The sequence below is a fragment of the Ambystoma mexicanum genome, chromosome 2q (genome assembly GCF_040938575.1).
Source record: "Ambystoma mexicanum isolate Mex_15411 chromosome 2q, UKY_AmexF1_1, whole genome shotgun sequence".
In the NCBI taxonomy this organism is placed as follows: domain Eukaryota; kingdom Metazoa; phylum Chordata; class Amphibia; order Caudata; family Ambystomatidae; genus Ambystoma; species Ambystoma mexicanum.
In genome coordinates this window covers 526,337,007-526,409,095 of record NC_090924.1, presented here as the reverse complement: position 1 = coordinate 526,409,095, position 72,089 = coordinate 526,337,007, and positions in this window count along the sequence as shown.

Below are 72,089 nucleotides of genomic sequence, written 5' to 3'. Positions count from 1 at the left end.
CAAGTTGCCCTGTCAATCTCAGACCATGAAAGCAACAAGTGTTGGCTATGAGCAGTGTGCAAGACATACCTTGACAGACCCCACATGCCCCTGAGAAGTTGCCTCCACATGGAAGGACTGGAATGTGAAATTGTGTTGTGCAGCGAAACATGTGACATGCATGCACAGACTGTGTATCGAGATGCTGTTGTTACAGGCAACGCATCCACAGAACATTACGATTGACACCTTGTCAAACTGGAAAAATGAATATCCTTCATTTGAATGACAGACGTAACTTGATGGCCGTAGGCCAACCGTCTTATGCACCGAATTATAGAAATATAAACTGCTATGCTTGACCAACAAGCGGCCATTTTAAACGTAGCAAGAATCGCCATTTTGCTTGTTAACCACTGCTCATTGCTTTCTGTCTAAAACTGCTTTGCAGCTTGTGAATTCTACTTACCCTGCTCAAACTGTTAACATTGTTGTCTGAATATGAAAGGACAAGGTCGCGGGACTGAAGAGTTTGTTGAAACTCCTCATGAGTAGCCCAGAAAGGAATGCCCACGCTCCCTCTCTGTAGCCTTGGGAGAGAGCTGCAGGGCATTTAATCACTTCACAGCTGCCAGTCAGTCTCGTACGATGGTAGAATATGTTAGAATAAAACAGCTAAAGGCTTGAATTATGCTCTTCCTACGGCCCCCCTTCGCAAAACCCTTTAGAACGTGTCGGCTCCCAGGACACAAATAGTACCTCATAGATAGCAAAGCTTGAATGTGGCTCTTCCCCCATGTGCATCTTGCTTCCAAGAACAGAACCACCATGTTCTGTTCAACAACTAAAAGATGCCTCCGCAATTTCTAATTGCACATTGTTACTAGAATAGACATCAAAAGTATCATAATCGTCATACTCGTCGGATATGTCCATCGTCATCCCGAGTTCAAAGGAACTTAATAAAGAGGGGTGTTAAACATGACATTGCTGATTGTATGATATGCATTTTGTATATATGTACCTGATGTACGTAATTCGCTCCCTTGCGTCCCTCGAGGTCTAGGAAACTCACGTCGCGGGGCGTGAGATCAGAATTGGCCAATTGATACTATTTTTGCTTGCAATAAACCCTAGCTTTGGGAATTTGAACCTCGTGTCTGGCGCATCTTTTCGTGTATGGTTATTGCCTTGTTTCCATAGCACGAGGGACCCCTAGGGGCCCCTTTCAAGATGGCGCCCGAATAGGGACCCTCCCCCACTTGCCCCATCGTATACGCTGTAACAGAGTAAAGGCGGAAGAACGGCGAGGACGGGACGGTCGAGCCGGGTTCAAGAAGTGTACGGGGCGCCCTGTAGAAGTGAGGAGAGATTCCTTCCGCAGATCTGCACACATCTGATCCCTGATCGACGTACCAGACCAGAGGGCAAAGGAGGCGAGGGTCCCGAGACGAGGCAGAAGCCAGAGAAGTGCAGACACGACTTTGGGAGAGGTTGCGTTAGGACAGGCGACTTGTTTTATCAGGTGAGTCATTCCCCGATTCAAAGAAAAACCTGATTTTTGGTAGAGTGTTGATTTTGCAAATTCAAACGTCCAGGTAAAAGTTAGCTAACCAAAGGGGAAGGTTAAAGAAACATGCCTGGAGTACTGTTCACTTTAGCTGGGCTTTTCAGCTGCGGTAGACAGTCCTTGGAATATGGCCAAAGTGCACCTGGGGGGAACGCCGGCTTATGATATGTATGCAAAATATGGTGTGGGTGCGATAATATGTCGTGAAATGTGGCATAGGCAAACTAGAAAGCAACCCGACCATCAGTGGCCGATTAATGGTAGTTTTGAGATTGGGAGGATAGATAACCTAGAAAGGGTGCTAATTAGAAAGAAAGCGCGACCTGCAGCTTTTGAGACTATCAAAGATTGGAGGAGGGAAGCAATGCTCTGATTTAGGATTAGAGAGAAGCATGCACGTAGGCACAAAACGAAGCTTGAGGTAGCAGAAGAAAAGGAAGAGGAGGAGTGGACGGCAAGTCTAAGACGGGAAGGGAGACGTGACCAAATGAACATAGAAAGAATATACCCGCAGCGGGAACTACACATAGCAGACAAATTAATGGAACATTTGTTAACTAACACGGGTCGAGGCCCAAAACCAGAATCGAAACCAAACACACCAGCAGTGACTGCGCAGGCCCAACCAGTAGCTCTCATACCCCCTCCAGTAGCCCAAGCACTTCCCCTCACGCAAGCATTAACCCAAGCCCAACCCACAGCGCGAGCACTCCCACAAGTGCAGACCGCGGACACACAATTTCCCAGCATCCAGGAAGGCCCTTCACAGATGCCACCTGTGTCACTTGTCCCATCCGCACCTCCCGCTCCAGAGACAGATTCAGCACCATCCGCCCCTCCCGAAGTCGAAATTGAGACCGGGGAGGCGAGAGGCGGGGCTGAAGGAACAGGATCTGGACGGGTAACTCGCAGCGCGATCAGCAAAGAAAGAAAGATTGAATTACGGCAAGAGGCAGAAATGTACATAGAAGGAAACGATGGGACGGCAGCATTGGCCTCATTGTATGGGTACCGAAGAAGCGACGAGAGACAGGTAGTGTTGGAATGCATGGGGGAAATTTGAATGGAAAAAGATACTCGGGAATTTACCGCCACAGCGATTGTTAGATTTGAATAAGTTAGCACGCAGTGAGCAAAGAGATGAGGATGTAAGAAAACATGTGCACAAATTCATTGAAGTAAAAAATAATATGGAAGACAGATATGCTGAGATGTTTGCTACACCTGAATATAGTAGTGAGTATATTAAGAAAGGTAGGAAGGAGGCGTCAAGGTTGTATATGCAAAAATCATGGCCGAGAGTTTTTCCAGGTGGTACAAAGCATTTGCCGGTACCGGGACAAATAGGTGATAAACAAAGATTGCAAGTATGGGTAGGGGAAACAATGCGATGGATGTCGAACAAAAGAACGTCAGTAAAGGAAGTAAGTGAGATATGTAATGGGTGCCCATTAGAGATGAGAAAAGAAGCGATGCGAACGATAGTAGGGGTGTTACTGCAGCAGGTCATTGGATACAATAGAGGTAGAGGAAATGCACAAGGCAGAGGAAATTTAAATAATATGCATGGGGTGTCATTGGGATTAAATCAATGTGCGTACTGTAAGGAGGAAGGACACTGGAGAGCGCAATGCCCGCACCTACAGAATAGAGGTGGGTTTCATCAGAGAAGGCCTCATAGAGGACATCAGGGGTCAAACGGCCCAAGCAGAAATAGCATGCAGCAGCAGCAGGGGTATACCAATGGAGGTACTCAAACCCAATCCTATGGTCAAAACCAAGCGCAACAGAACCATGCATTTAACCACAGTGTTTTGAACCAAAATCAAGGCGGGCATGGCCAACAGATTAATGATCAGAGTGGAGTTCATCGAAGGGGAAATGTTAATATTTTTGATACACAGCCAAACACGTATTATACCAGTAGCAGTGACTACACATCGGACAGTGTGTTATTTTCGCGATAGGACAGCCCACGGCAGGGGTCGGAACCAGTGTCTATTCCCGTGAATCAGAGAGGACCCTACATAGAAATGAGAGTCGGGAATAAGGAGCACCGTTTCCTTGTAGATACAGGGGCACAGAAGTGCTCGATAGACCACCACTTGGTTCCGGAGATACCACTGTCGGGGCAGAAGAATGTTTCTGTAGGGTTCGCAGGTACACCAGCAATTAACCCCATGTCCGAAGCTGTCCCAATTACAATAGGACCATTTACGGAACAGTGTTCATTTCTTTTGACAGAAAATTGTGGAGAGAACTTGCTAGGATTAAATTTGTTGAGAAAATTGGGGGCAGTCATACATTGTACGGCAGACGGGGGGTGTTCCTCATGATGTGGTCTCACGATGCACCGGTGACGGAATTTATGTCAAAAGAGTTGCCAGAAGAGCGAAGTAGAGTACCAACCTGTCTGTGGGCAATGCATGATAACGATGTAGGATGCTTGAAAATAGAGCCAGCAAAAATAACTTTGAAAGAAGCTGTCACACTACCACGAATTCCCCAGTATAAAATTTCTATTGAAGGTGAGAAGGGATTGAAAAGCATTGTTACTGACCTGGTGAGATTGGGGGTGGTCGAGGAAATTGCAGGTAGCACGTGCAACAGCCCGATTCTTCCAGTTTACAAGAACGGAGGCAATGAGGTACCCTATCATTTCATAATTGATCTGCGCGCATTAAACAAAGTGGTAGACCCACAATTCCCTTTGGTCCCAGATGTCACAACAATACTGACAATGATACCAGCCACTGCAGAATACTTTAGTGTAGTTGATTTGAAGAACGCATTCTTTAGCATTCCAGTGGATAAAAGCAGTAGATATCTGTTCGCGTTCACTCTAGGAGGTCGATCATTCACATTCACACGCATTCCACAAGGATATACAGAAAGCCCGAGAATTTACAGCAGAGCGCTAAAAGAGCAGCTAGACATGCTAGAATTACCCAAAGGTTGCGTACTCTTGCAGTACATAGATGACTTGTTATTAGCTGCTGACACGAAAGAGATCTGTAAAGAAAGTACAATATTACTATTGACACACTTAGCGACCCATGGTCATAAGGCAAGTTTGAAGAAATTCCAGTATAATCAGAAGGAGGTGTCTTATTTGGGTTACCTACTTTTCGAAAAAAGGGAGAAGATTAACACCAGAACACATAGAAAGTATTTCTAGTATGCCTATTCCAAAAACTCAAAAAGGAGTGAGAGCTGTAATAGGCATGGCCTCTTATTGTCGGCAGTGGATCAGTAATTTTGCGTTGATTGTGAAGCCGATGATAAAGTTGACTAAAAAGGATGCAGAGATGCCTTTACAGTGGGATGAGGAATGTCAGAAAGCGTTTGAGCAATTGAAAGCTGCATTGTGTGCTGCGCCAGCTTTAGGCACTCCTAACTATAAAAAGATCTTTAGACTATTTGTGAGTGAGAGTGAAGGATGTGCATTGGCGGTTTTGACACAGCAACAAGGTGGAAGAAATAGGCCGTGCAGCTATTTTTCTTGCGCGTTGGACCCTGTAGCGCGCGCACTACCACGATGTTTGCGATCTGTCGCAGCGGCTGCTGCGTCAGTGAAACAAACGGAAGGAATGGTATTGGGGCACACTTTAATTCTGATGGTGCCACATGCTATAGACGTTCTATTAAATAGGACACAGACGCAACACCTCACCTCAGCTAGACTGACAAGATATGAGCTCATCTTGTTTGCACCCCACATCCAAATTATGAGGTGTAGCGCATTGAATCCTGCAGAATTAATGCCACTGCCCATAGCAGAAATTGGTGACAACGAATCACCACCCCATGATTGTTTAATGGTCACTGAAGAAGAAACAAAGGGAAGAATTGACTTGAGCGATATCCCACAGAAAGAGCCAGATCGGGAGTTATTTTGTGATGGCTCTTGTTTTAAATTACCAGATGGCACATCAACGGCCGCATATGCAATTACTACCCTAGAGAGTGTTGTAGAAAGCAGAAGAATCCCCTACAATTCGGCGCAAGCAGCAGAAATAATAGCACTGACCCGAGCCTGTGAACTCTCTGAGAATTTGAACGTGAATATTTATACTGACAGCCAGTACGCCTTTGGCGTGGTTCATAACTTTGGCCGACTTTGGGCTGAGAGGGGTTTTTTGACATCACATGGGGCCAGGATTCAGCATGGCCCTTTGATTGTGCGATTGTTGTCTGCACTCACGTTTCCAAAGCGCCTAGCTATAGTGAAGGGCGAGGCGCATAAGAAAGTAACATGTAAAGTGGGAGAGGGAAACGCATTTGCAGACAGGATTGCGAAGCAAACAGCCACAGATTTGGGAAATAAAATGATGACAGTACAGACTGAGGAAGTACCTTGTATGATAGAGAATGGAGTTGCAACAGTCAAAGAAATGCAGGCTGAGGCCACGACCGAAGAGTTTCAGGGTGGGCTGAGGGCTCTGCTGAGTTAGATTTGGAAGGATGTTGGGTGGACAAGGAAACAAAGAACTGGATGTTGCCAAATTGTTACGTGACTGCAATGGTTATAATGGCGCATAGCCCTACCCACATTTGCGCGAAGAAGATGGTACAGCATTTATTCACAGTATGGAAAAATGAGCACATAAAAAAGAAAAAGAAAGACTAGTGCAGAATTGTATTACGTGCCTGCAACACAATGTAGGGAAGGGAACCGTGACTCCAGCAGGTAGTTTCGGCCCACCCTCTTTGCCATTTGAGGTGGTCCATTTTGAGTTCATAGAAATGGAAAGGTGCCAGAATAACAAATATGTGTTAGTGGTGATTTGTGCATTCAGCAAGTGGGTGGAGGCATATCCTTTAAAAGACTCTACTGCCATGTCAACAGCAACAGTAATGTTAAAGGAGTATTTCTCCCGGTTTGGGTTGCCCCGTGTCCTGTGGTCAGACAATGGCCCCCACTTTGTGGGCGCAGTAGTGCTACAGATCTGTGCAGATCTGCAGATAGACAAGAGATTCCACAGTTCCAGGCATCCCAGTTCTGCTGGGCTTGTGGAGAGACATAACGGAATCTTGAAGTCAAAGATAGCAAAAATCTGCGCTGGGAGCAAGTTGAGTTGGGTGGATGCATTGCCCCTAGCGCTGTTGTGCATGCGCACGTCTGTGCAGGCTAAGACTGGGCTCTCCCCCATGAGATTATAATGGGGAGACCAGCAAATTGTCATGATGCCTGCCCCCGGGAAGCCAGACCAGGCCCAGCAACCCCGGAAGCAGGCATCATGCCATTTGGAGCATGCCCAAAAACCCCAGTTAGGGGCTGTTTGGGTGCAGTCCTGGTGCCTATGGCGTCAGCCTCATAAGGATAAAGTCAGTCCTGGCGCCATGGGCGCCAGGCTCATTTCAGAAAACTTACCTAATGCAGACCATGCTGCACACTCACCTGGTGCAGACCATGCTGCACGAAGCCACAAGCCAAATGGGGCTTAGGAGGGACTATTTACCTAAGGGACTACTTTTTTCTCGGGTGGGGCTGTGGAAGAATACCTTCCTGGGACTTCTTCCTAGGCTATTTAAACCACGCCCGGACAGCCACACGTGCTTCACTTTATTCTGCATTCAGCAGTGTAACGCTCACCGTGCCTCCAGCATCTTCCAGTCTTCAGCCACGCCCGCTTCTGACCTGGACCACCTGGAAACGAAAAGAAAGAAGGAGAAGAGGTTCAAACTTGAAACCTTACCTGAATTCTTGATCCTTCGCGCCGTTGATCTTGAAGAAGGAGTCATCGCACGCGCATCGTCACGCACCTTGCAGCGCCGCGCTGTACTCACCATCCAGTGCAGCTTTTCCTCACTCCATCGCAGACTCTGCATTTCCAAACCGCTCTCCGATATCTAAGGGGACAAGAAAAGCCAGGTGAGCACGGGAATGCAAAAGGGCAATACAAGCTACCCCCAAAGACTTACCGGATTACCATGGGGGGTACTCACCTCATCTCGGGTCGGCGCAGTTAACTCTGCATCACCGCCACACCCCGGCCCCTAAGGGGAAACCACTGGACATTACAAGCTATCCCCCAAAGACTTACCTGATTTACCGCATGGGGAACTCACCTCATATCGGGTCGGCGCAGTTAACTCTGCATCATCGCCGTACCCCGGCCCCTAAGGGGAAAACCACTATAGACTTACCTGACTCTCACCAACTGCCCTTTGGACTCTTCGTGGTGGTTAAGTTGGCAACCTACAAGGAATCGAAAAGAGTGAAGATCAGACATTTGAACTCTTACAAACTATTGGATCCTAGAGTCAATACTGGAACTCACCAATTCCTCCATGCCAGTGAAGTAACTGGTCATCTACGCGCCCCTGCGCTCGATGCAGGATGGAGAGCCCACCTTTCTAAACCATCAGGTGAGAACAAGAGGGAACATCGGGAGTGGTCAGTGGGCAGACAACGGGAGTGGAAGGTGGGTTAACGTTCGAATTACGGGAGGTTAATTCCCTTTCTCCTTTGCAGAAAGATATTCATACGAGCCGACAAACGAAGTAAGTGGGGGTGTCCAGTCAGTCTTCTCGGCTCTACGTGGCACCAGGCCGGTCCAGATCGACGTCCCCGTGGGAACCAGGTGAGCGTAACAGAACGCGAAGCCTACCCACAAATACCCACCTGGGCGTCATGGAGACCTCGGAAACGGATCAGATGGCCCAATTATTGGGGGAATTAAGGGCAGAAGTGCATTCCGCCCGTCAAGAAACTAATGCCGTCATGAGAGAACTGATAGTATCAGAAGAACGAACCAATGATTTGGCCAGACAACTATTGCAAAGCCAGGCTGGACAAACACTTCTACCAGGACTTTGGGCAAGTCCAGCTCCTGTACCACTGAGTAACCCGGTGCAGATAAATCTACCTGGAGCCGTTCCCTTGGCTCCGCCTGAACGCTTTGCCGGAGACCCAAAAAGGTTTGCTATATTCATGAATCAATGCCGCTTGCACTTTTTATGTAGACCTGGAGCCTTCCCGAACGATCAGGCCAAGGTGGCCTTTGTGCTGTTATATCTCAGCGGCAGTGCAGCGGATTGGTCCATTCCACTAGTCAATCAGGATGACCCGATTCTTCGAGATTTCCAGGGTTTTCGAACAAGCATGGAAAGACTATTCGCCCAACACTGCCAAGGACAGGCTTTGGATAACGAACTTTTATCCTTACGGCAAGGCAGTCAGGATCTTTTATCTTACATTGCAACCTTTAACAGATTAGTAGTGGAAACCGAATGGCCTGAAGCCATGCGAATCACATTATTCCATTGAGGGCTTCGAGGAGAACTCAAAGATGTTTTAGCCCAAATAGTGAGCCCGCCTCAGGACTGTGCTGAATATATAGATTTAGTGGTCCAGTTGGATCACAGGCTTCAAAGCAGAAAGGCTGACCGAACCAAGTTTGAGAATAGGGTGTTGATTAAAACCCAGGTAAGCTCCAAGGGAGGAGATGCCCCAGAACCTATGCAACCTGGGGGGGTTAGAGGACCCCTAACGCAGAAGGAAAGAGAAAGAAGACGACAACTGCAATTATGTCTCTATTGCGGAGCTACCGGTCATTTCCTTCGGAACTGCCCAGTAAAAGCACCCAAGAAAATTATAGGAGCAGCAGACGAAAGCCGTTTAGAACCTGACTCGGGAAACGATCAAGCCCGGCGAGTGTAGAGGTCCGCTTGCCGAGCCTAAAGAAGGACACTCTGACCTCGCATTTCACCATACCCATGGTCCTTGTAGATCCAGAGCAACCATCACGCATGCACGCGGTAAAGGCATACGTTGATATTGGAGCCATAGGTAACTATTTGGACTGTGAATTGGCTTCCAGGATGAATCTATCTCTCACCCGAAAGACCACTGCCGATGTCGTCACCACAGTGGATGGAACGGAAATTGTCTCTGGGCCCGTAACTCATTCCACTGCAGAAATGACATTGCTGGGTCAAGATGGGCACCGAGAGGTTATTGTGTTTGATTTGAGCAAGGCCCCACAGTTCCAACTAATACTGGGAATACCTTGGTTAGAAAAACATAATTCCTGCATTGATTGGCGAGAGAAGAGACTAACCTTCCCAGAATGTGCTCACACCTGCTACCCTAAGAAAACTCAAAACTCAGTCCTGGCCCCAGTAATCCCAGCTGCCACGCAATTACCTGCTGAATACCAAGACTTTCAGGATGTCTTCCTAAAGGAACAGGCAAACACTTTACCACCTCACAGATCGTATGATTGTCAAATAGATCTTGTACCGGGAGCACAACCACATTGCAGCAGAATCTATGCCCTTACGGAACCCAAAAACCTCCACTTGCGTCAGTACCTTGACCAGTACCTTGCTAATGGTTTCATTCACCCGTCCAAGTCCCCTGCATCTTCAGCTTTGTTCTTCGTACCAAAAAAGGAAGGCAACCTTAGAACATGCATAGACTACCGCGCTCTGAATCAGATAACCATCAAGAATCGATACCCATTGCCTTTGATACCTGAACTACTAGACCAGGTGAAGGACGCTTGTATATACACTAAACTAGACCTTCGCGGGGCATATCATCTGGTACGTGTCAAAGAGGGCGATGAATGGAAGACTGCTTTTCGCACCAAGTACGGATTATTTGAGTACCAGGTGATGCCTTTCGGACTATGCAATGCACCAGCAGCCTTCCAATTCTTCATGAATGTTGTCCTCCGAGAGCTCATCGATATTTGTGTGGTTGTTTACATCGATGATATCTTCGTATACTCCTTATCGGAATCTGATCATGTAAAACACGTCCGAGCAGTCCTAGAGAAGTTACGCCAGCATAAATTATATGCTAAACTGGAAAAGTGCGTCTTTCACACTACGGAAGTGGAATTCCTTGGATTTATTCTGACCCCGAGAGGAATCAGGATAAATACACGTAAGGTGGACGCAATTCTTAATTGGCCTTCACCAATTTCTACCGCAGGTTTATCCCGGACTTCTCACACATTGTGCATCCCATTACAACGCTATTGCGAAAGAATAAACGCTTTGTGTGGACAGAGGAAGCAGAAAACGCCTTCCAAGAGTTAAAAGCAAAATTCACATCTGCCCCTGTATTAAGACACCCGCGCCCTGAACTTCCATACATAGTAGAAACGGATGCATCCAGTTCAGCCATGGGAGCAGTGCTCTCCCAAAGGGATCCCGAAACTAACCAGCTTCATCCAGTGGCATTCTGGTCAAGGAAGTTTTCGGCTCCCGAATTAAACTATGCCATTACCGACAAGGAGCTATTAGCCATCAAGTCTGCCTTCAATGCTTGGCGGCACTATCTGCTGGGTGCCAGACATACCATCACGGTCGTCACCGATCACCGAAACTTCCAATACCTAAAGACAGCTAAGGCCCAATCTTCGCGCCAACTTCGTTAAGCATTATTCTTTGCCGAGTTTAATTTTGTAATAACCTATCGACCAGGTTGTAAAAATGGTAAAGCAGACGCCTTGTCCCGAATTGGAATGGGAGAAACAGAAATAGCCTTAGAACCAGTACCCATAATTCCCAAACAAAGGATCCTTGGCCTGATGTCCATACATTCACTGGAGGACATTCAAGAAAAGATCCACCAGCTCTTTGATTCAGTTGCCTTACAGGACTGGGCCAAGAAAGGTCCATAGTATTCTGTCACCGATGATTTACCTTATTACCAGGGCCGGCTATTTCTGCCACAAAAGGAACTACAAGAACTTGTCATTTCCCGGTACCATGATACCTTACTGGAAGGACATCCTGGTATTGCAAAAACTGAAGCCAAAATTAAGAAACAATTCTGGTGGCCCACCTGGCGCAAAGACATTCAATTGTTTGTCATGTCTTGTGGCATTTGTACCCAAAATAAAAGTCAAAAGAAAAGACCCGCTGGACTATTACAACCTTTGGATATCCCACCCACTCCTTGGCATACCTTGTCATTAGACTTTATAACAGATCTACCCCTGTGCAATGGCTTTAACACCATTTTAGTTATTGTAGACCTTTTTTCCAAAATGGCTCACTTTATTCCTTTAAAAGGGATACATTCAGCTTTAGTCCTGGCCAAAGAGTTCCTTGAAAACATCGTTCGCCTACACGGCTTTCCATCCGTGTTGATTTCGGACCGGGGCAGTCAATTCATTTCGCATTTTTGGAAAAAATGTTGCCAATTGGCGCAGATAGATGTTAGGCTTTCCACCAGTCACCACCCTCAGACCGACGGTCAAACAGAGAGGACCAACCAGACTCTTGAGCAGTACTTGCTTTGTATGCTACATCAGTCTGAGGGTACTTGGAAAGACATTCTTTGGATTGCCGAGTATGCGTACAATAATTCCGTACACTCGGGAACCGGACAAAGTCCTTTTTTACCATCTATGGACACCATCCTCGAACCTCGGACCTTGATTCGCCCCAACACTTGGAGATGCCTGCGGTGGACCATCTCCACACTGTAATTACACAAGCCTTTAAGGAAGCAACTGCACATTTGCGAAAGGCTAAGGAAAAATACAAGAAAGATGCGGTTCTGCAGAGGAGTGAAGCACCGCCATACCAGATAGGGGACCAAGTATGGTTGGCCACTAAGCACATCCCACTCAAGGGAACACGGACCTTTAACCCTAGGTATTTAGGACCTTACTCCATCAAGGCCATCATTAACCCGGTGGCTGTCAAGTTGGACCTACCTGCTCATATGCGGATTCATCTCGTTTTTCACGTATCCCTTTTGAAGCCAGTACAACCAGGAACAAGACTAACCAAACCTCCGGACCCCATCCTCATAGACGGAGAGCCCGAATTTGAGGTTAAGAGCATCTTGGACTCAAAAAAAGTGAGATCAAAAATCTTTTATCTAATCGACTGGAAAAGCTACGGTCCTCAGGAAAGGTCTTGGGAACCTAGTGACCACGTGCATGCACCTCAATTAGTGAAGAGGTTCCACCGAGAATTTCCTAACAAACCAAGGCCAGGGGGAAGAACGACTTTAGGAGGGGCCTTGAGGGGGAGTGCTGTCATGATGCCTGCCCCTGGGAAGCCAGACCAGGCCCAGCAACCCCGGAAGCAGGCATCATGCCATTTGGAGCATGCCCAAAAACCTCAGTTAGGGGATGTTTGGGTGCAGTCCTGGCACCTATGGCGCCAGGCTCATAAGGATAAAGTCAGTCCTGGCGCCATGGGCGCCAGGCTCATAAGGATAAAGTCAGTCCTGGCGCCATGGGCGCCAGGCTCATTTCAGAAAACTTACCTAATGCAGACCATGCTGCATACTCACCTGGTGAAGACCATGCTGCACGAAGCAATAAGCAAAATGGGGCTTAGGAGGGACTATTTACCTAAGGGACTACTTTTTTCTCGGGTGGGGGATGTTTAAGAATTCCTACCTGGGACTTCTTCCTAGGCTATTTAAACCACGCCCGGACAGCCAAACGTGCTTCGCGTTATTCTGCATTCAGCAGCGTAACGCTCACCGTGCCTCCAGCATCTTCCAGTCTTCAGCCACGCCCGCTTCAGTCCTGGACCACCTGGAAACGAAAAGAAAGAAGGAGAAGAGGTTCAAACTTGAAACCTGACCTGAATTCTTGATCCTTCACGCCGTCGGTCTTGAAGAAGGAGTCATCACACGCGCATCGTCACGCACCTCGCAGCGCCGCGCTGTACTCACCATCCAGTGCAGCTTTTCCTCACTCCATCGCAGACTCTGCATTTTCAAACCACTCTCCGATATCTAAGGGGACAAGAAAAGCCAGGTGAGCACGGGAATGCAAAAGGGCAATACAAGCTACCCCCAAAGACTTACCGGATTACCACGGGGGGTACTCACCTCATCTCGGGTCGGCGCAGTTAACTCTGCATCACCGCCGCACCCCGGCCCCTAAGGGGAAACCACTGGACATTACAAGCTACCCCCCAAAGACTTACCTGATTTACTGCAGGGGGAACTCACCTCATATCGGGTCGGTGCAGTTAACTCTGCATCATCGCCGTACCCCGGCCCCTAAGGGGAAAACACTGTAGACTTACCTGACTCTCACCAACTGCCCTTTGGACTCTCGTGGTGGTTAAGTTGGCAACCTACAAGGAATCAGAAAGAGTGAAGATCAGACATTTGAACTCTTACAAACTATTGGATCCTAGAGTCAATACTGGAACTGACCAATTCCTCCACGCCAGTGAAGTAACTGGTCATCTACGCGCCCCTGCGCTCGATGCAGGATGGAGAGTCCACCTTTCTAAACCATCAGGTGAGAACAAGAGGGAACATTGGGAGTGGTCAGTGGGCAGACAACGGGAGTGGAAGGTGTGTTAACGCTCGAATTACGGGAGGTTAATTCCCTTTCTCCTTTGCAGAAAGATATTCATACGAGCCGACAAACGAAGTAAGTGGGGGTGTCCAGTCAGTCTTCTCGGCTCTACGTGGCACCAGGCCGGTCCAGATCGACGTCCCCGTGGGAACCAGGTGAGCGTAACACAAATGTATGGTGCGCACCGCAGCCCAAAAGATTATGTGAGGTCGAGCATCCTATGTTAAGCACGTACTGTGGACCTTTAATACAGAAGTTGCGTTTGATTCATCAGCAGGTACAGGAGGCGTTACCAGTGCGATATACCAGACCGGGGCACTCGCTGGAGCCTGGAAGTTGGGTCTTAATAAAGAACTTTGAACAGAAGACAGCATTAGCACCCAGGTGGCGTGGCCCCTACAAGTACTTTTGGCGACGCAAACGGCCATCCGAGTAGACGGATGGAAGTCATGGATCCATGCAACACATGCAAAAAGATTCCCAGGACTGCTGACAACTTCCGACGACCAGAGAAAGGAAACGGTCTCGGAAACGAAAGAAACTGTTGCCAGTCCATTGCCACAGCATCAGCCTGAGCGAGAAGTGAAAGTTGAAACAAAGCGCAAGCGAGAAGTGAAACTCGAAACAGAGCCTGAGGAGGCTGCCAGTAAGGGGAGAGGGCGAAAAGTGCCCCAACGTTGCTCAGCAGAAACATCACTGACGAGCGACACAAACCCTGCATTGCAAACACGAGCAGAAACAACGCGTGTACCCCTTTGGCGCCCATCAGATTCTGCAAATGCACCAAAGCCAAAGAAAGAAACTACATCATTGCCACGGCGCTATTCGCTACCCATCATTGTGCCACAGGCTGACACTGAGCCTGATACTGGAAATGCAACAGCACTATTCACGAATCATACAATACCAGGAGTGAATCGGTATAATTTGCGGCCTCGACAGGCAAAGTGATCCACAGATCTTTGGTGCTTTTCTTTTGCCTTTGGTTCCACTCACAGATGGAGTATGAGCCAGGGGCGTAGAGGAGAGAAGTGTGAGAATTGTGCAGGTCGGACAATTCAAGGCTCACGGCTCCTCGATGCGCTTATAAAAGTACATGTGTCAGGAGCCAGAGCAGGACAAGCTGGATGCACATAAGTACTAAGGCTGATAGAGTACATGTGTCCTAAGCCAGAGCGGGACAAGCTGGATGCACATAGTACTCTATCAATAAAGAACTGTTCAGAAATCGTCTGAGCAGTGGGAGAAAGAACAACTAATCTTGCTCAGAGTGGATAAGTGATCTAGGCTGTGAAAAGGCTGGCAGAATTGAACTGTGACATTTTTCGTTGAACTTTTCTGGCATCAAGAACGAGAGACATTTGCGACTAACTTTTCCAGCAAGAAGAAGGACGATGAAGAACAAGTCAAGACCGGTTTCAGCCTCCTCCTGCACCCCTGCTGAAAAGATGATAGATTTAGAGACTGTAAATTTATGGAAAAAGCATGGTAAAAGGAATAAGGTACTGATTTGGACATTGGTCCTGTGTTTCTTAAGTATGGTAGTACCAACAATAACAGCTATTACACTATGGTTCCTGGAGTACGTTCACCCATTTGAAACACTTTTGCCAAAAGCAGCGACTGAAAGCCCGGTTCATGTAATCACTGGTACTTTGCCCCCAATGGAAGAGAGACATAGAGAAGGATACGGCAACAATACATTGTTGCTCATCATGAACATGACCCATGCGGTTTTAAAGAAAAAAGATTGCTGGGTTTGCGCCCATTTACCACAGCACGGTGGGAAAGGGATAGGCGGGTATGTACAACCGTTGCCATTGATTTATTCAAGTGAAGTAACATTAAGTGCAATGTTCTTTGGGAAATGGAACAAGAGTAATACGGGTCAGCTAGATGAGACCAATATGAATGAATTTGAGGAAGTGATCATGAGACCTGTGGGTTGTTCCATATTCCAAAAAGCTTGCGTGTTTGCACTAGAACCCATGAGGAAGAATACACGAAAGATAACAAGGCTAGATAGATTACATAGGCAAAATAGACCAACCCCGCCAGCAGAAAAAACATCAGTAATGACATTTCGAATGAGGGATGAATGGAATAAAGATGCTGTGCCCCCTGCCTATACAGTGTATCACAGCCCCAAAACTGCTCCCCTATGTCTACAGAAAAAGGGTTCCTATAAAGTAGGAACATTTAGCAACTGCCTGAACACAGTGGTTCTAAAACACGAAATAGAACCCATGTACATAGGGGACCCTGTTTACTTTAAATGTGGAGAAAAAGCATATCCATGGTTACCTTGGAACTGGGGAGGTACATGCTACCTAGGTCTACTGTTTCCAGGAGTTTTCCTCTTGGAGACAGCAGAAGTAGCCAGACAAACAAAAGGTAGAACTCAAAGGAGTAGCGAGGATGGAATGATAGCAATGGATATAGCCAAATCATTTATACCATTCTTGTCCCAAATAGAAAATTCTTACAATATAAGAAAACTGTCTGGAATATTACAAAAAAACAATAGATTCAACAACAGATATTTTATTGAATATGACGTTAGAAGAAAAAGGAATAAGACTAATGGAACTTCAAAACAGGATGGCTCTCGATATAATATTAGTTGATCGTGGGGTAGTTTGTAAACTCATAAAAACTGCATGCTGTGTGTATATAGATGATTACTCCCCTACGATATTTAAAGCGATAAATTACATGTCATAAGTTCCACACTCTCTACTGAAGAAGGGGGTTGGGGGATAGGATCCTGGTTTTGGGGATTATTGCGGTCTTGGGGATGGAAGTTGAATTTCGATACTAATGATGGTACTTGGGATATTCATAACATGCTGCTGTTGCATACAATGCTTACCAATAGTTTGCACTGAAATAACTGAAGGATGTACTAAGGGATGTATGCACATGGTGTCGAAAGGAAAACAAAAGCATGGCCGAAATAACAGAGACACTGAGGAAACAAAAACAGTAAAACAATTCATGGCAATAGACATTAATGATGAAGATGGTTCAGACATAGATACCCCAGACTTATCCTCATTGGAGGAGGATACAATGAATGAATAAGACGTTTGGCATACGGCCAAAAGGAGGGTTTGTCAATCTGGAAAAATGCTTTCAAAATTTTTATTTTCACAGAAATGAACAAGAACAGCAATAATCCATTAAATCTACACATAGTTAATCATTAGAAAACAGCAAACATTCATCATAACCCATTCAAAAAGAAATCGTCAATATTAAAAATAGAACAGTTTGAAAAAAGGAGAAAAGAAAAAGAAGAGAAAGGAAAAAAGGAGAGCCAATGCAGGAAACCAAACAACAAACACAGAATGTTACAACCAATACAAGTCTATAGGTATCATACAGATCATTAGCAAACAAGGATATGCATATATTATATTGTCCCAGACAAGAGTTCGGATCTACCCATAGGCATCAAGAAAGCAGCTCCAAATGTCCCAAAATTTCTCAACATCACCAGTGAGTTTGTAAATGGCTTTTTCATATATTGAAATTGTAAGAAGTTCCTCTATCCAATCATCAATGTTGAAAGAATTACTTGACTTTCAGGACCTTAAAATGATTTTTTTAGCAACCATACATGCACGTAGCAACCACACTTTCTTACCAAAGTCAATTTCCTCCAGCAAGGAGTCATCACCCAAAATCAGTAATGAGGCATTCATAGGGATTGCAATGTTTAAGACCAAACTTAATCTCTCACATACATTTTCCCAGAACTGCATTGTTTTAGGACAGGACCAAATCAAGTGGCTTAAAGATCCCCTTGAACATTTACACTTCCAGCAAAGATTGTTGTCCAATAGTTGTCTTCTGAATAGCTTCTCTGGTGTCCAATAGGCCCTAAACAACAACTTTGTTTGAGAAGCTCTGAGGGTCCAATCCAAACTCACCAACCGAGTGTTCTCACAGCATCTGCGCCAACATCTGAAGTTCACATCTTCCCCCAGTTCCTCCGCCCACAGCGCAGGTAACCTCGGATCACCTTTCCGAGTGGCTTTTATGATACCATACATGGTAGAAGCAAGGTGTGATGCACTGCAGCATACAGTTAGAGCCGCCCAGGCTGGATTCTGAACAGTCAATTGTGACTCCTCAACACAAGCCGAAATAATAATCTTCAACTTTCGATATTCAGCAAATGAGCAGTCCCCCATATCATAAATCTGGCCCAGTTGAGTGAATGTTAACCAGTTTTCCCCCTCAAACAAATCTCCAATGTATTTGATACCAGCCACAAACCATTCTGACCAAAATAAAGTTTTACCTTGATACTTCAAGACTGGATTATGCCATATGGAGGCATCTGGGTGCAAATAAGGATCTGCACCCACACGGTTTGAAAGTTCACACCAGCAGTCTTGCAAAAATGAAGTAAGAGCACTGACTTTTCTTGATTTATTCCTCTGGAAAAATGAATACCCTTCATTTGAATGACAGACGTAACTTGATGGCCGTAGGTCAACCGTCTTATGCACCGAATTATAGAAATATAAACTGCTATGCTTGACCAGCAGGTCTTGGGAGAGAGCTGCAGGGCATTTAATCACTTCACAGCTGCCAGCCAGTCTCGTACGATGGTAGAATATGTTAGAATAAAACAGCTAAAGGCTTGAATTATGCTCTTCCTACGGCCCCCCTTCGCAAAACCCTTTAGAACGTGTCGGCTCCCAGGACACGAATAGTACCTCATAGATAGCAAAGCTTGGAATGTGGCTCTTCCCCCGTGTGCAGCTTGCTTCCAAGAACAGAACCACTGTGTTCTGTTCAACAACTAAAAGATGCCTCCGCACTTTCTAATTGCACATTGTTACTAGAATAGACATCGAAAGTGTCATAATCGTCGGATATGTCCATCGTCATCCCGAGTTCAAAGGAACTTAATAAAGAGGGGTGTTATACATGACATTGCTGATTGTATGATATGCTTTTTGTATATATGATCCCCCAGAAGCTCACTGTCTCCAGAGCCCTGGTTCTCTCTAGGCTGGACTACTGCACCAGCCTCTTTCTAAATCTGCCTGCCTCTACTCTCCACCCTCTGCAACTTATTCAGGTCAGGACTGCAAGACTTGTTCTTGGCCTCAAGCCCAGGGATCGTATCTCTCCAGGACTGAAATCCCTGCACTGGCTCCCAATGGCTGCGAGGATTAAGTTCAAAACCCACTGCATTGTCCACAAGGCCTTCTGGGGCCTGGGGCCTCAATACCTTCAACTCTCTCTTCCTAAATATCTTCCTTCTCAAGCTCTTCGCTCATCCGCCTCCAATTCCCTCAGGGTCAGTCGCTTCTACAAGCAACGATTTGGCGGTAGATCTCTCTCTTCGGCTGGGGCCTCCCTATGGAACAGACTCCCTGCCTCACTGAAACTTGAGGAGAACAATCCCCGGTTCCGGAAGCACCTCAAAACCTTTCTCTTTGCTTCTGCTTTTTCTCCTCCTCTCCCCTGCTGGACCCCTGGCTGAAACTGCACTGGTTATCTGGCCACTCTCTGATCTCGGGCCCAGGTCCCCTCCATTGCCAGTCGCACACCTGCACTGCCTTCCTGGCAACCCATGCACTCTGGATTGTCTCTGTATCCCTACAGCCCCTCTACCAGCACTTGACACCTGATGTCTGCACTTACCTTTGCACTTGCCACCAGCTGGCCGTACTTACTCTGTTATTAGTCTATTATGCCATGTACTGCACTCTCTCCTCGCCCTCTCCCTTGCACTTTCCCCCTTCCCCTTCCCATGCACTTGCGTGATCTGAATGACACCTGGCCTAATAGGATAGCTGTTTGTCTTCCCTCTGTTCCTCCTCCCTTGCCTTGTCGCACCTTAAAACACGTGTGTATAGGTGCGTTATAAATGCCATTTTATATCATATCATATCAGGGGCCACTGAGTGCTGCAATGGGGATTGTGTCATCCTCAGGACTTGCCAGTGTGTCCACAGCAATGGTAGGTAGTGGTGGCTTGGCATCCCTGCCCCGCTGTTAGCTCCCGCTGGCAAGGGGACTGGCCTGTGCAGGGATAGGGGCAAATTATGTGCCTGCAGTGGAGGGTCTGGTATTTTCACTGACCGTGGACTGTGTTATTGTTTGGAGTAGAATAGCATGCTGTTAGTCATTGAGCAGACATGTCTGCAGGCTTGCATGACACTCATGACACTCATGCGACATTGTGTGTGTCTCAGAGATGCACATTTCATGGGGTTAGTCTAGGTGGTATCTCTCCAAAGTGTGCTGCTACTACGAGGTGGTGGTATTGCCTGCTGAGGGTGTACAGGGTGTACATGGTGCATGCATGTGCACATTGCCTGTTGGGCTGCCATGGTGGCTTGTTGGGGTGGGGCTTCACTTTCCGACATGCACTATATTGGCGCACATGAGTGTTTCTCATGTGTCCATGTGTTGCCATGCATGTTTCAACTAGAGTGCATGTGCATGGCTATATTACCGGCCTCCCCTGGAACATGCATGTGCTCACTCACCATTTGCTGTGACTACCATGCGTTGATCCATTCTGGTGCCCATTTTCTGCATCTTTGCTGGAAGTACTCATGCTTTTTCGACACGACTTACATGTACATGGTGTCATATGCTTGCCGCAAACGCTGTGGGTCCCTGCTCTGGCCTCTCCACTCCTTATCGCCCTATCTCCTTTATGCCCTGTGGAAACAGAGAAATTGATATGAGGCCGGGAAGCCCAAAAGGAAACACACCAACACATGTTACAAAGGACATACAAAAGCGCTTTATTTCAAAGTTACAAAGTTACCAAAGTCAATTGACATGCGAATAGCTATTCGGCCCTCTGACTAACACGCGAACCTTCAACGTTAGGTTCGCACTGAAAGTGGGAGAGACCGATCATCGGGATGCTCGGGCTTTTATACATTTTGTACTGCATTGGCCAACCCTCTTGTAAGTTAACCATTCTTGGAACAACGGCTAGGGTTCGTAGCCAGGTCGAACATGCAATTTCCATATATTAGATCGGTTCCGCTGATACAGTTACATATTTACACCTAGGTTAAACAGAGGACAGGGTCTTAGTTCATGACCCTAACAGGTAGCCTGCGGACATATTATTCATTCACGTGTGCGGAGGTCACTATAGCCGAAGTCTTACTCGAAATGTCATTCGGCCTCCATTTTGTGATTCGAGGTGACTTTCACACGGCAAGAGTACCTAAAATGGCGGCTAAATCCAAGATGGCAGCTTTCATGATACATTAAGGTCAAGACCTTGCCGCGGAACCTATGTACATAATATTCTTTAGACAGCTTGGCGTAGGCCAACATACATTTAAACGATGCGATTGGGGTCACAATATTATATCGATTTCCACAGACCCTCCTTTTGGCCTATGCCAAGTGCTAAAACATTATTTCCTAATACTCTTGAAAATACTTGAAAGCATTATCATTCATAGGTTCCGCATCATTGTCTGAAATGTCAATGGCCATAAAGTTGTTCATAAGAACTTCTTGCAACATGAATTCTTTAGATGCTGTCTTCGGGGTATATATTCTACGCCCTATTGCGCTCATAACTTGGGCACAACATCCCCCTATCATTCCGCATATACTCGGGAGGCATTGAAAACAGCAGCAAAGAAATAACAGAGTCCCTAAAATACCTAAAATAACAGAAAGCACCTTCCACCCCCAAGATCGTAGAGAATCCCAAAACCAAGTACTAAGGCTCCAGTCTCCTACAGGGATATGGACTTCAGAACTAAGAGTGTGTAAATTCTGAATTGCTTTAAATATTGTTGATGAAGAATCTGGTACGAAAACACAGCAAGCGGACCCCACTAATTTACATACTCCACCTCGTTCAGCTAAAATGACATCTAATGCCATTCGATTTTGAAGTGCTACCAATCTTATCGCCTTTTGCTCTAAGGTCATATTGTAAAGTATGTCCGTGGTCCGGTTGATCGTTTTCTCCAATACCCTCGCTAATCCCCTAATGTTTTCTGAATTTGCTATTTGTCCCCAGAAGGGGACTACTGATTTGGCTATATCCCTGAATACTTGTCCAGGGGTATCTCCATCATTATCCCGTCGCGGGCGAGCCTTAGATACCTCTAAGGTACTGGCTATAAACACACCTGGTAACAATATCCCTAAATAACAAGTCCCCTGCCAATCCTTGGGCAACCAGGGAAAAGCTAAACTACCACAAACAAAATAAACGGGTCCCCCTACATACAAAGGCCTATTTTCCCCAGTCAAATTTACAATATTTACACAAGGCTCGAAATCTCCCATTGGCCTAGTGCCATTTCTTTGTACACAGAAAGGGACAGAATCAGGATTGTGATTTACAGAATAAGAAGGAGGCATGGCATCCTTATTGCCTATCGGAGCCATCTTAAAAGAAACTAGATTTTGAAAAGGAAAAGAAAGTTTATCAGACGGCCTAATAGAAGCGATATTAGGTCTACTCCTATTTGCGAAAAGCAAGCATCCCAGGGGAGTCAATTCACGTTTTTCAAATTCATTCAAATTAGTGCCATCGAAGTTCCCTGAGATGCTATCATTCCACCGGCCAAAGAAGAGTGCTCTAAGAGAGGCATAGCAGGAAGTCGTTAGAGGTAGGGGATGTATATACCATCCCAGTCCCTTGTTCCCATGTTGTGGTAAGTGAGTGCAAATCCAACAATTACTCCTATTAAGAATAGCATGCGTAGCATTCATTACTATCATCAAAGTGTTATTATGATATTTCTGTCTATGCCGAGAGTCCCTGGGGGACAGAGTGTGAAGGTGTACAGAGGGAGTCAAAACAGTTGGTACAATTTTGGTCGGTAACAGAGGCTTCAAAGGATAAATGTCTTCAAAGTACCAAAGTCCCACGGCAGCGGTTGCAAAACTAACAATAATTAAAACAAGAACACAACAGTACGTTTTCGGGGCCCAGGCACACTGTCCATTGTTCGATTCTGTCACCCCCTTATCTAATAGTTCGATACGAGGAGCAGCGGTGAAGGCGGCAGGCATCATGGTTATCCCGATCGTCGGCCCCAATGTTCGTTGCTGGCGGCACTTCGGCCGCGTGACTTCTTAGTCCTTCCCAACCCTAGCCAACAGAACCCTCTTTTTCCTTTGTTCCAAAAAAGGAAAGACAATAGTATTTCGATCACTCCTTCTTCCTTTCAGATGCACTATACTCGTGCGACGCGTGGTCGAAGGTTGTACCTGATGGTACCCAAGTTTGCTGAATCCAAAAGCAAAGTATCGTCGCTCCCTGAGGGGAGCGTCACGTCGGTGGCGACGGAAGTCGCAGAACTTGAAACAAGAGTTTCCGGAAGTGATCGATCAAGAGAGTGTGGAGACGAGATGGACGGCTCCCCGAGCTCCTCGGGCTCAGAGAACTTCTCCGACGCACTCACAGCGCTGCCTGCTACTCCGAGATCAGAGATCGTAGCATCAGCAAGGGGTTCTGTTTCTTCTGTAACGTGTGGCGTCGGGTGAGGGATCTTCTTCACATGCGTTGCATGTACCCAGTTCTTCTTTCCTGCCACCCGCACTGCCGTCCTGGTGACCAATAAAACCTGGTAGGGTCCCCGCCATCGAGGCGCGAGACAGGAAGACCTTTCGTAGGCCTTTACCAGGATCCAGCTGCCGGGCAATATATCGTGTCCTGGGCCCGTAAACCGTACAGGTAAGGCGGCATTCACCTGGTGGTAAATGAAATACAGGTTTTTAGTCAATTGATTACAATAATCTACGAGCAATACATTCTCCACATCCCTCAGGGCTTTAGGTTTAGGGAGACCCCAAATATTAGCAGGCCTTCCCATTACTACCTCGAATGGAGAAAGCCCAGTTCTAGTCTGGGGTGTGGTGCGCATAGCTAACAATACAATGGGTAAAGCATCTGGCCATTTTAATTTAGTGTCGGCACATGTTTTTGCAAGTTTGTTTTTCAAAATACCGTTGTGTCTTTCTACCAACCCCGCACTTTGAGGGTGCCTAGCTGAATGAAAACGTTTCTCAATCCCTAAGGCAACACATATTTGCAATATTACAGCTGCGATGAAATGTGGGCCATTATCCGACCAGATTATCCTCGGGAGCCCAAATCGAGGAAAATATTCTTTCACCAAGATCTTTGCGGTAGTCATGGCGGTAGCATCTTTGACAGGGAAAGCCTCGACCCATTTGCTAAAAGCACAAATGATAAGAAGAACATATTTCAAGTTATTACAACGTTCCATTTCAATGAAATCAAGGTGAATGGTTTCAAAGGGGACAGAGGGGGGCCCGAAACTTCCCCTTGGAGTCACTGTCCCTTTACCCACATTGTGTTGCAGGCAAATCATACAGTTTTCAACGTATCTTTTTGCAGTTTCCAAAATTTTGTCATTCACCCAAACCTGCTGTAATATCTTCGCAATTTGCTGGGCACACACATGTGTTGGACCGTGTGCCATTGTGACCATTGCTAATACATAAGAATCAGGAAGCAACCATTTCCCGTCAGATGCGTCCACCCAACACCCTTCGTCATCCAATTTCCCCATGCCTTCAGCCCATTTCCTAGATTCTTCAACAGAGGCATCAGTCTGAATATCTCGCACAGACCCAATGCCTTCATCTATTATACAACCATCTCTCACTTCCCTCGAGGTATACATGTCTGTGCTAAGGTCTGTGGCTGTTTGTCTAGCTATCGAATCTGCAAAAGCATTTCCCTTGCCCACATCGTCTATGACCTTCCGATGTGCTGCACATTTCATGATCGCTAGTTGTTCAGGGAGTGAGAGTGCTGAGAGTAGTTGTACTATTAAGGGGTCATGCTGAATCTTGGGCCCATGTGAGGTCAGAAACCCTCTTTCCGACCACAGTTTTCCGAAGTTGTGAGCCACCCCAAAGGCGTACTGACTATCCGTATAAATGTTAACTCTATGCCCTTGGGAGAGCTCACAAGCACGGGTCAACGCTATAATCTCTGCGGCCTGCGCGGAGTTATGCGGAATCCTTTTAGTTTCTACAATCTTATTCAAAGTAGTAACTGCATAAGCAGCTGTAGATGTGCCATTCGGAAGTTTAAAACAGGAGCCATCACAAAACAGCTCCCCTTCCGCATTCTCCAAAGGAGTATCTGAAAGGTCTATTCTGCCCTTTGTTTCTTGTTCGGTGGCGTACAGGCAGTCATGTGATCCATCATCACCGCAAGCAGAAGTTTGCGGGAGAGGCAAAAGTTCAGCCGGATTGAGAACACAACACCTTTTAATTTGGATATGAGGAGCAAATAGAACTAATTCATACCTGGTCAACCGGGCAGAAGTAAGGTGTTGTGTTTGAGTTTTATTCAATAGAATATCAACAGAGTGAGGTACCATCAGAATCAAATCGTGGCCTAGGACCATCCCCTCACTCTGTTTTACAGACGCAGCAGCAGCAGCAACAGCGCGCAGACATCGCGGCAAAGCGCATGCAACAGGATCGAGGGCGGAGGAATAATAGCCGCACGGCCTATTCTTCCCTCCATGTTCCTGCGTTAACACAGACAAAGCACATCCATTACATTCATGCACAAACAACACAAAGGCCTTATCGTAATTTGGTGTACCCAGAACCGGTGCTGAACACAGCGCGGCTTTGAGAAGCTCAAATGATCGTTGATGTTCCGATTCCCATGGCAGTGGCAGAGAAATGCCCTTCTTCGTCAAAGCCAACATCGGTTTTACCACTAGGGCAAAGTTCGGGATCCACAGTCTACAGTAGGACGCCATCCCTATCAGGGCTCTGACTTCCTTCGGTGTTTTTGGGACAGACATGCCAGAAATGTGTTTTATTCGTTCAGGTGTCAATCTTCTCCCCTCCTTTGACAGGAGGTAGCCTAAATAGGCAACCTCCTGGCAACAATATTGAAATTTCTTAAGTGAAGCTTTGTGACCATGTTCAGCTAAATGAACAAGCAACAATATAGTGCCTTCTTTACAAGCTTTCTCAGAGTCTGCAGCTAGGAGCAAATCGTCTACATATTGAAGCAGCGTGCAAGTAGGTGGCAGTTCAAGGGTGTCGAGCTGCTCTTTTAAGGCTCTACTATAGATACTAGGACTTTCAGTATACCCTTGAGGTGCCCTTGTGAATGTAAATGAGCGTCCCCCCAAGGTGAACGCGAACAAATACCTGCTCTCCTTGTGTATCGGAATACTAAAGAAGGCGTTTTTCAAATCTACGACACTAAAGTGCGTAGCCGTAGCGGGGATCATTGTTAAGATTGTTGTTACATCAGGCACGATTGGAAATTGTGGGGCCACTACCCGGTTAATAGCACGAAGATCTATTATAAACCGGTACGGAATTGCATTGTCGCCTTTCTTATATACCGGCAAGATCGGACTATTACATAAGCTACCTGTAATCTCTTCGATCACTCCACGATGTACAAAATCGGAGACAATGCATTTCAGAGCGCGCTCGCCCTCAACTGAAATTTTATATTGCGGAATGCGCGGTAGCTTAACCCCATGTTTCAATACTATCTTAACAGGGTCGATGTGCAATATCCCGACATCATTGTCGTCTATCGCCCACAAACATTCTGGGACAATGTCAAATTCGGGAGGTAGAGGTCGAGTCAAGTATTGGGAGTTAAAGGGTTGCTGTGGTGAAACTGTTAATCTTATTCCGTCAGGGGAACAATGAATCACTGCATTCAATTTCTTCAACAAATTCAACCCCAGCAAATTTTCTCCACAGTTTGAAGTAAGAAGAAAAGGGCACTGGTCTGTAAAAGGGCCCAAAGAAACGGGTACCGGTGCAGAAACCGGACAAACAGTTGGTATACCAGAGAACCCTATAGAAACATTCGTTTGCCCTGACAGGGGGATGTTTGGAACCCGAGAATGGTCGATGGAGCACTTCTGTGCTCCAGTGTCGATCAAGAACTGATGTTTCCTATTCCCCACCAATAATTCAACATAGGGGCCCTTCTGAATAACGGGTATAGGTAAAGGTTCCAAACGCTGCTTCGGGCAATCCTAATAAGGCAGAACTTCATCAAAGGGAAGTTCCTCAGAAAGATAGGCGGCGGAAGGGTGATCAAATATATTTCTCGAGTCCATACTCGGAGTCTGATTTTCCCGTGAAAAAGGTTGCTGTGGATCTTGTAAAAGCTGACCCCTATCAGGGCCCCTTGCTCCAGGGCGGCCCCGTGGTCGCCTACCCATACCTCCGAATGTGCCTCCTGACCTCTGACGGAGGGCAGGGCACTGTGCTCGCCAGTGACCTTCCTGGCGGCAATAAGCACACTGATTAATATTTATAGAATTTAGAGGAGTATTTCCTCTTGGAATGTACTGACCTCTAGTTTGTGTCGTACCTCCTCTGGGGTGCCTGACAATTTGCTGCAACAATACCTTAGTCTTTAGGTCACCCCTTCTTTTTTCGATTTTCTCTTTTTCGTTATTAACCCGATTCTCATAATACTGAGCCATATGCAAAACCTCTGACTGAGATTTTGCCTGCCAAGCGCTCTCTGAGGACATAATTTGTGACTGGATGTCGGGCAACAATCCACGCACAAATTTGTCCACAAACAACCTCTTCCCCGACTCTGTACCTAAATCCTGTCCACTGAAGTCGGAGAACACCTGTTCGAATCTATTAAAGAATTCGGTAGTACCTTCAGTTTTCCCTTGGACGCAGGCCGTAAGCTTGTCCCAAATAATCCTTTTTTCTGGGATTATAGTTTTTAATTTGGCAACTATTCTATCGGGTAAAGTGAGTATTACCTGGGGTGGTTTCTCACCAGCTGGTCGTTCCCCATCTATTCTAGTCAAATTTACCCATGTATCCCCTAACCCCGGCACATCATCTATTGTTCGTACCTGTTTCCATACATCAACAGGTAAAAGCACTGGAAACAATAAATCCATGTCACTTAAGGTGAACACAGAAGACTGCAAAACGGATTCTATTTCTTTGTAAAACCCTGTCGGGTTCTTCCTGATGTCAGGGACTGATTGTCTAATCGTGTTCACTTCCTGTCGAGAGAACGGGATGTGAACAAACTGTGATACGTAATGTGCAGGGATATCCACCGCGGGAGTACCAGCCGCCGCGTTGGCGGGGATTTCTACTTTTGGGACAAGGGTCGGAGGGACCTCTCTCATAGGCAACTGAGATATAGGGACCTCCGACGGCTTACTAAGTAATAAGGCCAAATCGAGCGCTAAAGCAGCTGTAGAAGTGTCGGGCGAAAAAGCTCTTTTACAAATACCTAATAACTCTGTGGGGCAACCAACCTTTTTCCTTATACATTCCTCCTGTAAATGCTGTACCATCACTTGGATCACCTTCCTTTGCATCTCTACCGTGTATTGACTATATGTGTCATATACCTCATCTGGCGGTATCGATGAATCCGAGATCCACCGAATCGCATCTCTGGTACAAATCCGTACTTCCTCAGGTGCTGATCTTCGGCACGAAAGGAACCGTTTCTGCACATATATCCTATCGTCCTCATCATCCTCGTTTTGTAACCTTTCAAAATCCCTTCTAAACTCAAACAACCTATCGACATGCCCATATACTTCCTGCTCTGTATCCCTCGAGAGTGCCAAGGCATTCAGATCTCTCACCCCTTGTGGGAGATCCGAAGTCTGCAATCTACCCCACATTACACATAAATTAATCCCCAGTCCTTCAATAAAAACGTTTTTCTCGGGAAAATCGTGCAAATTAGATAATGTTGAAAATACATCAGTTTGATCACCTTTTTCCATGCAATGTTTAGCCCAAGCAAATAGTTCCTGTTTCCTGCCTGCAGGAACAGTACTACGAGTCACTATTGTCGACCCTGCACCGGGATCTGATTTAATGAACACAGGACTCCCCGAAATCGAAAGTGTAGGTGAACCTAACATGGGTGCAGGGGAAAGAGGTAATGTAACAGACGAAATAGACGGAGGAGCGACAACTAAAGAACTAGGGGTAGTAGGCTGTGTAGGAGGAGTAGGAATAGCGATAGGAGCAATAGCAGGAATGGGAAGAGCGCCCACAACGGGAGCATACGGAGGTGGCGCTGAAGAATCAGGTCTCCGTTCGTTTAATATTTTCTCAATAAACTCCTCGGAAACATGGAAATCTTTAGAGGGGTAAATTTTCTGGACTCCGAGCGAAAAAGCTCTGTCCATTTTCTGGGTTTCATCTAATCGTTTTTCCTTGTCATATAACAATGCCTTTTCGGCATTCGTTTTATGACGTCGTGCATGTTTATCCCTACTTTTAAGCTGCTGTAATGCTTCCTTTTTCCAGTTTTGTAACACATCAAAGGCTGCTGGCCTAGCCTTTTTCTTAAGCAAGATCGACTCTAAGTATTCGATACGGGGGATCTCAAAACTACCATTGATTGGCCACTGAAATTCGGAGGCATTTCTGGTCTGTCTGTGCCAAATGTCATTAAATACAATACTACCAATGCCATACTTACAGTACATAGTACACGCCGGCGACCCCTCCTGTGGTGCCGGACGGCTAAATTCCAAAGATTGTCGATCGCTGCGGAATAGAGCCCTAAAACAGCTAGACAATTTCCCAGGCATTTCTCAAAGAATTGGTGTTACCTGGTCCAATAATTGGGTCTGCAGATACAATACGCCAAATTCAAATTGTCAGGGTTAAATTAAGAGCCGGGTCACGACTACACCTGACCAAACCTAAGGAGGACCGTACGGTTTACAAAGGACTTCAACTAACAAATTTTACCTGCGTTCGGTGGTTTCGGCAAATCTGCCCGCCTCGGAATTGGACCCTCGTCAAGATGCCGTGTCAGACCGCACGACTATCGCCCAAGGATCGGATCGTGCAGCGCTGCCGAGGTATCGCGTCTCGATCGGTCGGGCCCGCAGAATCACACCGTCCGATCCCAATTCGATAGTCTGCGTCAACCTTCAATGATCCGGCATCAATCTTGAGGGTCCCTATTCGGGCGCCAACTGTGGAAACAGAGAAATTGATATGAGGCCGGGAAGCCCAAAAGGAAACACACCAACACAGGTTACAAAGGACATACAAAGCGCTTTATTTCAAAGTTACAAAGTTACCAAAGTCAATTGACATGCGAATAGCTATTCGGCCCTCTGACTAACACGCGAACCTTCAACGTTAGGTTCACACTGAAAGTGGGAGAGACCGATCATCGGGATGCTCGGGCTTTTATACATTTTGTACTGCATTGGCCAACCCTCTTGTAAATTAACCATTCTTGGAACAACGGCTAGGGTTCGTAGCCAGGTCGAACATGCAATTTCCATATATTAGATCGGTTCCGCTGATACAGTTACATATTTACACCTAGGTTAAACAGAGGACAGGGTCTTAGTTCATGACCCTAACAGGTAGCCTGCGGACATATTATTCATTCACGTGTGCGGAGGTCACTATAGCCGAAGTCTTACTCGAAATGTCATTCGGCCTCCATTTTGTGATTCGAGGTGACTTTCACACGGCAAGAGTACCTAAAATGGCGGCTAAATCCAAGATGGCAGCTTTCATGATACATTAAGGTCAAGACCTTGCCGCGGAACCTATGTACATAATATTCTTTAGACAGCTTGGCGTAGGCCAACATACATTTAAACGATGCGATTGGGGTCACAATATTATATCGATTTCCACACCCTCCTTGTGGAAGATGGAGATGGCTGTCTCCTCCAGGGCGTGAGGTGGAGGGGTTCCACCATACCTCCTCATGTGCCTGTGCTCTCTCTCCTGTGTCTGGCTATGAGGCTGCAGACCCCCACCTTTACGTTGTCTCAGCACTTCTGGCAGTCCTCGGAGCTACAGGGTACGTTTCCCACTACCGTCACCCTTGACATTATATCTGCCCATATGGCTGTCTTCCTCTGGGCTGAGGTTTTTTCTGTCTGCTGCTGCATGCGCCACCACTTCATCTGACAAAGCAGTTAGCTCAGCCTCTGTGAATTGTGGCATCCGGAGTTGGAGGTATCATAGACAGGACTTTCTGTCTTGTGCCATGATGCTACCATAACTATGGATACTGGATGCCAGCAAGAAATGGAGGATTCGGGGTGGATTGAGTTTTTAAAGATGTGGTTAACGTTCATGTTTGGCAGGTTGGACACAACATATTGACCAGATTTGGCATTTACAATTCCTTTGTCGGGTCAGTGGAATGAAGCCCCTGAACATTAGAGTTCTGGATTCTAATCTTCTATAAATTGTGCTATGTTTCTTCCAGGTCATGTCTGCTTTTCGAAGTATCCTCTTTCACATATGAAGAAAAATCTGATCTACACCACCCCCTTTTTTGCTGTTTTTGCATGACGAGGTTTTGTTTTCGGCATGGCCACTCTGTTGGTGTGTAGTTTTATAAGTGCTTTTTTTGCCGTGTAGTGCCACACACTCGGGTGGTGGCATCCAGGTTGGTGAAGGTGAGAACATCTTGGTTACTATATGTGACCCGCCCATTGCGCTGCTTCTTAGTTGGTGTTTACCGTTGGTTGAGTTTGCAATGCACTCCTTAGTGCCTTAGGATACATTCACGAGTGCCTGTATTATCCCAGATAGGGGATCTGTGTATGCATGAATGGCTATTCTTCCATAATCATGGTTCCTTTTTGGCCCTGTTTCTTGATGGTCTGGGGTTTATGTACTTGAATGATGGAGGTCTTCTCATTCATGGTCCACCCTATGGGCCATTGTGCATACATTCTCTTAATTGTCTGGGTATGGCCTCTTCTGAACCACTTCATCTACCAACATGCATAGGTATTGTGGTGTAGTTGCACTGCTCTCCCATTGCAGGCATGCCATGTTATATTTACACTGACACATTTCTGCAGCTATTGCATTGGTAGTGACTCTCTCTGTTGCATGCTCATTACCTATTTCTGTTGAAACTTACATTGCATAGGGTACATGGTTGACGAATGTCTGCTGAGCAGCTGCTAAGGAGTCTCAGAAGAAGGCTTGGAACCTCATATTAGGTGTAGGTTAAGAAAGAGGGGTGAAGTGGTAATTCCCCAATGACTTACCGTCTTCTTTATTAGAATGAATACTACTTTTTATTGTCCTAGTTCTCAATCCCTCATCCCGCTTTGGCTGTGTGACACATCTTTGACCATTGTGGGATTGCTTGGTTAGTGCTAATAGGATTATCGCAAGGAGTTCCGTGGGTTTATAGGGGAGGGCCCACAAGTTTGGTTAAAATGTAATGGGCTAGGACTGTGTTTGTGTTTCCACGAGCACTTAGCCCGTACTTTTAGAACTCGTCCAAGGAAGTTTGGCACTTATAATGGTGGCCAGTACATTTCTTCAAATAGAAACACTTTACATTTCTCGCGTGAAAACCTCTCACGTGGTGTGAAAGGAGACCGTTTTACTTGTTTGGGATCCCATCCCGTTTGCCCCTTCAGCTACGCCCCGGCAGTGTCCATCTAAATCCGGGTGCGGTTAATGTATCTGGTAATGTATCTGTGTGTAACAAAAGGATCCTCATCAGGCAGTGTCAGGGTCATAAACTCCAATAGATAAACACTGCAAAATGATCATTCGGCTCTACCCGAAGCAAAACGAGATGAAGCAGAGTATCACGCGAAGAAAGCGAGTGGACACATAATGGATGAGTTTCTGACACGGGCGTGTTTCCCATGTGCCGGGCTCAGCTGCGCCTGTCCCTCATGCAGCAGAACGGGTCCGAGCTTCGGTTTCTGCCACCGCCGCCGCAAGCCCCTGGTGATTGCAAACAGATGAGCCCACGGCGCTGGTGCCCGCACCAGCGCCAGTTAATGGTGGGAAACTCCGAGGGTAAACACGCGGCTCTCCGCTGGCCCTGCGCGTTCCCACCAGCCCGTGTAGTTCACAAAGGTTTTTTTGCAATCGTTATTCCTAGAACAAATTGATTTCTTGCCAGTCTGTAACTTTTTACTGATGTTGTGGTTGCTACAGTTAAAGACAACCAGGTGCTCTAAACAGCTCGTCACCTCCTCGGGTCCCTCATCAAGCGTGTGTGCTGCTCAGGGCCGCTGGCGCTGACCTGCGACTCAAACTGTCACGGTCCCAGAGGAAGGCCCGGCTCTTCTCTTCCGTGTTTAGAAATATCTTCAGCTCGGTGTGTTTTATAGACGCACGTTTACCTCACGTTTACTTTACACTTCAACAAAGGGCCTTTGTCGCGCTACGGATGTATTGCTGTCATTTGACATCTTCAAATGCTTAATCGTCATATGCGTATGGTCATCATCAACCCATCCAATACTATTGCGAGAGTACTTACCTACACTACTTTAGATTACCCCAAAAAAACATCCTTTTCAGAAGGGGAGCTGAAACAGACACAGAAAGACAGATATTAAAATGAACCATTCTTGTATTTATCCTCTCTAAATACACCAAATATTCTCAGTTCTGGTCAGTATTCTGGTGCTCGACATTCCTTTTTTTTAAGTGTACCTGGCCAGGAGCAGGGGTGACCCTTGTTGGTCTTTTTCTGAAATTAGGATCCATATAGACACCAGCAATGCATCAAAATACACATGTTCAGAAAAGGTGAGCTTTTGTGAACCATGTTCAGCAAGCGAGAGAACACCCAATTTTAAGAAGGTGGTAGCACACGTGACCAACACCCAGGAAGTGATGTTGTGCAATCCAGGCTGGGGAACCAGAAAGAAAGATGTTCCCATTAAAAACCTCATTCCATCAGTGGTCTTGCTGTTCCTTTGTTTAACTTTAGCATACCTACCCTCTATGGAAATGACTGGTAATCGAATACCGTTAATCTTCATAATTTCTAGTCCTACTCTTCCGCGTCAAAGTACTTACCTTTGAGGAACCTGCCTCCATGATATGATATATTTTATTTATAGCGCGCCTATCCACAAGTGTTTCAAGGTGCGACGAGGGAAGGGAACAAGGAGGAAAAGACAACGAACTTACTAGCCCCAGTGATTTTGAGATGGCGCAAGTGCAGGGAGGGGAAAAGAGGACAAGTGCCAGGGGAAGGGAAGGGAGAGAAGTGCAGAACATGTGATCGACAAAACACAAAGCGATAGAATAAAAAATAAAAAGGAAGTGTGGCCAGCAAGTGGCAGTGCAAGGGTTACATGCAGGCAGCAGGCAATTGGAAGTGCCGGTAAGGGGACTATTGGGTGAAAGATACAGCCCCAAAGTGCAGTGTTGCCAGGCGGCAGTGCAGGTGTGCAACTGGGGGGCAGGGACATGGGCCAGAGGTTCTGAGGGTATCCAGGTAATCCGTGCAGTGACAGACAGGAGATCAGCATGGAAGAGGAAGAGAGAAGGCAGAAGCAAAGAGGAAAGTCTTGAGCAGTTTCCAGAACCTGAGATGGTTCTGATCAAGTTTCAGAGAGGCAGGGAGGCTGTTCCAGAGGGCGGCACCAGCCGAAGAAAGAGATTTGCCTCCAGCTCTTTGCTTGGAAAAGCGTTAGGACCGTATTCCAATTTCTTTAGCCCCTCCCCCTCGTCCACTTAAGTTATTTAACCCAGTTGGATCACAGGCCCTTCCAGCCACCGCCACGGCAGGATGAGGCATGTCACTACTGTGATGAGAAAGAGTACGCTTAGGAGTAATGGACATTACTGGTGAGTAATTCAATCATTACTTACACATCCCCCTTATGCGTCCCAGTTCATATCTTTGTGGCCTGGATCCCCCATAAGAATATACTACTGTTGACTTTGCCATTAAAAATGCAATGTCAAAATAAAAAAGTCTGAAGTGTCTGCATGAAAGCCAGCAAGTCTGGGCACATAGTAACACAATGCTTGGTTTACCATTGATTCCCAGCACAAAATGCCATGACACAGTCAGACATCATATCTAGACTGGATGCAGTAACATATGCCAGTCTAGCCACGTAATAGTTTATCAGGCTTACTTTATCATAGATATCCAGAAAAAACTGCCATGCAATGTGCACACATTCACACTATTCATGTACACATTCACCAATATACACATTCACATACACATTTAGATACATACTTTCATAAACATATTCACTTCATTCATATACACATTCAGATTTACACATTCACACCATTCATGTACACACATTTATTTTCAGATACACACATTCACACCATTCATGTACACATTTATATACACAAAGATCAATATACATATTCACATACACATTCAGATACATACATTCATATACACATGCACACCATCTATATGCACATTCAGATATATGCATTCATATACACTTTCACACCAGTCATTTACACATTCACATCATTATATACACATTCAGATCCATACATTCATTTACACATTCACACCATGCATACAAGCACTAACCCATATAGTGTCTTTAAATCATTAACACTGCACCCACCAGAACACTTACTCACACAGACATATATATTCAGGGTCTGATTGTGAACTCCATTTAAAGAAAAGTGTAATTCCATGATGGAATGACACTTTTCTTTTTTGTTCTGTAAACTGGCCTATATGACTAAACACAGAATAAGGAGCAAATAAGAAAAATGGCTTTCCATCACAGAATTACACTTTTATTATGTTACAAAGAGCTCAGCATCAGGTCATCATATACACATGTACACATACAGTTTCCTGCTCATACAGCGTCTTTCAATCATTCACATGGCACCCACCAGAACACTTACTCACTCAGGCACACACATCCATCAAAACGTTCACAGCATTTCCACAAGCAGTCATGCACTCATACTGCTTCTTTCAACCATTCATTTATTTATTTTAAAATGTTTTTATTGGCATTTATATAAGTACAACCATGCAATTATCAAGTGTCTCACATCAGATAAAAAAACTTCTTAAATTTATAGCGTTATGTCAGTAAGAAAATTGAATAACAAACAAACAACTTTTTTCACTTGTCGGACATTATATCATTACCATTCTCTTGGCTTCTGCGAACTTTAATTGGCGCTCGCTACGGGTGTTCCCTTTCTTCTGCTCAATAGCAGTAATCGGTCAAACCAGGTTTTGTCATGGCTGTGGGTAAATTAGGGTCAAATTTAGTGCAGAAAGGCAGATAGCCCTCAAGGGGGTTTGTCATCCGATGGGTGAAACATGTCCCAGACCAGCGCCTTCCCGGCCGCACACTTATCACACCCATCAGTCCCCGATCTGTTTGCCCCCTCCATCCGTACTCTAGTTTCTGCTTCTGCCCTGCGTTCAAATTCTCTGTGCCAACGCACAAATTGCAGGCCCACAGTTGATTTCCAGGCCATGGCAATAGATCTTTTGGCCAGTATGCATGCCATGTCCATGAACTTGACCACATGCTTATGTTTGCTGACTCTGGGGAATGCCCCTAGTAAGCATTCTTTCAGTGACCATTCGTATCTCACTATCCCAGCCTTTCTACAAGCCTGTTCAATTTGTGTCCAGAACCTCAGCACACAGTCACATACCCAAAACATGTGTATTAGATCCGCGTACCCCATCCCGCACCAGGGGCATACTGGTTGTGCGTTTTTGTTGAACGTGGCTATCTAGTGCGGTGTCATATATGTGCAGTATAATACATTTAACTGTATCTGTCAGAAGCACGTGTTTCCCAATACTTCTCTAGGGTACACCAATATCTGTTCCCATTGTTTCTCTGCTATGTAGGTACCCAAATCTTTTTCCCATAACTCTTTTAGAGCCTTGCTTTTGGGTTTGGGTTTATCTATCAATAAACTATACAGTCTGGACACCGGCCTCCATCCATCATTCAGATTATACAGTAGGGTCAGCAGGGGGTTCGGTGACGGTTCCTCAGGCTTTCAGTCCCATTTTTCCTTGGCCACCCTCCGAGCCCTTTGGTACCAAAGGAATTGCTCACCGAGCACTCCTGGCTTCTCTTATAGTGATTCAAACTCTCTGAAGACCACCTCTTCGTACAGATCACCCCAATTATATATGCCCCCCTCTCCCAGCGTCCCCCATTGCCAAATCTGCACCATCCTCGCAGGCGTCAGCAGCAATCGGGGCTTTGGGCGAGTAGGGATGCCCAATTTTCAGTAGTGCCACAGCCCTACCCCATACCTTTTCCCCCAGTGTCACCATCATGGGGGCGCTTCCCAGGCAGCTCAATGGCACCCACAGTATTTCTTTTAGTCTTGCAGGAGCTACCAGTCGTTGCAGGAACTTAGTTTCAGATGTGGCTTCATCTGCCAACCATTTGACTCTACGGCTGAGTTGGGCCGCCAGGTAGTACTTTTCCAGGTCTGGTAATTGCACTCCTCCCTCTCTATAGGTCAAAGAAAGTGTGACAAGTGACACTATATGGCGAGCCGTTCCCCACAGGAATTCACATAACAACATTTCCAGTAGTCGGAAAAAGGACGCCATAACATAGGAGTCGACGTTGTTGAAGTATTATAGAAATCGCGGTAAGATGATCATTTTTGGTGATGGCCACCCTACCCATTAGGGACAGCGGCTACCTCGACCAAAATTTCATGGATTTCCTCAAGCCTTTCACCACTGCTACCGTGTTACTCTCATGCATTTGTTCTGGTGTATGTCGTATGTTCATCCCCAGGTACTTAAACTATTCCAGCTCCCACCGGAGGTCAACCTCTGGTAGTTCTCTCGTGTCCTTCCCCCTCAAAACTGCTATTGGAAATATGCAAGATTTTGTTTTGCTGAAGCTAATCCCGGACACCTTTGTATAGTTGTCCAATATATCCAAAACCAATGGGACATTTAAGTGTTGATCCCTCAGCTATAATAGAACATTGTCTGCATAGAGTGAGATCAGGTGACCAACTCCCCCCACCTAAATGCCCACATCCATGTACTGTTTTTGGAGATAAATTGCTATAGGCTCCAGCCCCAGCACGTATAACATTGGAGACAACAAGCACCCCTGTCTGGTGTCCCTCTGTATGTCCCAAACCGGTGACACCATCCTCCCAGATTTAACCCTTGCTACTGGCGCTGTGTATAGTATCTGCACCCATTTGATGAATCGTTCCCCAAACCCAAATTCCCTCAGCGTTGCCACCAGCCATTCCCAGTATATTGAATCAAACGCTTTAAAAGCATCCAGAGAGAGTATGGCGTATTGTACCTGGGAGTCCGTTGTCTGCACTAGAACATGTTGTAGTCTGCGCAGACTTAACAGAGTACTGGGTCCCACAACAAAACTGTTCTGTTCGCTGTTTACCAGGTCCCCTTTAACCCTATTCAGTCACTTGGCTAGTATAGTGGTTAGGATCTTAACATCATGATTTAGCATTGCCAGTGGGCGGTACGAGTCACACACATTGGTGGGCTTCCCTGGTTTGGGTATCGGGATCACTAGGGTTTCTCTCATGGTCTCTGGCAGCACCCCCTTCCCGTAGGCCTCCCTGAACACTTCGAGCAGCACCGGGTCAGGACTGACTCATATGTCTTATAGAACTCCAGAGGGAGTCCATCGCTTCCAGGTGTTTTGCTCGAGGCAAGCAACCTGATTGCTTCAGATATGTCCTCAGCTGATATGTACTTCTCTAATGCTTCACATTGTGCTATGTCCAGTTTAGGCAGATCGATTTCTTCCAGTGTGCCCAGTATGTCCTCCTGGGGTACTTGGTGTTCATGGCTGTACAGGCAGGAGTAAAATTCCCCAAACATGTCATTAATCACTTGTTGCGATTTGTGTCCAGTGCCTGCTTCATCCCTGAGTTCAGTGGTCAGATGTATTGGATGTTCCCTCCTGCAAAGCCACGACAGTGTATTCCTTTAACTCGTTTTATAGTTCTTCTTTGAAGGCCTAATCTGTTAAAGCGTCTGCAGGCATGCGCCACATTGGTATAAGGGGGCCTAGGACCCTGAATCCTCCAGGACAACAGTTTTGGCAAGTGGTCTGAGATTGACCTGCCCAAATATTGTGCTGATTCCATCTGTGGCAGGTGGGCCCTGGCCACAAATAGATAATCAATCCTAGTGTACAGGTGGTGTGTCGAGGAAAAGTAAGAGTAACCTCTATCAGTCAGGTGAAGCTCCCTCCGCATGTCTACCAGGTCTAGGTTCTCAAGTAGAGCATTCAATGCCCCAGTAGCAGCCTCACTTTGGGTAGGTGGTGGACTAGATCTATCCAACTCCCAATCTCTCACACAGTTAAAGTCGCCGCCCCATATGAAGAAACATTCCCGGTGTGAGGCTATCCTAGCACACAGTGTATTAAGGTGCGTAGCGATTCCATGATTAGGGAAGTAGGAGTTGACTATGCATATTTCAACCTGCTCTATATAGCCCCTTAGTATCAGGTACCTTCCTTCTGGATCAGCTTCCCTGCTGAGCAGTTTAAAGGGAACCTCAGCACTTATCCATGTGAGAACCCCACAGGCATATTTGTATTTGTATTGTATTTATTTGTATTTATTAGGATTATATAGTGCGTAGGCAGCTCCATAGCACTGCCCTCCCCAATGTTCCTCAACCTTGGCCATGATATTTTGTGTTAAGTGGGTTTCCTGCAATAATGCGATAGACACTTTTTTCCGCTTGTGGAAGGGCTTTACCCGGGTCCTGCGCAAGTACGTGCCTAGTCCCCGAATATGCCACGTCAGTACCTTAATATCAGCAGCCATGACAATGTTGCATCACCCCGCCATGTCTCCCCCCTCCAGCCTCCACCCGTGACTGTATCCCCTTTGCCACATCTGTCCTGTTCCGTGAAGAATTCAAAAGTTTCCAAACAACAAACCAAACCCAAACAGTTACAAAAACAAGACATTCCCTCCCAGCAGCTTCTACCTTCATACAGCGCTCAGATGCCAAGGTAAGCGGCCAGTCCTCGCCCCTGTCAAATGTTAATGTTCAAAAACCCTCTAGGGTTAGTGCCCCTATTATTGTAGCACTTCATAACAAGCATTTAGTTCACTGATCATCTTTTCCATACTACCACCCCCCCTCTGATGCCTGTTGTGGCTCACTTAGCAGATTCTTGCCCGCTGTCCAGGTTGTTATGCTCCAACCACATGGTGGCCACAGCCGGAGTCTCCATGAATATGGATCGACCTTTATGGATCACTTTTAATCTGGATGGATACATTAGGATATATTTCAAATTGAGTTGTCAGAGCCTGGCCTTCATCAGTACGAAAGAGTTCCTGGCTCTTTGGACAGAGGGCATGTAATCAGGGTAGATGGCTATTGTGGAATTATCTCGTCGTATCACACCCCCTTCCATTGATTATTTCAATATAACCTCCTTGTCTTGGAAGTTAAGTATCCTTGCGATCATCGGGCGAGGTGGAGGCCGTTTCTGTAGGGATCTGTGGGCCCTTTCCACCACCCTGGTAAGCTTGCTGGCCCCAAACTTCTTGTATCAGCAAAGTCTCCACAAATTCTGTGGGATTGAGGCCTTCAAGTCCTTCCGGAATTCCTAGCAGCCACACGTTATTGCCTCAGCCCGCCCTTCTGCATCATTTGCTCGCGACTCCAGTTGAGCGTTCCTCCTTTCTAACTCCTTCAGCCTCTTCTCCAGGTCCTGTGTCATGTCGCTGGTTTCTTTCAGTTCAGACTCTATTGACATTACTCTTTCAGTCAGGTTTCGCACATCTCGCCTCATTAACTGCATGTCCGCCTTGACTTCTTCTATTTTTGTATCAATGAATGACCGTAGTGCCACAATAGTTCCTAGCACCTGGTCGCCTCTGTTGCTTGTGTCTGGTGTTGGCACTGTGTCTGACGCTGTGGCGCCACCCTGACCCATCTCTCGTTCCTTGGTGGCATTGTGGAAAGAGACCATGATTGCAGATTTCTACTTCCCCTTGGATGGGGACATGCCCTCACTTTTGCCGCTTAACTCTTTCAGTTCGCCACTCCTGTGGAGTTTCAGCAGTGCTGCAGATTGTTTAGTGTTGCTGTTGTTGCCGTGAGGACAGTCTGCCACCTCCAACACAGAGAACACAGGTTCCAAATATTGCCCTAAATTGTCCATGGTTCACCGTTCTCACAAGTCAAGGCTCGCCCCGCTCTGCTTTCCCTTGAGCTGTGTTAACGGGCCATTACTCTGCACCCTTATAGCCCTGCCCACCTGGTGATTTCCAGGTTGCCACTCTTTTTCCCCACTTACCAAGCCCCGCCCACCTGGTGCCTTCCTGATTGCTGCTCTTTTTCTCTGCTCTTTTTGCTACTTAAGGAGCCCTCCAGCTTCTTTTCCTTAGCAGATGGGGAGCAGGTGCAAGTAGATCTAGTTCACCTGGCCTAAGCCCCGCCCACCTGGTGCCTTCCAGGTTGCCACTCTTTTTCCCCACTTAGCAAGCCCCGCACAGCTGGTGCCTTACTGGTTGCAGCTCTTCTTCCCTACTTAAGGAGCCCTCCAGCCTCTTTCCCTTTGAAGATGGGGAGCAGGTGCAAGTGGATCTAGGTCACCTGGCCTAAGCACCACCCACCTTCTTAGCCCTGCCTCTATCTTCCTGGTCTTAACTCTTAGATCAAGGGCGTCTTTCACCCGGGCGTCCGACGGGCAGATGAAGAAAAAGGCAATTCCTGTTTGGACCAGGAGGACCTAGAACCCGACCCCCTGCTCAGACAGCAGCTAAGCATGTACCAACATGTGCCAACTCCCTCTGTCCCCACAGGCCATCCCCACCCCTCTGGCCCCCCGTGATGTTCCCTTGTGCGCCCCCTTCTCGCACACAGGTGTTGCCTGTTTTGCTTGATTCTTCTACCATGCCCCCTCCCTCCAGCCTACTTCTACAGCAGTCTGTCCTGATACCTTCTAGTTTCACTATCACCTTCCTGTGGCCAATGCTGGATTTGACTTTTATGGACTTCATTCATTCACGCTGTGTCACCCTTTCTCAACTCTCATGCTGGACTTCCTTTGCATCTTGTACTCATGGTGGCCCTGAATGATGCTGTTTCCATCTTCATCTTGTATATTGGCTTGCAACATTGTGTTACCACTGACTTCTGCAATTGTATTTGCTCTCCCCTCTTGCTTCTCCACTCTTTTTGACCTCTTACTCTCTGTTCTTTGACTCTCTGTGCTTTGACTGCTTAATCTCTGTTCTATCCACCTCTCCCTTTCTCTCTTTTCTTATATCCCCCCTCCTCCCCTTACTTTCTTCTATGCACTTACTCTATCAGAATTGTCCCTGGACCTAATATGATAGCAACCTCGTCTGTCTCCTCCCCCTCCCCTTACTTGTTTTTTTCCTACCCCTCCTCTCCAGCACTATCTGAAATGTTGTCAGGCCTAGTACGATAGTCGCTTGTTTAGTTCTTCCCCTCACTTTATGCACCCCTCTGCCTCACCTTTTGTTTTTCCTCCGTTTCTACCAGAAATGTCGCCAGGCCTAGTACGGTAGTCGCCTGTCTGTTTCCATTTCATTCCCACTCTCCCCCTCCCTTCCTTATCTATGTCTTAGCTCTTGCACTATTTGAAATGTCGTCAGGCCGAGTATGATAGTTAATTTCACACCCTTACAGTTCATGGCCTGTAAGAATGTCATTGTATTTCCCCTGTTCCCTCCCTTGCCTTGAAGAGCTTTGAAACACATCGGGCCTCATTCCGAGTGCGGCGGGAAGGGGTTAACGGCGCCGGTAAGGATGCCGGTGCCGTTAACCCCTTACTGCCGCATTCCGAGGTCCCTTATCGGGTCCCACTAAAGCCGGCTGGTAAAACCAGCCGTTCTTAGCGGGAGCCGCTAAGGGACCAGGGAGCTAATAACGGGCCCGTAGTTAACGGGCCCATTATTAGCTCCCTCCCCATTTCCATTGAGCCCTATGGGGGCGCCCTCCAGACGCACATGCTCTCAAAATTAGAGCATGGCAAGTCGGGGCTGCTGATGTTATTAGATCTATCAGCAGCCTTCGACTTGCTAGACCATAAAATCCTGCTGGAGCGTATGGCCACAGTTGGAGGACTCTCGTCAGAGGCAATTACATGGCTTAGATCTTTTTTGGAAGGCCGTCTCTCGCGAGTTTATTGGGGTGACAGTGCCTCTGATGTGGAAACCATCACATGTGGGGTGCCACAAGGGGGCTTGTCTTTCCCCTTTGTTATTCAACATTTATATTTTACCATTGTGTAATGGATTGACACTGATAGATGTTTTTTTCTACAATTATGCAGATGATTTTCAACTGGTACTAGAAATTTCTGGGGATCACGAGAAGGATCAGTTATTGCTGGATACAATCTACCTGATCATCAAAGGATGGATGTCAACCAACTGGCTGTGCTTGAACGCAGCCAAGACAGAGCTTATGGTGTTTGGTCCAAGACTCGTAATAGCAGGCCTTGGCCAGAAGTATTCCAACTTTACTGTGGATGGCAGCCAAATAAAGGTTGTGCCCAAAGTTAACACTCTCAGCACCTACATGGAGGAAAGCTTGGATTGTAATGCCCATGTAGCTGCCATCACAAAAAACACTAATTACCATCTGAAGGTGCTACGACAAATTGCCCCCTTAATTTCATTAGAAAATAGAACCAATTTAGTGAGGGCTGTGATCCTCCCTCGAGTTGATAACTGCAATGCCTTATTGGGAGGTGCTACCAGGTCAGACATCCAAGAATTACAAAAAATCCAAAATTCGGCCACACGCATCATCTTTCAGATGAAACGCTTGGAACCAACTACTGCAGCACGGAAGAGACTACATTGGTTACCAGTGGCAGCTCGCATTCAATTTAAACTACTAACGACTTGCCACAAATGCATTTACGGGAATGCTCCTGTGTATCTGAAAGCACAAGTAAGCATATATCATCCTCAGAGAAATCTGAGATCTGCTGAGAGCTGTTCTTTGAAACAATACCCGGTCAAACGTGCTAGGGGCCTTGGACGGGCTTTCCACGTCCAAGGGGCAATAGCTTGGAATGCATTGCCATTAATAGTACGTAAAATTGAAAATCATCTTGAATTTAGAAAGCAGTTAAAAACAGTACTCTTTAACCAATATGACTGATTATGTAGTAACCACCTCACATCTCTGTCTCTCTGCGCCTGGATGCCCATGGGCTTTGGCGCAATACAAACAAAATAACATAACATAACATAACATGGGGGCTCGAATGAGAATGGGGATGGGTTTTTTGAATGGGGACTTACCGGGTCCTCCAAGGTTGGAATGACCCGGTAAGTCCCCATTCAGAGAACCTGGACCCGGACACGACTTTGGAGGCAGCCATGGCGCTAATAGCACCATGGCTACCTCCAAACTCGACATTACCCCATTGGGTATAGGCGCTATATAAGTAAACTATCATATCATATCATATATCATATCATATCATATCTCTCGCTTGTTGTGTCACGTGTGATCGCTGCGGGCAGCTGTGTGATGGATGCCTCTGACCGGCCCTGCATTATATTAGGGCCTTAGTGGAGGCTGCAGGTTGTTGTGGTCACTGTGGTATTTCACCTTGGACCTAGGTGTCGCTTAGTCATTTGGGCCGTAAACTCAGCTTCCGCCGAGCGCTTGCCTCCACCCATCGGATGTGTCACTCACCTTGCTCCAGACCTTTCGCTATGATCCTCTACACTTTCAAGGCATCTCAAACTTCAGTGTGTTGACAGTGCTTTATTGTGTGCACGGCCCGGCAAGCCACTCGGATGTCCCAGCTGCTCTTGGTTGCCAGAAGCGTGCTTCCCCAGTGCAGAGCGCTCTGTTAATAGCTCAGTGTTTTGGAGGAAGTGTACCTCCTGGAGGGTGAGCAGACCCTCGAGGGGAGTCTATCTCTAGGCCTTTGTGGTTCCACCTGCCAATTCTTCAAGAGCGTATTTCTCCCTCATGGTTTCTATGGCCCCCAGGTCTCCCTTTGCACCGTCAGGCGAGGACAGACCGATGCGTCAGCCCTCCCTGCATCAGCTTTGTGGGTAAATGTTAGTGCGCTCTGTGGGGCATACATTGTGGCAGTGTCAGGGTTGTGCGCACCACTTTGCGTTGGTGTTCTCCCAAGTTGTCTTGACTCCTAGGGCCTTGTGCAAGTGTTCTCGAGTGGTGCGCAGACGAGGGACATGCGGCAGCAGCCCGCAATTGTATTTTGTGCATTTTTGACACACCTCCCAGTGCGCCGCTCTGCCCCAGCAGCAACCGTAGGCCCACCTGACTCAAAGAGGCATGGGGGGTGAGCTGTGATGGAAGCTGCTCACTCTGCTCCTCAAGGCCACGGGGTCCGCTGCAGCCGCTGCGCTTCTGCCTCCTGCCTAGGCAGTGTCCTCCAAGGCTGTATGTACCAGCGCCACCACGTACCTTGATTACTTCAGACGACCCTCCATGACAGCTGCAGGCCCGTCCATAGCCTGTGTCCGAGGGCACCTCTCTAGCGCCTTGCTAGTTCAATGGTCCTCCTGGCGTGTTTGGTCTGACTTGGTGCAGGCGGGATGATCGCCCGCCCTACGCAGCCTAGCTCGCAAGGGCCAGAGGAGAAAGCGCCAGAATGGTACTACTACGTGTGCTGTGGCGGCGTAGTCATTTGTCCTTCAGTGGGTGTGCCGTAGTAGCATCAGTAGTATGGGTCTTCCTTTGTTCAGCGCCGGCGGATTCACCCCCCTCTCGAGTCCTTCCCACAGCGGTGCGCTGCTGCCTCCAACCTGTTCCTCGCGGGCAGGGAGGTCCATCAATTGTCTGATGTGCAGTGCTTCACCGAGGCTCCTCACTGGTGGCCGTAAACTGCAGCAGTCTCTGGTTTGCCCTTGATGCAATTATCGCATGCTCGCCAGGTTGTCCCACAGGCTCAGATCTTTGGGGCTATCTTCCCCATACAGCCAAGTCCTGGGTTCTGGCTCAGTCACCCTCGATTCCCGGGCGGAGCTCTGCCCGCCATCTTGCCAACTCAGGGCCTCCCGCTCTCGGCCGTCGTTTTTCCATCTGGCGTCTCTGATTTTCTCCGATGTTGCAAAATAGGGCTAGAGAAGCGTTTCCCCCGCTTGCAGATGTGCTTAGATACCCTTTTGCAGGCCACGCCCCCTTTCAATCATTCATTGTGAAATCCATCCGAAAACACTTAATCACACAGAAACACACATTGAGGGCCTGATTTCAAGATCTATGTAAAAACGCAAAGTGTCTTTCGATCATGGAATGACACTTTTTTATTTTAAATGGAGCTCAGAATCAGGCCCTCATATACACAATAACACCATTCATACATGCAGTCTTACACCCATACAACTTCTTTCAATCATTCAACGCGATACCCACCAGAACACTTAATCACACAGACACAGTCAGGGCCTGATTTCAAGCTCTATGTAAAAACAGAAATTTTCTGTCAGGGAATTACACTTTTTTTATTTTACATGTAGCTCAGAATGAGGTGCTCATATACACTATCACAACATTCATACAAGCAGTCATAAGCCACAGGAGGAGTACAGAGCCCTTCAGAATGCCTCATGCACCAGATTTTCCAGCACTCTAGTCTAGAGGGAACCATAAGGCCATGATGTCACCCCTGGTGTCACTAATGCCTTTCACAGAACTCTACATGAGTGAATGCATGATATGATATGATATGATATGGTATTTATAACGCGCCTATACACAGGTGTTTCAAGGTGCGACGAGGCAAGGGAGGGGGAACAAAGGGAAGATAGAAAACGATCCTACTAGGCCAGGTGTCATTCAGATCGCGCTAGTGCATGGGAAGGGGGAAAGGGAAAAGTGCGTGGGGAAGGGAGAGGGGAAAGTGCAGTACATGGGATAGTAGAATAAGATGAATAAAAACGGCCGCTGGTGGGAAGTGTAAGGTAAGTGCAGAAATAAGTGCTGAAAGGGGGACTGGAGGGATACAGAAAACAGTCCCCAGGTGCCGGGGTAGCAAGGGAGGCAGTGCAGGTGGGCAACTGGCGGGTCCTGGGCCCCGTGAATCAGATCGGGTGGCCAGGTAACCAGTGCCGTTTCTGCCAAGAGGCATTTTATTGGGATACAATATAAGCCTTCCGTGTTTCGAAGAGGGTTTATGTTGTGATAATTCACCCGTACATGACATCGGCCCGAATATTGCATAACACAAGATGCCTTCCTCACGCAATGCACCACGCCATAAGCCCAGAGAGGAGCCGGTTTTGACACCAGGTTGAGTGTGCATGTTTTTAGATGTCTTGCAGCCATATCAGAGTTCCTTTTCTCAGGTTTCCCTTGGCCCTAAACGCAGGAAAGATGAGCTGGCCTCCTTTCCTGCTTCTTTATGGTCATCATCTCCCTTACTGGGAATGGTTTCTGACCCTGCCTATACACCCTCTACAGTCGGGCCTCTTTCAAAAAAGCTGCAGTTGCTTGCATCTGTCCTGCTCCTTCGACCGCTCCCCCAACAGGGCTAAAAGGTAGTCATATTCAATTCTGCTCCAAACTGCCACACAGACCAGAACACCTGGATTTAGGCAAGGACACTTTGCTCCCCAAAAGCCAGGCAATAGAGAGATCAATCACTTTAAACCTCTGGATCCCTGTCCTCCGACCAAGAAGTTCCAAGAGAGTTATAGTTAGTTTTTAATTAAGGCATTTTGGGAATTGAGGTTATATACCTCTGGTTGGGGTGGGGGTGGGATAAGAAAATTGAAAAAGGGTCATATCATGGAGAATGGTGCCTTATAGATGAGTACTGGGTTAAGTAACAGGGATGTGTAGGTAATGTACAACACTCCTCTTCCTCTACTCTCCTCCCATATGCTTTTCAGGTTATGATTTGTTCTTTTGGGTTTTACTGAAACCATTATGACCGGTTTTGAGGACATTTAATTTGCAGTGTGTGTGATAAAATAATTCCTAATCACTCACTCACAGTTTGACCTGTAGAATGTGGTTAAAGAAGTAACAAGAAGTAACCTTCACATCCCTCTTCTTTGATCCAGTACTTTCCTGTGAGGTTCCAAACTCTATGAGTTGGAGCAACACCCAAAAAGTCCTGCCCCCTTTCACAGGAAATGTAAAATACCTCCACTATCCCATAATCCTCTAGTAAAAAATGTTTCTGTCCTCCGGACAGGGACCAGTGTAGGACACAAGAGAGTGTGCTGTCTCCAACTTCCTGCTGCTGGCTGGGCTTTTGGGGGAGAAACGGTTCTAGATGTGTTCCATGCTACGTTGCCTGTGAGGTGATGCTGCAAAGTGGATTCCCCACAGGATGTCTGCAGTTCAACTGGGCCTGGCTAGAAAGGTGTAGCAGCAACTGCTGCTGCCCTGGTGAATAGTACAGGAGTGACATGTAGAGCAAAATCAAACATCCTGCGCCCAGCCTGAAGGTAGGTGCAGGGTGCGGGACAGGCCGGTGCTGCAGGGCAGACTAGTAGCAGTCAGGCAGCATGAAGTGGCCAGGCATTACCTTGCTTGCAAGGGATGGAGGTTGGCAATGCAGATCAGATGTCCTAGACTATAGTGGACCTCAAATATTGGCATTGCCAGTTTAACTAATGCGAGGGGGTGTGAGGCACAGCACACAGGAAAGCCAGTTATGTGACCACACAGCTATCATCTGTGTCATTGGCGAATGGCCAGTGGCCATGTTTGGTTGGGGATGTTTAGGATGTTGTGGAATTAGTAGTGCATGCACTGATATGTCCTGTCTGAAAACCATGCTAGCAATGCAGAAGAGAAACTTTGTTGCAAGCCAGTGTGGCTGTCAGGTATCCAGGCAGCATATAAACTAATGCATGATGAGGTACTTAAAGAGGAAATAGGAGAGAACAGTGGAGACCGAGACAAAAGTCTCTGTGAGAGATTCCCATCCTGAGAAAAAGATGAAAGGGCATAAGAAGAATAAGTCCGATACAAGTAAGAAACAGAAGTGTGCCATGCCAAGAAAGGAAAAAAAGGATATTGTCATTCTGGCCTTTCAAGAACAAAAGCAGAGCAGCAGGAAAACCACTTCATCCTCATCCTCGGAGTCTTCTTCCTTTTCTTCCTCTGCAATATCCTCTAGATTATGAGCAATATATAGACATAAAGGACATTGATAAAGTCATGAATCAATCCTCAGAGATCATCAGCATTACAGACACAGTGTATCTAGCACTTGGCCTGGTCTAAAAATAAGACAGTATAGCATTATCCTAAATCTGCATTTCCCCTGATCTTAGTTATCAGGGACAAAATAGTGAAGACATGAAGAGAACCTGAACGCATAATAATGGCAAGGTTCATGGCCAAGCTATTCCAACTTAAAGGGGAGGAGCCTACACTTCCGGAATCTAAAGAAGTGGATGCAACACCCTGGAGGGAAGGTCGCCTATGACAGCAGAGGAAGCAGCTGTCTGAGACCAAGTGGACAGGAAGGTGGATTCTGCTTGCAGGAAGTGATATGCTGGGGCCTTTTTTATCCTTGAGAATCATTACTTATGGTTGGAACACAGCTGAGACTGTACTTGGAGGAAACCTCACAATGTGATTGAGCATGAGAGAGAATGTGCTCCAATTTTGGGTGAAATGCAGAGGCAGGCAGAGATGTTTTCTGACCTGCCCTTTGATGGGTTCAGAGGGGGAGCAATGTCAAAGGTGCCTCCATTTCTGGCAGGAGACATGTGCACCTAAGGCAGTGGTGCCCAGAGGAGCCCCTAATTGTGATTACCTTAAAGCCACCATTCGAGGGGAGTAAGCTGTTTGGGGACACTTTGGAGAAGAAGATCAACAAAGTGTTCAAAGCTGACAAGCATGCAGACAAATTGCATAAGAATGACAAGAATTTAGATATCCACAGGACTACACAAAATTCAAGATGGAAAGTAAGCGCAAAGCCCCAAAATAATGGAAAAGTAGTTAATATAACACAAATATATGAAACAATTACAACGTTTAATCAATACATATTAAAAGACCAATCAGTGGTTACACAGATGGCACTTACAAGTATATAAACACAATCCACAATCACAATCAGTAATAGTAAAAGAAAAACGACTTTTGGTAAAGTGCTATGGTGACACCTGTCTTGCTACTTCTAGACTAACTAATGAGGTAGATGGGGTCTGTAAATAAATATCAGATCACTAGTAAAGTTTTTTTCACTTGTAATGCTCAAAGGGTTATATAGATGCCGTTGTGATCTTACAATGGCTAGTGCTCGTCATGTTTCAGTTTTAAAGTTCCACAAATTGGCGAACCTTCCTCAGGAGCTGATGAATTGGGTCACACTTCAGGTGGGGGTGTAGTGAAAGAATATCCCCATCCATTTTCTTGAAATCGAAACCTGTATATTTGGAAGCTCAGATTTTTGTACTGTGCAATACCAACAAAAAAGAAGACAACAGAGTAGCCATTAGTGCTACTAGTATCAATAATGGAGGATAAATATAACCCTCTATACAATAGCGAGAGGTATTGCCAATAAATGGTAAAGTTACCTGTGGGTTGCTTTGGTGGAGTTCATCACAAGTAAACGCAGTTCAACTCCCAATTCCAATTATTGGATGTGCATCTGTGAACACACCAAAAAATGTGTGTTTGAGAACTCTGAAGAAAAACCTGGATAATTAATGTAATCGAGATCGTACTCAGCCTGATGAGTACTATCAAAATATAGCGCTAATATGATGGAAAATTTCCTCCATCCGTGTTGTCGTCTCAACCAGAGTATTAGTTGTTTCTGGCTATTATTGTCATATTCTTGTTGACAGTGTGAAGAAATGCCAGTCTCTGTTTATAGAAAATCAGAAGGGGACTATAAGAAATCAAGCCCTAGTGACAGGTCAAAGGGTTAATACACAGAGTAATCAAGTAGCTCACCTTTTGAGACTTTAAGTTCTCCTGCTAAAACGATAAAGGTCTCCTGGCAGCTGTTTCAAGTCTTATCGATGGAGAGATTGGGGAAAATAGTCAAACGCCCAATGATTGGGACAAAGTCATCCAATTAGAGAAAAGATTTCTCTGAACAGTTACATGGAGCAATTATGCTTGAGAACTGATTTCTAGAAATGAACAGGGGCTCTTTCTAAACAATGAATAATTTAAAATCCAGTGGAGCTATATAGCTAACCGCTGTGCAAGAGAATGGCTGATATTGATAATAGACACAGCTAAGGACATGGCCCCAACAATGGAAATTGATCTTCAAAAAATGGAAGAAGACAACAAGAAGATAGCATACATAGACCCCTACAAAAAAGAAATGAGCAAATTGAGAACGAAATGAAAGTGTTTAAACAGATTAGGAGGTAATAGAAGGAAGCAGAAACAATGGACAGCATTTTTTAGAGAGGGACACGCAAGACTAGGATGTAGAACGAGAATAACCCGCTGCATGAAAGTACAGTGGTAAACCTATCTAAATATAGCCTAACAAAAAATGAAATCACAACTCTAGAGAAAGGGTTGAGATGTGTAACCAGCAATAGACACAATCGCTTTGGCTTCTAAAAAGAATTTGCTGAATTTATGTGGAAGATTCATTTAAAACAGTTCTTGCAGACATAGAGTATGATGAGGAAGAAGACATTGGACTACACAATAAATTGCGATTCATACCACCTATACAAACCCAGAGTGTAGAATCCAGAGACTTTGAAAATAGAGTTCTACAAGAATTAGGAGAACTCGAGAAGAAGACAGAGAAAGAAAAGAGCTTTCAAAACATAAGTAAAACAGAGAGAGCGACACTAAAATCATTACAGGAAAGCAAAAACATAATTATCCACAAAGCAGATGAAGGAGGAGCAACCGTGGTTCTAGACAGACATGAGTACATTCAAGAATGTAAATGACAACTAGAAAATTAAGATAATGATCAACTGTTGGAAGCAGACCCAACACAGAAACTGGACAAAATGATCCAGCATAAAGGTAACAAGGCACTGGAAAGGGGATGGCTATCAAAGAAAGAGGCAGATTTTCTGGTAATTGAAAAAGCAAGAACTCCACAGTTCAATATCCTCCCCAAAATACATAAATCACTCACTAGATCACCAGGGAGACCGATTACATCTGGCATAGACTCAGTGCTGGAGTCATTATCTAAAATTGCAGATAGATTCATGAAACCTATGGTTAAGAAAATGACCTCATACATCAAAGATACGACTCAGGTGATACAAGAGATAGAAGGAATCCATTACTCTTAGAACGGGGAAATTCTGATCTGTCTGTACTTTGTTGCACTATATACAAACATCCCACAAAGAGTTTCAATAGACATGTTAGAGGAACGCCTACAAGTAGAAACAAGTTGCTCAATAACTCCATCATCATTTCTGTTGTGGTGCGCAGAGATAGCCCTATCGGAAAATTATTTCCATTTCAACTGAAAATTCTTTAAACAGATCGAGAATACTGCAATAGGGGCCCCTTTGGCTCCATTATTGAGAACATTTACATGGAAGGTTTTGAAGAGAGCGTCATATATAAGGAAACTAATTCTTTTAAAAAACATCTTCGTTTATGAGGACATTATATAGATGACGTCTTTGTTCTATGGAAAGGAAGCAAAGAAGAAGCATTATCGTTCTTTACATGGATACATTTACAAAACAGGCATCTGAAATGTACAAATAGTTACAACAGAGATTAAAACAATTACCTGGATATTACAATCAAAGTGGATACAGAAAGTGGCCAACTGTTTGTTAAGCCATTTAAGAAACTCTATTTTGCATTACAATAGTTTCCATCCATGACATGTACAATAATTTGCCCTTGGAACAGTTTCTGTGACTGAAAAGGAATAGCTCTAAAGACACCGGGGGTCATTCAGACCCTGGCGGTAGGGGGTTAACGGCACCAGTAAGGATGCCAATGCCATTAACCCCCTACTGCCACATTCCGAGGTCCCTTAGCTCTGACCAGCCGTCCTTAGTGGGACCCGTTAAGGGACCATGCAGCTAATAACGGCCCGCAATTTGCGGGCCCATTATTAGCTCCTTCCCCATTCCCATTGCGCCCTATGAGGGCTCAATGGGGAATGGGTTTCTGAATGGGGATTTACGGGGTCCTCCAAGGTTAGAATGACCCGGTAAGTCCCCATTCAGAGACACCGGACCCGGACCCAGGTATGGAGGCAGCCATGGTGCTAATAGCACCATGGCTGCCTCCAAACTTGGAATGACCCCCATCGACTACAGAAATGTATCCTGCAAATTGTGAGAAAATCTACATGCAAGAGGACATTGACCTAATCTAACAGCAAAAGCGATGAAAAGAGCATGTAATAATAACCGAGAATCTCTGTTAGAACACCAAAAGAGAGCACCCAAAGAGAAAGGGGAGAATATAGTGTTTGTTAACACTTACACTCACCTGTTGAACCGGATAAAAAATATTGTCTACCGAAATTGTAAGATAATGGAAAAAGGGAAATGCCCAGTAGAAAGACCATTGATTGCGTATAGAAGAAGCAAAATGATTAAAGACCAGGTCATGCGCAATAATATAACAAGACAAATAAAGAAACAGTTAACTCTGACAGAAAATTGGGGGATGAAGATACCAAAAGGCCATTACCCTTGTGGACGATGTGCCTGTTGTGGACCAACAAAAAGAAGCACAGATATAGATCTGAGATTCAATACAGCATGGAGACAGGAAGCATTGATGAAGTGCAACTCATAAATGGTGGTGTATGCCATATGGTGCCCCTGCAAAAAGATCTATGTTGGGAATACAGAAATAAAATCAGTACACAAATCGCATCCATACTGCACCTCTAGTAAGACGTTTTATTGAACAAATACATAAAGCAGAGGAATTGACGTAGTCAGTAATATACCAAATAAAACCACATAATGATGCCAACACAGACAAAAAGAGATTAATGAAAAAAGAAAAAGAACTAATCTTGCTCACAAAAAGTATGGAAATAGGATTGAACGAAAGATAAGAAAAATATATGAGCTAGAGAGTTGGTCACTTTCAAAATATCTTGAATTGCCCAAACTGCTCGAGATGGAGCATCAGTAAAATTCGAGATGGCGAAATCCTCTTTTGAAACATATTCAATCACCCAGTTTGTTTGAAACAGAAGACCATTGAAATTTAAACGGTGAAATCTGTAGAGATAATCATAAAGAAGCAAAACAAATCTTATAATGCAAGTTTAGTTAGAAATAGATGAATTTAAAAGCATTAACAAGGATGAGGTCAGATACTGTACAACAAAATAAATGTTGTGAGCAATGTTAATAGAAAGGTATCTGCAGACATGTGCACCCTGCAACATCGAAATTAAAATATGAGACTTACATATGCACCAGTCTCGCGGTAGAATAGAGAGTGTGTTTAGAATACAATGAAATCTACCTGGTAGCAAGTTACCATAGAAACCTGAAGCATGGAAATCATTAAAGAAAAGCACCTCAAAAGCAGGGGATAAAGTAACTACGGACGTGCAACACGGACGCAACCGGAAGCCTTTTGGGACATATGGAGTTAAGAACCAGCCCGAATGGACATAAAAGAAGCAATACTGCGACCTGGGCTGTTTTGCAGTCATTTGACAAGATGGAAAATCATCCGGTAGTCGGAGGACCTGCAGGCTTCACATGTATATATTAAGGTAAGCATGCAAACAGCTTCATGAGAGGATCCGTAATAGGGTAGATACAAACTGAAACTCACCTGAAGCTAGCGGCAGACCGTGTATACATTTAAATTACTTTACATCCACAGCATGAGGGCTAACAGTGAGCCTGAGAAAACATCTAAGAACGAATATGACAGAAATGAGAAAGGCAATAAAACATTTTTGGATATATGCTGCAAATTAATTAAGGTAAGCGCTATGAAATGAAAAGAAAAACATATGCACAAGGTAGCTAGGCGGGACCAAAGCTCTAAAAAATGACTTTTTTATGTTTGTTTAACCAACAGAAATCATGTGCTAACGTGGACTATTAGTGAGCCTGGATTAGCGCCATAGAGAAAATAACATAAGTGACAAAGGGCCTCATTACACGGAAGGCGGTGAGCCATGGCGCTATTAGCGCCATGGCTCATGCCGGTAAAATACCGGCACCGCCTTGGCGGAAAGGGGATTTACCGCCCCATTCCAAGGTTGGTGGGACGGTAAATCCCCCTTCCACCATTGCCCTTCCCCATTCCCATTTCTGCCCCATAGGGCTCTATGGGAATGGGGAAGGCGCTAATTACAGCACCGCAATTTTGCGGTGCCGTAATTAGCTCCGAGGTCCCTCAGCAGGTTGGTTTTTAACGCCTGCAAAAAGCAGGCGTTAAAGCACCAACCCGCTAAGGGACCTCGTAGTAAGGAGGTAATGGTTAACGGTCACCGTTACCATTAACGGTGGCCGTTAACCATTACCGCATTCCGTGTAATGAGTCTCAAAGAATCAGTGAAAACAAAGATAAACAACAAATTGTGGTTATCGTAAGAAAGAATATGGAAGGAGGATAAACAATGACCAATGTGGTCTATTTTTTTCCCTGTTGCTCTATTCATGAGTTTAGGAATTTGTTGCCTTTCTTAGGCCCTGATACCTAGAGTTCTAAATGGAGCGGGAAAACTGCAAAACCAATAGAGAGCGTCATGTTGGAAATGGAGCACTCAGAGATTTAAGCTGGTAAAGAATTGAAGGGAATTAATCTCCCTGTTTGATTAAAAGAACTGAAAATTATAATTAAATTGTATTAAGTATGGCTAAAACTAAACCAGGCTTGATTTTGCCTTTTCAGGTAGACACCATGACTAATGAAATATCACGAATAGTGAGGAATTGAACCATCACTATCATTGCTCTAATAATTAAACAACAGAGCAATGGAAAATGTTGATTGATCTTGACTGAACTGTAAACCCATGAAGAATTTCCTGCATACAGAATGTGAAAGAATGAATGATGAGGAATGAAACATATTGGGATGAATGGTTTGTTAGAGAAGAGGATGAGTAAGTAGAAAAAAATGGAAACCTACACAATTGATTAGTTTGATTGTTGTTTTGATGTTATAAAGGTTTTCCCCCACCAAAAAAAGAACAACATGGTTTGTATACTATTGATAAGTAGTGGAGATCAACAACATGGTTTGTATACTATTGATAAGTAGTGGAGATCAAAAACGAATGATAGAGGTTCGGAGTTTGATCAATCAGTTTAAGTAAAAATGATTGTTTTAGAAACATATTTGCTTTTAAAATTAATAAAAAATATATTTTTGGATAAATGCTGAAAGTATTCTGTGATTTATAAGAAAGAGATAAGGGGGATAGACATATATTTTTTTTAAAACTCTAACAGTCATATGTTATGTTATGTTATGTTATTTTGCATTTTATATAGCGCCTTATATACCATTGGTATGGTCTGAAGGCGCTGGTAGGTTGAACGCCCTTGGGAACCGAAGTTCTGATCAGTAGAGAGAGTAGAGAGAGTCAAAGGTGCGTGTGAACACCGGGTATGTGTGCAGCTGGTGCGGTATTCGTGTAATAGCTGCTTCTTAGCGGTAGGTGTGGTGGTTGAGAGATCAGGAGTATGTGTTTGTTTTGGCAGGATTTATCCAGACCGAATGTGGCTGCGTTAGGCCTGAGGAGAACGCCTGGCTGGGGTGTTTGTAACCAGCAGTGTTTACTTAGAATGATGGGGAGTGTGCGGCGGATGTTGGTATGAGAACAGTTATACCGAATGGTGTCATAGTATCTCTGTGTTCTAGTTGAGTGGTGGTGTAAAGAAGAGAGTAAGTGTGGTGGTGTGATATGATGGGTTATGTCCTCTTTCAAACGTTCCCTACATTCCAAACCATACTATATAGGTCACGCAATTCTATGCGTTCCAGTCTGTTCCATGCACTCTTATCCACTCCATGCACCCCAGACTGCTCCACACACTCCGGTCCGCTTGACGTACTTATGCACTCCAGTCCGCCCCGCGTACTCCAGTCCGCCCCGCGCACTCCAATCCGCCCCACATACTCCAGTCTGCCCCACACATGCACTCCTGTCTGCCCCATGCATGTACTCCTGTCTGCCTTATGCATGCACTCTTGTCTGTCCCATGCATGTACTCCTGTCAGCCTCATGCAAGCTCTCCTGTCAGCCTCATGCATGCACTCCTGTCCACCACACGCACTCCTGTCCGCCACACGCACTCCTGTCCGCCACACGCACTTCTGTCCACTACTCGTACACCTGTCGGCCACACGCACTCAAATCTGCCATATTTACTCCGATCCGTTTCATGTATTCTAAATTGTTTTATGCACTCCATCTACATATTTCACCCGTACCATTCCATGTATTCTAAGTTTTTTGATGCACTCTGTCCACATATTTCGCCCGCAACATCTTCATACTTCATCCTTTCCATCCACCTATTTCACACGTTTCATCCACATACGGCACCAGATCTATCCACCTACGGCACCCGATCCATCCACCTACGGCACCCGATCCATCCATATACGGCACCCGTTCTAACCACATATGTCAGCCGTTCCCTCAACGTACGTCACCCGTTCCATCCACATCCGGCACCCGTTCCATCCATGTACGGCACCCATTCCATCCATATATGTGATCAATTCCATTCACATATATCATTTGTTCTATCCATATAGAATCCATATGCATACTTCCTCGTTCTGTCCGCTCTACGCATTCAGCAGCTCTACGTACTCATCCATTCTACGCACTCATCTGTACTGCATGCAATCTGTACTCATTCGTTCTACGTACTCGTCTGCTCTACGCAACTCGTCGGCTCTATGCAACACGTCCGCTCCACTCTAGGCGCTTGTTTGCTCCACTCTAGGCACTCGTTCGCTCTCGGCACTCGTTCGCTCTAGGCACTCGTTCACTCTAGGCACTCATTCGCTCTAGGCACTCGTCCGCTTTATGTCCTCACACACACTATGCATTCCCCTGTTTTGCTCATTCACCCACTCTACGCACTTATCTCCTCTATGCACTCATCCCCTCTACGCACTCATCCCCTCTTGTTGAACGGAAAAATTATATCGTGCCTCCTATACTGTATGAATATATGTGTATTGGCCTACGCCAAGCTGCTTATAAGCCACTTGCGAAGAAATCCGCGTTACAAGGTCTTGACCTTAGAGTTAATGTAAACCGCCATTTTAGGTCTGACCGCCATTTTAGGTTCTCTCCGTAAAGTCACCGTGTGAGCTAAAATGGTGGGCAGTGTCATTCCGAATGCAACATGGCCGTCTTGACCTCTGTGTATAAACTAATGTATAACTTGCCTACAGGCTACATTTTGGGGTCATGAACTGAGACCTTGTCCTTCGTTGACCTGTGTGTAGAGGATTACTTGTGCCAATGAAGCTAATCCAGGAGCATATGTTAAACACAATGGCCCTCATTACAAGTCAGGCGTTAAGGGGTTAACGGCGCCGTAAAGAGCGTCGGCGCCATTCAACCCTTAAAGCCTGATTCACACTTTAACGCCTGCTTTTTGCAGGCGTTAAAGTCCAAGGCGCTAAGCGACCTTGGTGCTAATTACGGGACTGTAATTTACGGTGCCGTAATTAGCTCCTTCCCCATCCCCATTATGCCCTATGGGGCAAAAATGGGAATGGGGAAGGGCAAATGGTGAATGGGGAATTACCGCCCCACTCACCTTGGAATGGGGCGGTAATTCCGCCATCCACCATGGCGGAATCCGGCATGGACCATGGTGCTAATAGCACCATGGTCCACCGCCTGACTTGTAATGAGGGCCAATGTATTCAAATACTGAAATGTGAACACTTGTTTTAGTATATTTTATAAAACTGTTTAACAAGGCTTAACATGAAATCCGAAGATACACTGTCGCCATTGAGGCTTGTTAGTGAATACATTAAAGGTAAACCCTAAATGTACAGATGTATGAACTCGGCACGAACCCTAGATCCATAATGTATTAACCAATATTAACTTACAGAAGGGTTGAACATTGTGTTTTCGAGGGTATATAAAGTGCGACTATTCTAATGTACAGTCCCACTCACTGAGCACACCGAGCCACGCTGGAGTTCGCCAGTTGTACTGAGGGCCGATAGCTATCTGTTGCTTTGTCCCTTTGAAACTGTTCAGTACAAAAAAAAGATCTTTTGTATGTTCCTTTGTAACCCGTGTTCGGTGTATTTCCTTTTGGGGTACACAGCCTCGATATTTTCTCTTTGTTTTCACACTCTACGCACTCATCCCCTCTACGCACTCATCCGCTCTACGTAACCGTCTTTTCATATGCACTCATTCGCTCATATGCACTCGTCTGCGCTATATACTTGCCGGCTCTACGCACTGTCTGTTCTATGCAGTCATCCACTCTACACATTCTTCCACTCAGCTCATCCATCCCGCTCTGCTCATCCATCCGCTCCCCGCACTCATCAGTTCTACGCACTCATCAGCTCTGCATGCATTCCGCACTCATCTGTTCTACATACTTATCCGTTCTACGCACTCATCTGGTCTATGTAACTCATCCGCTCTAGGTATTTGTCTGCTTTATGCCCTCATCTACACCTTCATCTGCTCTACGCATTCACCTACCCAACGCAGTGACCTGCTCCCTGCACTCACCCGCTCCCCGCACTCACCAGCTCCTCGCACTCACCAGCTCCCCGCACGCATCCGCTCTCCACACCCATCCGCTCTCCACACCCATCCGCTCCCCACACCCATCCGCTCTCCACACTCATATGCTCTCCACACTCATCTGTTCTCCACACTCATCCGCTCCCCGCACTCATCCGCTCCCGCACTCATTCGCTCTATGCACTCATCCGCTCTATGCACTCATGTTTTCCACGCATTCAACAGCAATATGCACTCATCAGCCCTATAAATGTCATTCCCTAATAGGCAGTAATCTTGTTCTTTATATTCATCTGCTCTCTACACTCAACTGTTCTATACACTCATCCGCTCTATACCTCATCCGCTCTATACCTTCATCCGCTCTATACACTCATCCGCTCTGTACACTCATCCACTCTGTACACTCATCCGCTCTATACATTCATCCGCTCTACACACTCAACCGCTCTATGCACTCATCCGCTCTATGCAGTCATCCGCTCTATGCAGCCATCCGCTCTATACGCTCATCCGCTCTATGCACTCATCCGCTCTATACACTCATCCGCTCTATACACTCGACAGGTCTGCACATTCATCTGCTCCAGCGATCTACACACTCACCGCACTTCCGTACTCATCCGCTATCCGTACTTATCCGCTCTACATACTCATCCGCTCTACATACTCATCTATTCTACACGCTCTTCCGGTTTACGCTCATCTGTTTGTCACGTTCATCTATTCTACACACTCCTGCATTCTACTCCCTTCTCTGTATTTACGCACTCATCCGCTCTACACTTCCAACCGATATACACACTCATCCGCTCAACATGTTCATCCATTCTATACACTCATCCGATCTACATACTCATTCAATTTACACACTCATTCGATCTATATAGTCATCCGTTCTTCCATTCATGCATTCTTCCACTCAGCGCATTCATCCGTTCCACACCCTTCATCCATTCTAACTATTTCATCCACGTCATTCACTTCGTTCACTCCTCATGCATTACATGCATTATATCCGTTTCAGGAGTTTAAATCTCTTTACTGTTTCCGTATGATTTATTCTTGTTATCCACTTCACTGCTTTGATCTACTTTACTCGTTTAATTCTGTTAGTCCTTCTAGTTTATATTAGGGGTTGTTAGCTGTCAATTTCTCGCATCAGGTAGTTTGTTGGATTGGTGTCATTGAGATGCTGTTAGTCTGTTTGGGTTAGTTTGGTACGGGTTGGTTTTAGGGGAAGTGTCAGGTTTTCAGCAGTTTGCGGACAGACGTTAAATCCTCAGTTAGGCGGATGTGGGGTGGGAGTGAGTTCCACAGCGTGGAGGCCAAGGCTGAGAATGATGATCCGCCTAACCTGACTGAGTTTGTTTTAGGTATGACTAGGAGGCCGGCTGAGCTTGATGTTAGGGTGCGGGGGGGGTGGTGATAGGGTTTTAGCTTGTGTTGAAGATATTGAGGCCCGGTTTTATGCAGTGCTCGATGGGAGATGCATAAGGTTTTGAAAGTCACCCTTCGGGCTACTGGAAGCCATTGCTGTGTCTTAAGGGCTGGGGATATGTGGTCTCTTGGGCCTAGCGCAAGAAGCATTTTGGCTGCCGCATTTTGTGCCCTTTGGAGTTTATTCAGTTGGTACGCGTGGACTCCGAGGTATAGGGGGTTTGCATAATCCAGTCTTGATATAACGATTGATTGGACCGTGGAGAGTCTGTTGGGAAAGGAGAGATATGGAAAGATGTGTCTAAGGGTTTTAAGGTGGTAGTGGCAGGACTTTGAGACGTTGTTGACTTCGCACGAGAGTGTTAGGTCAGAGTCAAGGCTGCATCCAAGATTTTTCACTGAGTTGGAGGGGGTCGGTGAGTTGCCCATGGTGGATGGCCAGGGTAGTGGGTGCGGAAGAAGTTTGGAGTTGCCACATACCATGATTTCTGTTTTGGAGGGGTTTAACAAGAGGTGGGTTTGGGCCATCCAGAGTTCTATGTCAAGGAGGCAGGAGGCCAGGTCAGGTCGGGAGTTGGGTTTTGAGTTCAGCAGTTTTAGAATTATTTGAGTGTCGTCGGCGGAGTTGTAACACAGGATGTTGTGTGAACAAATTATTGGTGGGAGGGTGATCAAGTAGAGATTGAACAGGAGGGTGGATAGGCATGCTTCTTGTGAGACTCCCATGTCGACTGGTCGGGCTTGGGAGGAATAGGTGGAGAGTATTGTTATCTGGTACCTATCTTTGAGGAATGAAGCTATCCATTTAAGAGCGGTTCCACGAATTCCTATGGAGTGGAGGCGCTCTAGGAGGATTGAGTGATTGATTGTGTCAAAGGTGGCGGATAGGTCAAGAAGGATTAGTGAGGTGCATCCCGCAGAGTCTGCCGTCATTTTAAGGTCATCCCAGATTGAAGTTAGGGTGGTTTCAGTTCCGTGACGGGCTCTGAAACCTGACTGTGCGAGGTCTAGGAGATTGTTGGGTTCGACAAAGGCATTTAGTTGGGAGTAGGCAGTTCGGTCAATGAGTTTGGCAAGGAACCTGGTGTTTGAGATGGGGCGGTAGTTTTTGGGCTCGAGAGGGTCGAGGGAAGGTTTTTAATTAGAGGTTTGACATGAACCATTTTGAATGCGTCGGGAAAGATACCAGAGGAAACTGAGGCATTTATGATGGATCTTGCGTGTTCTCCTGCGCAGGTGTAAGCAAACATTTCTTTGAGGGTTTTGGCCGGGAAAGGGTCCAGCGGAGAGCCAGATGGTTTGCGGGCAGATAGAAGTTTGAGAAATTGCTCTGGTGATATTGGACTAAAGGATTCGAAAGTTAGTTGCGTAGTGGTCGCAGCTGGTGGGCTGGTCGGTATGGGGGAGTATTGCCTGGTGGATGTAGGAGAGCCAGTTTGGTGGCTAGAGTGTTTGTTCCTTCGAGAGCCGTGGTGTAAAAGTGGAGGGAGAGTGAGTCGCACAGTGATTGTGAGGGGGTTGGGACGGTCCTGGTGCAAGCTGGTTTGGTGAATCTGGAGATGATTTTGTGGAGTTCTTTGCTGGGGTTTTTGCAGTTTAAGATTCGGGAGTTGTAGTGGGCTGTTTTTGCTTTCCGGATTTCGGTGTGGGGCCAAGGTGGCCCTGCTCTCCTGGGTTTTGTCTTTCTGCCATTTGCGTTCTAGGTATTTATATAGTTGCTTAGTGGTCTTCAACTCAGGAGTGAGCCATCTGGGGAAGATGCCACGGCGGGTTGATGGTTTGCAAGGGGGTGGTAGCCGCATCAGAGATGCGTTGAGCCATGAGTCGAAGGACTGCTTCTAGGACAGCTCCTAGGAACTGTTTGGAGGTGCTTAACACCAGGCTTGATTTGTTCTCGTTTATGGAGAAACCCAATTCGAAGAGGTGGTCGATCGTTCTTTGAATGTTTGATCTGCAAATTACTGGGGTCTCCCCCGTGATGAGCCAGTCGTCCAGGTAAGGGTACACTGGGATTGCCTCCCTGGGTAGGTGTGCCACCGCCAGTACCTTGGTGAATACCCTTGGAGTCGAGGGTATACCGAAGGGCAGCACCTTGAACTGGTATTGCTGACTGTCCACCATGAAGCACAAGAATCTACTGTGCACTGGCAACATGGAAATATGAAAATAGGCATCTTTCATGTCCAATGTTGCCATGTAATCCCCTTTTTTAGGAGGGGGATTACCTCTTGGAGAGTAGTCATGCAAAACGTTTGGGGCTTGACATACTTGTTTGCAGGGCGTAAGTCTAATACTGGGCGCATTGTCAAATCTTTTTTTGGCACAAGGAAGTAAGTTGAATAAATACCCTTGTTTACCTGGTTGCCCGGGACAGGTTCTATTGCGTCCTTTGGTAGAAGATTGATGATCTCCTCGAGGAGGATCTTCTGGTGGTCTGAGGAATGTATTTTTTTGACGTGGAGGGTGGTTTCGGGGACGCTCGAGTAGTTCTATGCAGTATCCTGCAGACACTGTGGACAGCACCCATCTGTCTGATGTGATCCCTTCCCAAGCGTGGGTGAAGTTGGTAATGCGTCCCCCTACTCGGGATGCGTGAGAAGGTACCCTGAACGCGGCGTCACTGTTTTTCGGGAGGCGTGCCGCCTCTGCTGGGGCTGCCTCTACCCTTACCATGGCCCCTCTTGTTTCCTCTGCTGTAACTCTGGGTAGACTGCTGGTTGTTACCCCATGAAGTACCTTGCCACTGTGAATAGTTGGAGCCTCTTTGTGAATTTTGGCCACGTGGGCAATGAAAATTACTATTACCTCTTTGATTAGGGGGCTTGTTGGTCAACTGTCCCAGGATTTCAGAGTCTCATACTCATCTTTGGCATTCTTTAATACGTCCTCTGCCGCTTTGCCAAACAGTAGATTATGGTGGGCCTGAAAAGACATAGGACCATCCAAACAGACTCAATGTACCAACCTTTTAAGTGAGCAGGCATTGTTTGGAGAGGTCCAGTTAAATATCCCCTCTTGTCTCTAAGTTGTTTATAAGAGTTTACACAGAGCATTACATCTGAATGAAGAAAATGACCACGTAAGGATCTCACTAATTACTCTCATGAGAAAGCCTTTCCATAAAATAAAGACGGATATCGTAATCCCTCTACATTTCAAAGTGCTGGTCCTAATAAGAGTAATCGGTGGGTATGGTTTTCAGAACACCTCATATAGCACGAGCAATGACAATAGCGAGGCAGACGACATTTATGCTGGCCCCTCCACCAGCAGACCACACACTAGAGGACTTGGACAACCAAACAGATGACAGTTTCAAGGTAACAGAAATAGGTCTGATCGGTCTTTTGTATACCAGGGCCCCAACAGAGGAGAGTAGGGGGACGACCGATGGCAAACAAGGAGCGGAACTTGCTCATAGTCAACCTTTCTGATTATAATATATCTAACATAGAGGAACAAGTTCTAAACAAAGGATTAGGTTTTGTTCTTGCCAAAGAACATGCCCCTTTCGAGTTCAGAGGAGATTTTCAAAAATCCATGATAAAACTCGATCTCAAAGAGTTTTTTGAAACTTGTGAGGACATTCCATCCACCAATGGGAGTGGCCTCAGTTAACCGTCAACGTTTCACCCACCGACTAACACCCATTAACCAGAGTCATTAGTCTTTGATAGAAAGGTGCTGGCAGATATAGAACATCTATAATTGTCTAAAACATATGTCTTTTATAAGGTTACTAGAGCAGAAAGGACTGCCATATAATCCCTTGCCATTAATAACAACATTGTTAGAAAAAAGGCTGACAAAGGTGGGGGTATAGTGGTTCTTCAAAAACAAGACTACAAATGAATGTTTCTGACAACTTAACAACACAGACTGCTACAAAATGTTGCTAGAGGATCCTATGAAATCATTAATCTCTATCATAGAGCAAAAAGATGGAAAGGCAGAGGAGCGAGGATGGCTTAGTAAACAGGGAGCAGATTTTCTTGTGAACTCCAAATCTACCATCCCCACTTTGTACTGCCTCTCTAAAATATATACAACTCTACACAAGTCACCTGGTCGACCTATTATGGCAGGTATCTATTCAGGTTTAGAGCCGCTTTCAAAATTTGCAGACCATTATTTAAAAAGCTTTGTCAGCAACATGACCTCTTACTTAAAAGATACCACACAAGCCATACATAAATTTGAAAATCTAACTTTCAGTCGAGCTATCAATTTACTTATAGGGCTCGATATAGTAACCATGTATATGAATATATCACGCAACAACCTACTCTAGAAGTCATCAAAGACGTCTTATGCAACAGAACTGACAGTGATCCTGTTCCTAATTCTTTTATAATGTGGTGTATTGAAATGGCCCTAACACACAATTATTTTGAATTTATGGTAACTTTCTACAAACAAATTGAGGGCACAGCAATGGGGGCTACTATGGCTCCTTCGCTAGCCAATATTTATGTAGAGGATTTCGAAAAGATGTGTATTTACTCTGACAGGAATCCATACAAAGCCCAAATCAAACTCTGGATGAGGTACATAGAAGATATTTTAATAGTGTGTGAAGGCTCCCTAGAGTCTGCCAATGCCTTTTATGAGTGGCTCAATACTCAAAGCCACCATTTTAAGTTTACTATCACAATAAGTAATAACCTTCACAGTTTTTTGGATATTACAGTATATGAAAAGAATGGACGCCTTATGATTAAACCATTTCACAAACCTATGGAGAAAAACTCATTGCTTGCTTATACTAGCCACCATACTAGCCGCATTTAAGGGATAATTTACTCTATGGTCCATTTCTCCGGCTAAAATGAAATAGTATTGACAAATGTGCCTTTGAAACAGGGGCCAGTGTGCTATCCAGGAAACTTCGAGCTTGGGGCTACCCTAAAAAACATGTAAAAAAGTCAGCCAAAAGGGCATTCAATAACAACTGGTAAGCCCTTTTGGAGACTAAACCACCAAAAACAACAGAGAATCGGCTAGGGTTTTCTCTACATTTTATCATCAAAGTCTAAAAATCTTTAACATTATGAAGCAACACTGGAAATTGTTTAAGGATAGGAGTATTCTTCTGGATTATGCCTCACAGGAGTTGTCTAAAAAATTAAAATCGAACAGGCCTCCACAGTCAGCCACTTTACAGCTAAGAACCATGGTTGGGAGGATTTTAAGTGGACAGTGCTTCAAACAGTGAAAGGCTTTATTCTCGAAATTAATGAAGATAAACTCTTCAAACGTGATCAGGAACTGATCTTCCTCACCAAAAGTAACCACACAGGACTTACTTCTCTATCACATATATTGGCAAGTTTTAATACAGAACATGTGGAAGTCTCCAGACTGACTATACAGGCCTAAGGGCTGACGAGCTGTTCCATTTTTTAATCAGTCAATGCATACTAGTTCAACCACAGACCGGGTTTATCACTAATCCAGGGTCACATGGTTTTAGGTTTTGGACCCTGACTATAGAGAGGCTGTCAGATCTTGGCAAAGGTTAAAACAGGCCCACTAGTTACTTGAGACTATGGGGCCCTCTCAGCTCAGTCAAACAATCATAATTACTAAAGGTGCACTGTGGGCAAATTCAGTTGCTGCTGCTGCTTTTAGAACTACACTACATAATATTCATGGCCTATTTGCTCCTCTTTGTCCGCATACTATCTTTTTCTTTATTTTTTTGTTGAAGAAAATGGATTGTACCCTATCATTTCATGCGAGCTATGGTGCCTGTTCAACCCTTTTATGTTTTCTTATTAACATTGGAACAGGTGCACATATTTGCCCATTGAGCATATGGAGCCTCAGCTCCATTCTAAGATGGCTGCCGGCTTTTCTCCATTTGTTGGCCAGGCTGGGAATTCTATATTAAGAGTTGCTAAGCAACGGTAGACTTCCTTTAAGTAAGCACCGGGAACGCGTAGTCAACCGCAAGCTAGATTTATCCCTGCAGCGAGGTAATACTGTTTCCCCCCCGTTTACACACACACATTTTACCTCATACAACTTATACTTGACAGGACTGTAGGATGATGATTCACATTTAACTTTTCAGAATCAAACGCACCTTCGCTGTGTGTACTTGTTGCCTAGCAACCAACAAGCCAGCTCCTTCTCTCTTCAGACCCAGACGGAAACTTTTTACTCTCATTGAAAATTGCTGGGTAAAAACCTATTAATGAAGGCTATTTTTTCTACAGAGGTAACAGAGACAATTGTATCCGTCTAAATATGAGAAGTAGTTTCGATGTGACTTACATTCACAGTGCAATTTCACTTCTGAGAGTGCTAGTCGCATAGCCTCCTTTGCACTTGGCATTATGTCTGTTTAATTGTTTTAAAGATGGTTTTAACATATTGCCAGCAGTGTATTTATAATTCTACGGATCTAGATTGTTGTTTGAAACCGCCTTTGAGCATTTGCCAGACACAATTGAGGGAATCTCCCATGTGATGTACTAGGTTTACATATAGATATATATATATTCTTATTTTCATCTTCAGATTATCTGGACAGATGTAGACCTGGCAAGTCGGCCCTAAGGACCGCTTTTAGGAGTAAAGCTTTATCGTTTTACCAGAAGAACTTGGACTCTCAAAAGATGAGCACTTGATTACTCTGTGTATTAACCATTTGACATGTCACTAGGGCTTGATTTCTTACAGTCCTCTTCCGATTTTTTATAAACAGATACTGGCATTTCTTCACACTGTCAACAAGAATATGACAATAATAGCTGGAAACAACTAATACTCTGGAGGAGACGACAACTCGGATGGAGGTAATTTTCCATCACATTAGCACTATGTTTTGATAGTACTCATCAGGCTGAGTACGATCTCGATTACATTAATTATCCAGGTTTTTCTTCAGAGTTCTCAAACATAAATGTTTAGGTGTGTTCACAGATGCACATCCAATAATTGGAATTGGGAGTTGAACTGCATTTACTTGTGATGAACTCCACCAAAGCAACCCACAGGTAACTTTACCATTTATTGACAATACCTCTCGCTATTGTATAGAGGGTTATAGTTACCCTCCATTATTGATACTAGTAGCACTAATGGTAACTCTGTTGTCTTCTTTTTTGTTGGTATTCCACAGTACAAAAATCTGAGTTTGAAAGGAGCAAGTTTCGATTTCAAGAACATAGATAGGGGTATTCTCTCACTACATGCCCATATCAGGACTGCATATATAACCCATGCAGGTGCAACCAAGTTTTCCTTTTATTATAGGTACTAATAAGAATGACAAGACCTTTTCCAGATTGAGAATCTATGTGTTGCAAAGGCACGTTATCTCCCTACCTTTATCCAGGGCCAGACATGGCCATAGGAGGAAGAAGAGATTCCCAAAAAAGAAGGAAAGAAAATTCTCCCACAAAATGGCAGAACTATTGATATGATAAGATATTTTATTTATAGATCGCCCATACACAAGTGTTGCAGAGTGTGATGAGGCAAGGGAGGGGAACAAAAGATGGTGGGTGGACAAGACAACGATCTTACAAGGCCCAGAGACATTGGGAGTGCGCAAGTGCAGGGAAATATTGACAAATAAAGCATTTTCACATAGGTCAGGATTCATAATTTTCCCAGGACACTAGTGGAAGAGCCTGTGTACACAGGCAAGTACGTGAAAAAGACCTTTCTGAGTGTTAATAGAGACATTGTTGAAGCATGATATGCTGAAAATGTATTTACAGAAAGCACTTTGTATGGGGGGGAAAGTAGTTTATTTTGTTGAAGAAATAGTGCTTAATCAAATACATTTCTGTTTCTATGTTTTTTTAAATGTATAAATGTTCTTATTGTATGCAACTTGAAGTATGCTGTTAAAGATGGCATCCCTGTCTTGGCCCTTTTCTACAGCTAATTGTATGTTATCATTGTTGTAATACACATTTAATTAACCTGGAAGATGAACTTGAAGTCTTATTATTGTATGTGTAAGGCAACAGCTCCCTCTAGCGGTGGTAAACAGTGAAGCAGGTGCATGACGGCTTCGTACAAACATGTATCTGGCCTTTTATTATATAGTATGATATGTTCTCTCTTGCACCACAAAGAGGCATGCCTCTAACCACAGTCCAACATTTATTAAGATGACAATAAAACACACTTTCCAAGTTCCCATTTATTTTCCTGTAGACACAAAAAATCAAAAATGGCAACCTTATTGGGACAAGTAGACCCTTGGTCCCATTCCCACTAACTCCAATTGTTGCTCTTGTGCTGGTAACATTCCAAGGTTCCAATGCTGAGAAAGACACCAATTGACCAATCCCTACACGCCTTTAACACTTGTCTAACAGTGTTGCAAGGGCAAATTTTACTGCATTATGATGACTTGATTTCCATTGCGTTGTTTTGGTAGGTGGTCTGAGGTGAAGCCATCCGACGGAGTGTAGCCAATGAATGCACTAATCCCTATCTAGTTGATTCCCATAACTAACCCCTTTCCACATTATGTTTTCTAAGAAGAAACATCAATGATTATGTCATGCTAAGTTTTAAGTTACTGTGAAGTCTGGAATTTCTCAGGAGTCACAGAAATGTGTTCAATGTTCACACAGGCCTGTTTTCTATGGGTTTTGTTAAATAAAACAGGTGTTTGTCAAATTGTTGACTCTTTTGTTTTTGGGCACAGGATTTCCCCTGGCCTGTCCTCTTTGGTTATCCACAGGGGGATTCCACCCCACTTTTACATGTGGTAGCAGAGGATGGTTAGCCAATGCCCTCTGAAGTTTTACCACTTTTTCCCACTGCGATCCTAAAGCACGGTAGAGTGACCAGTGAGGACTGGATGATCAATTACGCGCAAACTGAGACGGTGGTCAGGAGGCCCCTTGGTGAAATTCGTGGCCGCAACCGCAGGATGCACCACAGGCTGGAAGGCGGCGTGGCCAATTGTGGGAGGAGTGGTTGCAAAGGTTTTGGCTGATTCACGGATGTAAGTATGAAAGCATTGATTTGAGGTGTGTGGGAGCTGTTTGCATATTTTGAGGATTTGTTTGTGTACGGTTTGGGGAAAGAGATAAAGTGTTTATTTATGGTTTACCTGTAGCCAGGGTTACGAAAAGGGACGCCTTACACTCCGAAAGGGGGTATTAAGTACTGAGAAAAGAAAAAACAAAAGGTATAGAAAAAACAAAAAAGTATACAAGTTATCCTGTGTCAAGGGCATATGAGATGTCGTCCAGCCCACAGGGGTAGTTTTGAGAAAATAATTATCCCTTGTCAGAAGTAGGACAGGAAGATTGTTTATGATGGCTACCTTGTCGCAGTCAGAACAGGAAGAGTATGTCACTGTCGTATTTAGGACAGGATGACAACCATGTGTTTTTTAAAATTGGTTTTACTGTCTTGAGAGTGCACCAATATGACTATTTGTGTAGAAATTACTCAGACAACCTTATTAGATGTACCCTCGCACTGAAGTGGTGGAAGAATGTCGGCATACACCATTAGATATAGAAGAGCTGTAAGTGCGAATAGGTGAGAGTAAAGTGAAGTCATAAGGGGAAGACACAATGACGTACAGAAACAATATACGAATACTTAAAGAATGAAGGTGTAATCCAAGTAACAAAGTAAACAAGTATAAAGAGATTAAGAAATCATCTATGCCGAGAAGACAAGTGAGATGAAGCTCAATGAATGTATAAATGCAGAAACGGAAGGTAGCTGAGTAACATAAAAGCTTGCTGCAAAAGAAACTATAACGTGAGGAAAGCAGCCATGATGAAAAGATGGAGGTCGGGTCATGTCAGATCTACCTCAGAGACAAACCAGGGCCGCAGATCAGAAATGCTACAGAAAACAGCTTCCTGCAAGGAACAAAGAATATCTGTTTTTACCAATACTAAGGATGACACAGCAAGACATAATTGGAAAGTACAAAGGGAGTTAACAAGGATAAGCTATGAACAAAGGGCACATTTCTCTTAGATTAAGCAGAAGCGAAAACATCTGCAAGTGTCAAGAATTGGACAATCAAGAGTGCAGAAAGCACAAGAAAGACAGAGAACCAAGTCTCCAGAAGCCAAGAGGATTAATTGCACCCAGTACAATTGAATCAAATAACAGTAAATAACAGCTCGAAATGGACACATTCGTGGTCTACTGACACGTGGTGCAAGACTTGAAAACATTCTATTCATTAAGCCTCAGATAAAGATAGTGGTGTACCCTTACTCCCTTAAAAATTCCAGAGTCGAAAACAGCCAGCAAGCTACACTACAAAGGCTTCTGCCTAAAGGCTTCTGCCTTGGCCTATGGTCTAGCTGATGAGAGACGGTAGGCTAATTGATCAATGTGGGCAATGGTCTGACATTGTTCTCTGCACCCGGGTCTCGTTCTGTTCACGCGCTGCTAGCAAGTCGAATGTTCAAGGTTAGGAGAGTATGCCAACCAATCATGCGTGGCTATGTAGCGACATGCTATACAATGTTGCAGAAACCAATTCGCTGTTATTATTTTTATAATCAGTATTATACGTATTTTGAGGCGTGCCTACTGGATAAGGGGCAGCAACTCATGTTATTAACACCTATACATACTACAGGTATATAAGTTCCCCTATCCAATCCACCCCCCCAATAGATTTTACTGTTTGCCACTCAGGATGACATCATAGCTGACATACATCAAAGTATAAAGTCTTTGGGCCTCATTATAAGTCAGGCGGTAAGGGGTTAACAGCGCCGGTAAAGGTGCCGGCGCCGTCAACCCCGTACCGCCTGATTACGAGGTCCCCTCGCGGGACCCGCTCTGCGAAGAGGGAGCAAACAACGGGCCGCTCGTAATTGGCCCGTTGTTTGCTCCCTCTCTCATTCCCATTCAGCCCCATGGGTGCTAAAATGGGAATGGGGAAGATCCGGGCCCGGGTTCCTGAAGGGAGGAATTACCGGGCCCTCTGAACTCGGAATGGCCCAGTAATTCCCCATTCTGGGAACCCAGACCCAATTTTGGCGGCAGCCATGCTGCCAATAGCGGCATGGCTGCCGCCAAAGTCGTAATGATGGCCCTTGTGTAAGAGAAAAGTAACTGAGAGTGAGTGAGCTGCATTTTGTATGGTCACCAGATTTCCCTTCTTTATTTTAGCTGACAATAAAGTAGTACTTTGCCATATTCTTTGAGTCTGTCTTATTATTTCAGTCTGTGGTCATTTATTATGGTAATTCCATTCTGCGCATGAGATACGCTGGTATTACCCAAATTGTTTGTTTACAATTGTTCGAATGAACAATTGACCGAATTTAAAGGGTCACAATTGACCTTTTCACAATTGACCGAATATATATATATATATATATATATATA